Genomic DNA, 62,487 nt, shown 5'->3' with positions numbered 1-62,487 from the left:
GTGTCTCTGTCTGTCTCTGTCTGTGTCTCTGTCTGTGTCTGTCTTTGTCTGTGTCTCTGTCTGTGTCTCTGTGTCTCTGTCTGTGTCTGTCTGTCTCTGTGTCTCTGTCTGTGCCTGTCTGTGCCTGTCTGTGTCTGTCTCTGTCTGTGTCTCTGTCTGTGTCTGTCTCTGTCTGTGTCTGTCTGTCTCTGTGTCTCTGTCTGTGCCTGTCTGTGCCTGTCTGTCTCTGTCTCTGTCTGTGTCTCTGTCTGTGTCTGTCTCTGTCTGTGTCTGTCTTTGTCTGTGTCTCTGTCTGTGTCTCTGTGTCTCTGTCTGTGTCTGTCTGTCTCTGTGTCTCTGTCTGTGTCTCTGTCTGTGTCTGTCTCTGTCTGTGTCTCTGTCTGTGTCTCTGTCTGTGTCTCTGTCTGTGTCTCTGTCTGTCTCTGTCTGTGTCTCTGTGTCTGTCTTTGTCTGTGTCTCTGTCTGTGTCTCTGTGTCTCTGTCTGTGTCTGTCTGTCTCTGTGTCTCTGTCTGTGCCTGTCTGTGCCTGTCTGTGTCTGTCTCTGTCTGTGTCTCTGTCTGTGTCTGTCTCTGTCTGTGTCTGTCTGTCTCTGTGTCTCTGTCTGTGTCTGTCTGTCTCTGTGTCTCTGTCTGTGCCTGTCTGTGCCTGTCTGTGTCTGTCTCTGTCTGTGTCTCTGTCTGTGTCTGTCTCTGTCTGTGTCTGTCTGTCTCTGTGTCTCTGTCTGTGCCTGTCTGTGCCTGTCTGTCTCTGTCTCTGTCTGTGTCTCTGTCTGTGTCTGTCTTTGTCTGTGTCTCTGTCTGTGTCTCTGTGTCTCTGTCTGTGTCTGTCTCTGTCTGTGTCTCTGTCTGTGTCTCTGTCTGTGTCTCTGTCTGTGTCTCTGTCTGTGTCTCTGTCTGTGTCTGTCTGTCTCTGTGTCTCTGTCTGTGCCTGTCTGTGCCTGTCTGTGTCTGTCTCTGTCTGTGTCTCTGTCTGTGTCTGTCTCTGTCTGTGTCTCTGTCTGTGTCTCTGTCTGTGTCTCTGTCTGTGTCTGTCTCTGTGTCTTTGTCTGTGTCTCTGTCTGTGTCTCTGTGTCTTTGTCTCTGTGTCTCTGTCTCTGTCTCCTCTGTCTCTTCTGTCTGTGTCTCTGTCTGTCTCTGTGTCTCTGTCTGTGTCTCTGTGTCTGTCTGTGTGTGTCTATCTCTGTCTGTGTCTCTGTCTGTCTGTGTCTGTCTGTCTCTGTCTCTGTCTATGTGTCTGTGTCTGTCTGTGTCTGTCTCTGTCTGTCTCTGTCTGTGTCTGTCTTTGTCTGTGTCTCTGTGTCTGTGTCTCTGTGTCTGTCTGTGTGTGTCTATCTCTGTCTGTGTCTCTGTCTGTCTGTGTCTGTCTGTCTCTGTCTCTGTCTATGTGTCTGTGTCTGTCTGTCTCTGTCTCTGTCTATGTGTCTGTGTCTGTCTTTGTCTGTGTCTCTGTGTCTGTGTCTCTGTCTGTGTCTCTGTCTGTGTCTCTGTCTGTGTCTCTGTGTCTGTCTGTGTCTGTCTGTCTCTGTCTCTGTCTATGTGTCTGTGTCTGTCTGTGTCTGTCTGTCTCTGTCTCTGTCTGTCTCTGTCTGTGTCTGTCTCTGTCTGTGTCTGTCTTTGTCTGTGTCTCTGTGTCTGTGTCTCTGTCTGTGTCTCTGTCTGTGTCTGTCTGTCTCTGTGTCTCTGTCTGTGTCTGTCTCTCTGTCTCTGTCTGTGTCTCTGTCTCTGTCTCTCTGTCTCTGTCTCTTAGATGCAGCTGGAAAAGTCAGCCTGGCGCAGTGAAGTCCCAAGTGAAAAGAAAGGATAGACTTATTCACTAATCGGAGAGAGAGAGAAAGTGGGAGAGTCTCCTGCAGAACCATCCTGCTGTCTCCCCAGCTGCTATTATTGCTGTTGTTATTATTATTAGTTTTATTATTTTTATATGTATTTACTTATTTCCTTTTGTTGCCCTTGTTATTATTGTTACTGATGTCGTCATTGTTGGCTAGGACACAGAGAAATGGAGGGAGGAGGGGAAGACAGAGAGGGGGAGAGAAAGACAGACACCTGCAGACCTGCTTCACCGCCTCCTCCTCTTGCTCTTCTCTCTGGGGTGGAGGGAAGGGAACCCTTTTAGTCCCAAGGGTGCCAGCCCACAGCCCAGAATGAACTGACCCATGAGGGTCACTGCCTGGCCTGGATCCTGGAGGGGGATATACGATGAAAGGGCAGGAAAACAGCAGCCCCGCCCAAGGCCTGTGACCCTGCAGCTCAGAGAGAGAAGGAAGAGGGGGTAGAGGCTGGGGAGGGAAGTGCTCCCTCCAGGAAACGCTGAGTCCTCAGGGCGGGCAGGAAAGGGGATCTGGGTGCAGCTGTCCCCCCACCCCACCCCGTCCCACCCTGTCCCACCCAGACCCTGGGGGAAGCGTCCACAGTGATTCACAGTGACAGCTGTTTTATTTTTCTCAGCGCTCAAGAGGCTGAGCCTCCAGGAGGCCTGGTGACCCGGGTTCGAGAATTTTCCCCTCACCCCCTAGCCACCACCATGCTATAACTGGATCCCTCACTTGGGAGTGTGGGGATTCCTTCTGTTCAGACTTGAAGTCAGAAGCCAGATTGTGTTAGCTTTGGATGGGGGTGACAGCCAGGGAGGGTAGGAAGCCAAGAGATGGACTTGGAGGTGGGGACATCGAGGAGAAATCAAAGACCCATCTCCCCCCACCCATCCGCTAAAATGCCTGTCTCTAGAACCACCAGAAAAGAATCCCTTTGATTGTGCGGTGGCAGAGACTGCTTCAGGCACAGTAGGATCCAGGCGCAAAGCTCTCAAGGGGAAATGTCAAAGGGGCCAGGCGGTGGTCGCCAAGCGCAAGGACCCGGGTTCAAACCCCTGGTCCCCAGCTGCAGGGGGGAAGCTTCGCAGGGCTGCCAGTGTCTTTTCTTTGTCTCTCTCTTCTCTCTCTCTCTCTCTCTCTTCTGCCTACTCTCTCTCTTTAGAACAAAGCTGGTGGTGAGTTCTAGTGGGTCTTTGTGGCCTCAGGAAAGACAAGACCAGCGGGGATGGGATGGGGTGCTCCGGGGCTGACCTTTAAGGGGTGCGGTCATCACTAATTCCACTGCCCCTCCCCTCCCAGGACCACACCACGCAGTCCGAGCCTGGTCCTTTGGGATTCACTTCCCATAAGACCTGTTGTTGAGTCAGTCGGTCCTGTTCAGATTTTTAAAAATTTATTATTGGATAGAGACAGAGAGAAATTGAGTGGGGATGGGGTAGACAGAGAGGAGAGACACAGAGAGACACCTGCATTCCTGCTTCACCTCTCATGAAGCTTTCTCCACCCCCCCCCTTCCTCCGCAGGTCAGGGCCAGGGGCTTGAACCCGGGTCCTTGTGCACTTAACCAGATGTGCCACCGCCTGGCCCCTGGGGAGTTTATTTTTCTCACCTGAAATCCAGTTCCTTTGGGGTTTAGTTTCCAATCCCAGTGCACTTGGGGGGTTCACTTTTTTTTTTGATTTCGCCTTTTTGTTGTCCTTGCTGGTTTTTATTGTTGTTGTAGTTACTATTGTTGTTATTACAGATGTCGTTGTTGGCTAGGACAGAGAGAAATGGAGAGAGGAGGGGAAGACAGAGGGGGAGAGAAAGACAGACACCTGCAGACCTGCTTCACCGCCTGGGAAGCGACTCCCCTGCGGGTGGGGAGCCGGGGGCTCGAACTGGGATCCTTACGCCGGTCCTTGCGCTTTGTGCCACGTGGGGGATTCACTTTTTAAATCTGAGCCGAGCTCTTCTGGGAGGTCAGGTTCCAAATCCAGGGTCCCTTCTGTCTGGGGGTTCAACTTTCCAAACTCAAGCCCAGCCCTTCTGAGGTCCAGTTTCCACATCGAAGCCCAGTCATTCTAGGGGTTCAATTTCCAAACCCAAACTGAGACCTTTGTGGTTTTTTATTTTTTATTTGGAAGGTTTTTTTTTTTTCCTTCTGACATTAGCTGCGTCTTACAGCCCACCCCTCAGCAGTTGAAGGGTACCTCTTGCCACCACCACCTCCCGTTGTCAGGGGAAACTGAGGCTCAACCATGAGCGGTGGCCAAGCCAAGGGTAGGGGCAGAGGCAGGGGCAGGCGGGGAGGGTGACCCCAATGTGTGGCTCCAGGCTGCACGCGCCAGTCCTGTCCCAGCCAGGGCCACACACACAGCAGCTTCAGTCTGGCTTGTCACCCCCCAACCCTAAGCCCCCCCATTCCCTTGCGGCGTCTCTGCGCTGGTTCTGACCCAGAACCTTCTAGACCCCCGGGGAGGGTGTGGGGGGAAGAGGGGGGGATGCGACCCCCCAGACCCCTCCCCTAGAATCCACTAAGATCCTGAGCCATGGAGTGCAGGCCTGGCCCGTCTGAGGCCCCGGCACCCACCGTCATGGACCAGAGCTGAGCGATGTGCTCTGTCTCTGTCTCTCTCTGACTCGTAAAAATAAATAATGAGGGGCCAGGCACCAGGTTGAGCGCACACACTACAGTGCGCAAGGACCTGGGTTCAAGCCCCCGGTCCCCACCCGCAGGGGGAAAGATTCAGGAGTGGTGAAGCAGGGCTGCAGCTGTCTCCTTCCCCTCTCTCTCTCTTCCTCTCCCCTCTCAAGTTCTCTGTCTCTATCAAATAAATAAAAATAATATAAAAAATAAATAAATAAAATAATTTAAAAAATTAAATAGGGGGTCGGGCGGTAGCGCAGCAGGTTAAGCGCACGTGACACCAAGCGCAAGGACCGGCATAAGGATCCCAGTCCGAGCCCCCGGCTCCCCACCTGCAGGGGAGTCGCTTCCCAGGCGGTGTAGCAGGTCTGCAGGTGTCTGTCTTTCTCTCCCCCTCTCTGTCTTCCCCCCCTCTCCATTTCTCTCTAGCTTATCCAACAACAATGACAGCAATAACAATAATAACTACAACAGTAAAACAATAAGGGCAACAAAAGGCAATAAATAAATCTTTAAAAATAAATAAATAGAGAAGCAGTGCCTCCCTCTGGCACCTGCCTTGCCGGGGATGGAACTCAGAACCTCAGGCCTGAGAGTCCAGCCCTCTAACCATTGCTCCACCCTTCCCAAGCCTTTGCTGAATATTTGGACAGAAATATTTTATGCTCCAGAAAGCGTGTGCATGGAGCTGGTCGGGCTTCGTGGAGTTTGCCGTTTGGTTCTCTGTTTTTTTTTTTTTTTTTTTATCACCCCTTCTGCAATTTGCTGGAGCTAGGTGACGTCTGGGAGTTCGGGTGTGAAAATTCCCCCAACAACGACCACGAACTCCAGGCCCTGTCCTCCCAGGCCCCCCTCCACCCTCATTCCTGACGAGCCACCTTCCAGAAGCTTCTCTTGAAGCTGTTGGGCTTGTCCTTGAAGGCTTGGGTGTGTTTGCCTAAAATGGTATTGTGCCTAGACAAACAAGAAACAAACGTCCCCTTCTCCCCACCCCAACCCCCCTTTAAGGCTGGTGTTTATACATCAGGCCTGGCGGTTTTGAAGAAGAGCCAGCCGGCCACCATGCTGAGCTGACACCCCTCGCACACCCCTTCCAGGGAGGACACCTGGATTACTTCCAGCTCCTGACTGGTCTCAGACCATCACTCCCGGGAAGGGACGGTTTATTGTTATTATATTTTAATATTGTATTTATCAGATAGAGACAAAGAGAAATTGACAGGGTTGGGGGGAGGCTCGGCTGGTGGTGCGCCTGGTTGAGCGCACACATTACTGTACGCAAGGACCCGGGTTCGAGAACCCCCGTTCCCCACCTGCGGGGAGGAAGCTTCAGGGACAGTGAAGCAGGGCTGTAGGTGTCTTTCTGTCTCTCTACCTCCTCCATGTCTCTATTTTTAAATATTTTTATTTATTTAATTATTGGATAGAGACAGAGACATCCAGAGGGAAGGGAGAGGTAGAGAGGGAGAGAGACACCACCACTCGGGAAGCTTTCTCCCTGCAGGTGGGGGCCGGGGGCTCGAACCCGGGTCCTTGTGTATTGTAATCTGTGTGCTCAACCAGGTGCGCCACCACCTGGCCCCCAACCCAGCTATTTTAAATGTCTCCTTTTTTGTTTATTTATTGACACAGAGAGAATGAGCAGAGCTCCATTCAACTCTGGCAAAAGGCAGGGCTGGGGTTTGAACCCATGATTTTGGGGGGCCCGGACCTGCAAGGCCGATGCTCTCACAGGCTGAGCCAGCTCCCTGGTCCCATTTTCTCTGCTGTGTCTCAGTGGCTAATGATGTCCCAGGGCGTGGAGAAGGCGTTGGCCGTGTCCTTGAGCTCAGGACCTCAGGCCTGAGAGCCCAACGCCCTCCCGGGCTGCCGGCCAGTCTCTTTCTTTCTTTTTTAAAATATTTTTTAAATATTTATTTATTTATTTTCCCTTTTGTTGCCCTTGTTGTTTTTCGTTGTTGTAGTTATGATTGTTGTTGTTATTGACGTCGTTAAATATTTTAAATGTTTATTTATTCCCTTTTGTTGTTCTTGTTTTACTGTTGTAGTTATTATTGATGTCGTCGTTGTTGGATAGGACAGAGAGAAATGGAGAGAGGAGGGGAAGACAGAGAGGGGGAGAGAAAGACAGACACCTGCAGACCTGCTTCACCGCCTGGGAAGCGACTCCCCTGCAGGTGGGGAGCCGGGGGCTCCAACCGGGATCCTCTGCCCGTCCTTGCGCTTAACCCGCTGCACTACTGCCCGACTCCCCAGTCCATTTCTTTTATCCTTAGACAAGTGGGAGCGTAGAAGGTTCTGGGCAGGGAGTCGGGTGGTAGCGCAGCGGGTTAAGCGCACATGGCACAATGCGCAAGGACCAGAGTAAGGATCCTGGTTCGAGCCCCCGGCTCCCCACCTGCAGGGGAGTCGCTTCACAGGCGGTGAAGCAGGTCTGCAGGTGTCTGTCTCTCTCTCCCCCTCTCTGTCTTCCCCTCCTCTCTCCATTTCTCTCTGTCCTATCAATGCCAACAACAATGGCATTAATAACAACAATAACAATAATAATAACAAGGGCAACAAAAATGGGGGAAAATAATCTCCAGCAGCAGCGGATTTGCAGTGCCGGCCCTGAGTCCTAGCAATAACCCTGGAGGAAAATTTAAAAAATTAAAAAATCCCCACCTGCAGGGGAGTCGCTTCCCAGGCGGTGAAGCAGGTCTGCAGGTGTCTGTCTTTCTCTCCCCCTCTCTGTCTTCCCCTCCTCTCTCCATTTCTCTCTGTCCTATCAATGCCAACAACAATGGCATTAATAACAACAATAACAATAATAATAACAAGGGCAACAAAAATGGGGGAAAATAATCTCCAGCAGCAGCGGATTTGCAGTGCCGGCCCTGAGTCCTAGCAATAACCCTGGAGGAAAATTTAAAAAATTAAAAAATCCCCACCTGCAGGGGAGTCGCTTCCCAGGCGGTGAAGCAGGTCTGCAGGTGTCTGTCTTTCTCTCCCCCTCTCTGTCTTCCCCTCCTCTCTCCAGTTCTCTCTGTCCTATCCAACAACGACGACATCAATAACAACAACAGTAATAACTACAACAATAAAACAAGGGCAACAAAATGTAATAAATAAATATTTTTTTAAAAATTAAAAAGTAAAAAGAGGGTTCTGGGCAAAGGGGGAGAGAGAGAGATCGTTGAGAGAGAAAGAGAGGAGAGACACCACAGCATGGCTCCGGCACTCCACGGAGCTCTCCCAGTGCCATTACGGTCTTCCCTGGTGGTGCTGGGGTTGGAACCCAGGGCCTCGCTCGGACACAGCCGGATGAGTGCTCGACCCAATGAGCTGTTTCCCAGCCTCAGAGTAACACTGAGGGGCCATGGGCCAAGTGACACGGCGTTCCAGTGTCTCAGTACCCAGGCACACCCGGTCCCTTGCGGCTGATTGCCAACTAGACCTCCAGGGTGGAAGATATTTCTCAACTGACTTATAAAAGAAAAAAAATAGACTTATTGGGGGGCTGGGCATTGGCATAGCCGCTTAAGTAAGTGTGTATAATAAGAAGCACAAGGATCCAAGTTCGAGCCCCCGGCAAGTGATGAAGCAGGTCTGTAGGTGTCTCTCTGTCTCTTTCTCTCTCTCCCTCTCCTCTCTCGATTTCTCTCTGTCCTGTCCAATAACATGGAAAAAAGGTAGCCGCCAGGAGCAGTGGATCCTTAGTGCTAGCAGTGAGCCCCAGAGATAACCCTGGAGGCAAAAATAGATTCATTTACGAGAAAGAGAGAGAGAGGGAGAGACCAGAGCACTGCTCAACTTGCAAGTCCTGTGCTCTAACCCTCTGAGCTGTCTCCCTAGCCCTGATGTGAGCTTTCTCTTTTTTTTTAATATTTATTTTATTTATTTATTCCCTTTTGTTGCCCTTGTTGTTTTATTGTTGTAGTTATTATTGTTGTTGTCATTGTTGGATAGGACAGAGAGAAATGGAGAGAGGAGGGGAAGACAGAGAGAGGGGGAGAGAAAGACAGACACCTGCAGACCTGCTTCACCGCCTGGGAAGCGACTCCCCTGCAGGTGGGGAGCCGGGGTTCGAACCGTCTTTCTTTTTTTTTTTTTGGGAGGGGGAGCAATGGAAAAAACACTGTAGTCTCAAGCTTGAGGTCCTGGGTTCGATTCCCGGCATCACAGTTGCCAGAGAGAGGCCCGTCTCTCTCTCTCTCTCAAATAAATACGTAAGTGGAAAAATAAGGGGAAAAAATATCTGTAGGGAGAAAAGCGAACATTGGGATCTTCTGGAAGGAAGACGGCCAAGGGTTCCCAGGGGAGTCCGGATGGCTTCACCCTGGGTAGGGCTGTGGTGGGCAGGCTGCCCGGAGGTGGTGTCTGGTTTCTGACTGTGCTGAGTGTCTCCCCCCAACCCCCCCACCCCTGTTTTTAAGTCTCTGCAGGAAGCCTGGAAACTTCTAGAAAGTTTAACCCTTTTGGGTTAAACTTTTTTTTTTTTTTCCCCAGAGCCCTGTTCAGTTCTGGCTGATGGTGGTGCTGGGGCTTGAACCTCAGACCTCAGGCAGGAGAGTCTCTTTGCAGAACCACTGTGTTGTCTCTTCAGCCCTCCAGATTTATTTATTTTATTTTTATTTTTCACTCATAACAGAGAGTTTCACAGTGAAAGAGAGATAGAGAGCTGGGAGGAGACAGCAGGATGGTTCTGCAAAAGATTCTTGCAGGGAGTCGGGCGGTGGCGCAGCGGATTAAGCGCACGTGGCACAAAGCGCAAGGACCGGCATAAGGATCCCAGTTCGAGCCCCCGGCTCCCCACCTGCAGGGGAGTCGCTTCCCAGGCGGTGAAGCAGGTCTGCAGGTGTCTGTCTTTCTCTCCTACTCTCTGTCTTCCCCTCCTCTCTCCATTTCTCTCTGTCCTATCCAAAAAAGACGACATCAATAACACCAACAACAACCACAACAACAATAAAAAAAAAACACAAGGGCAACAAAAGGGAAAAAATAACAACAATAATAATAACAACAACAACAAGGGCAGTAAAAGGGAAAAAATAGCCTCCAGGAGCAGTGAATTTGTATTGTAGCCACTGAGCTCCAGAAATAACCCCGCAGGCAAAAAAGAAGAGAGAGAGAGAGATCCAGGGCGTGGTACCCTGGACAAAGCATGCACATGGACCAAAGTGATGTCTGGTTCTTTCTCTCTCCTGCTATCTTTCTCATCAATCAATCAATAAAATCTTTTTTAAAAAATGGAGCGCCCCACTCTGGCATATGTGGTGCTGGGAATCGAGCCAGGAGCCTCAGACGTGCAAGTCTGCTGCTCTGCCCGCATCGCCGCCCTGCCTTGAGCACATTCAAGGCCCTGCCACCCTCTCCCCACTCCTGACTCTGAACCTACCCCTCCCCGCCCCCGCCCTTCCGGCCTGGAATGCCCCCTTTTCCTCCCTCTGACTCTTAACGGGCTTCCTGTTGCAGCCCACACAGAATCATCTGCTTCACAGAGACAAAAGGGGGCCGGGTGATGGTGCACCCTGGCCAGGCCCAAATTATCACCATACACAGGGACCTGGGTTCGAGCCCCCGGTCCCCCACCTGCAGGGGGAAAGCTTTTCGAGTGGTGAAGCAGGGCTGCAGGTGTCTCTCTGTCTCTCAGTTTCTCTCTGTGTCTGTCACACCCCACACCCCCCGCTCAGCTCAAGCCTTCCCTCAGGACTTGTATGTTTGAGGCTCTGGGTTCGAGGCCCCGGTACCAACAGAAGCCAGAGCTGAGTGAAGCCTTGCAGAGACAGAGACAGAGAGACAGAGAGAGACAGAGAGACACAACCCTGTTTCACCCCTCAGGAAGATTCCCCCTGCTGGTGGGGACCAGGGGCTTGAACTCGGGTCCTTGTGTCTGGGGACATGAGCCCAGTCAGGCGTGCCACCGCCTGAATCAATAGATCTTTTCATTCTATTATTATTATTTTAATTTGTGTTTATTTGTTAATAGGGAGAGAGAGAGAGAATCAGACCCTCCCTCTGGCATCTGCAGTGGCAAGGCTCAAACCTGGGACCTCAAGCATGAGTCTCCAATGCTTTATCCACTGCGCCCCACACAGGCAGCTCTAAGATTAATATTGTTGGGGGATTGTCTTTTTTTTTTTTTAACCACTTACAGTCAGTGTCTCTCTCCCTGCCCTCCCAGGTCTCCCCCAGACCCCCCCAGTCTCATCTCCATCACCTCCAGGGCCCCCAGTGGCCTCCCCCGCTCCCTCACAGCCCGAAGAGAACAGCACAGACCAGGTGCCTGCCCCGGACACCGCCCCCAGGAAGTCCACCAAGCTTACCACCTCCTGTAGTAAGGACATCTCAGAGGAGACCGGGGGTGCAGGTATGTGGTGGGGACCCCACGCCAACGTAACGGGGGACCCTGAGGCAGGGAGACACAGGGTCGAGACTTGGGGAGCCCTCAGCATTCTTCCTCTCCCAGGAGCAGGGCCCCCCACGGCCATAAGATCCATCATGAAACACAAAGAGGAACCCACGGACCCCCCAGCCCAGAGGAGGAGCCTCCAGTTTGTGGGGGTCAACGGCGGTGGGTAAGCGAGGGAGGGACCCCCCCACAGCCCCACGCTCTCAGCCCTGGGTGCCCCCCCCCCCCGCGCCAGCCACCTAGAACAGATCCATTTATTTATTCACTCACTCACCAGTGACCAGAGAGCAAGAGGAGGAGGAAACTGAGTCAGGAGTTGTCAGCCTCTCAAGCATGAGGTCCCGGGTTCGAGCCCCCGATATTATGTGTCCCTTGCATCTCTCTCTCTCAACTCCAGGGTCATTTTTTTCTCATTTTGTTGCCCTTGTTGTTATTGTTGTCATAGATGTTGTTGTTGGATAGGACAGAGAGAAATGGAGAGAGGAGGGGAAGACAGAGAGGGGGAGAGAAAGACAGATACCTACAGACCTGCTTCACCGCCTGGGAAGCAACTCCCCTGCAGGTGGGGAGCCGGGTGCTCGAACCGGGATCCTTATGCCGGTCCTTGTGCTTTGTGTCACAGAGGAAAACAGAGAGAGAGAGAAAAAATAGCCTCCCTCTGACACACGCGATGCCAGAGTTCGAACCCGGGACCTCGTGTTCGAGAGTCCTGCCCTCTACCAACTGAGCTATCTCTCGGGCCCCTGCTCAATGAGCTCTTACTAAGTGCCCCAAGCTCTGTCCGTGCCATCCTGGGAGGTCAATAGCGGCCCCTGTCCCCAGCGTCACAGATGGGGAAACTGAGTCCCAGGGGAGACGGCGAGCTTCACCTCCTCATCTCCCACCCCGTCCGACACCCTCCCCAGGTACGAGTCCTCCTCCGAGGACTCCACCACAGCAGAGAACTTCTCTGACAACGAGAGCACCGAGAACGAGGCGCCGGAGCCACCGGAAGAGAAGGTCCGGGGAGTGCCAGAGACCTCCCAGCTCAGGCCCTTGGAGACGGCGGGGCCCAAGGCCAGCCAGGAGCCCCCACATGTGGCCCCGGCTGAGGGGGCGTCAGGCTCCGGCAAGAAGAAGGCAAAGGAAGTGGAGGAGGAGGAAGAGGAGGAGGAAATCCGGTGAGTCTTCTGCGATCTTGTGGGAGGCTAAGACCCTGCAGGCTATATCAGTCACTCACACTTTAGTCTGAATTAGCAGTTGTGGCTTTTCAGCTTTCAGCCACTCCAGTGAACCTTAGTGGGATGGGAGAGCCATGAGGCCTTCCCTGGAATCCCCCCAGCTAAAGGGAGAGAGTGGGGGAGGGATTCCCAGCTGAAGGGATAGAGTTGGGGGGTGCTCCCACATTAAGCTCCCCCCTCCCAACGCTGCAGAATGGATCTCAGCCCTGACCTCATCTCAGCCTGCATCGCCTTGGAAAAGTACCTGGAGAATAATGACGCCCTCACAGAGCGGGAGCTGGTAAGGGGGGGTACCCTGGCCTTGGAAGCGGGAATCCCCTCTTATCCCTAGAACCCCTGCCTGGTGTCTCCCCTCTTGAATATGTGGCAATCAGCCCTGGGGAGGGGGTTCACAGGACATAACCTGGGACCATGAGGACGCTGGGAATTCTATACTTTCTTTCTTTCTTCTTCAACTTTTTTTTTTTACTATGTGCTCTTAACCCAGTCCACTACTACCTGGCCCAATTCTTCTATTTTTTAAAAAAATATTTATTTATTTCCTTTTGTTGCCCTTGTTGCTTTATTGTTGTAGTTATTATTGTTGTGGTTATTGATGTCGTTGTTGTTGGATAGGACAGAGAGAAATGGAGGGAGGAGGGGAAGACAGAGAGGGGGAGAGAAAGACAGACACCTGCAGACCTGCTTCACCGCCTGTGAAGCGACTTCCCTACAGGTGGGGAGCCGGGGGCTCGAACCAGGATCCTTATGCCGGTCCTTGTGCTTTGTGCCACGTGCACTTAACCCACTGCACTACCGCCCAACTCCCAATTCTTCTATTTTTTAAACTATCTTTATTTATTTATCTGATAGAGACAGCCAGAAATTGAGAGGGAAAGGGGAGATAGAGAGGGAGAGAGACAGAGAGACACTTGCAGCCCTGCTTCACCACTCACAAAGCTTCCCCTCTGCAGATGAGGACCAAGGGGCTTGGACCCAGGTCCTTTTGCATTTGCAACATTACACTCAACCAGGCGGGCCACCAGCTGGCCCCATTTATTATTATTCTTACCCATCTAGCTTTTTTCTGATTGTTCTCCACAGACCCCTTCTCTCAGCTCTGGCAGATGGTAGTGCTAGGGATTGAACTCGAGACCTTAGGGCGTAAGACAGGAGAGTCTCTTAGCAGAACCATCATGCTGTCTCTCCAGTCCATTGTTTTTTGGATTTCCAGTCATGAGAATGAGAGACTGTAGGATCTCTTAGCTTCACCAAAAGCTGGAGATAAGAATTGAACCTGGGGCTTCAAGCCTGGAGGAGAGACCCCACAGCCCTGCCCACCCTCCATGGGCTCCCTGGGTGCTGTGCAGGGTGCTGAGAGAGGAGAGACCCCACAGCCCTGCCCACCCTCCATGGGGCTCCCTGGGTGGTGTGCATGGTGCTGAGAGAGAAGAGACCCCACAGCCCTGCCCACCCTCCATGGGCTCCCTGGGTGCTGTGCCTGGTGCTGAGAGAGGAGAGACCCACAGCCCTGCCCACCCTCCATGGGCTCCCTGGGTGCTGTGCAGGGTGCTGAGAGAGGAGAGACCCCACAGCCCTGCCCACTTTCCACGGGGCCACCTGGGTGCTGAGAGAGGCCCCCGTCCCCTGTGTCCCCCTAGAAGGTGGCCTACACCACGGTGCTCCAGGAGTGGCTGCGTTTGGCCTGCCGCCGGGACGCCCACCCTGAGCTGGTGCGCCGCCACCTCATAACCTTCCGGGCCGTGTCCGCCCGGGTGCTCAACTACGTGGTCAACATCGCTGACGGCAACGGCAACACGGCGCTACACTACTCAGTGTCCCACGCCAACTTCCCCGTGGTGCGTCAGCTCCTGGATAGTGGTGAGCTGAGTGGCCCTGGGGCCGGGGGGGTCCAGCCACCCACCTCCCCAACCTTTCCAGAGGGGCCACTCCCAAGAAGGAAAGAACTCGGGCCTGAGGCTCACAGAGTCCCATGTGGGGACACACACACACACACACACACACACACACACGTGTGTGTGTTTTTAATTCTTTTTCATTTATTTATTGGCTAGAGACAGGCAGAAATTGAGAGGGAAGGGGGTGATAGAGAAGGAGAGAGACAGAGAGACACCTGCAGCTCTGCTTCACCACTGGTGAAACTTTCCTCCTGCAGGTGGGGACCAAGGGCTTGAACCTGGGTCCTTGTGCACTGTAAAGTGTGCGCTTAGCCAGATGCGCCACTACCTGGCTCCCCCATCCTTTACTTTTTAGAAAGAGAAGGAAAGAGGTGAGAAAGTGACAGGGGGGAAACAAAGATGACAGCATCCTCTATGACACTCACCCTCCATGGGCTCCCTGGGTGCTGTGCAGGGTGCTGAGAGAGGAGAGACCCCACAGCCCTGCCCTCCCTCCATGGGCTCCCTGGGTGCTGTGCCTGGTGCTGAGAGAGGAGAGACCCCACAGCCCTGCCCTCCCTCCATGGGCTCCCTGGGTGCTGTCCATGGTGCTGAGAGAGGAGAGACCCCACAGCCCTGCCCACCCTCCATGGGCTCCCTGGGTGCTGTGCATGGTGCTGAGAGAGGAGAGACCCCACAGCCCTGCCCACCCTCCATGGGCTCCCTGGGTGCTGTGCAGGGTGCTGAGAGAGGAGAGACCCCACAGCCCTGCCCACCCTCCATGGGCTCCCTGGGTGCTGTCCATGGTGCTGAGAGAGGAGACACCCCACAGCCCTGCCCACCCTCCATGGGCTCCCTGGGTGCTGTGCAGGGTGCTGAGAGAGGAGAGACCCCACAGCCCTGCCCACCCTCCATGGGCTCCCTGGGTGCTGTCCATGGTGCTGAGAGAGGAGACACCCCACAGCCCTGCCCACCCTCCATGGGCTCCCTGGGTGCTGTGCAGGGTGATGAGAGAGGAGAGACCCCACAGCCCTGCCCTCCCTTCATGGGCTCCCTGGGTGCTGTCCATGGTGCTGAGAGAGGAGAGACCCCACAGCCCTGCCCACCCTCCATGGGGCTCCCTGGGTGCTGTCCATGGTGCTGAGAGAGGAGAGACCCCACAGCTCTGCCCACCCTCCATGGGGCTCCCTGGGTGCTGTGCAGGGTGCTGAGAGAGGAGAGACCCCACAGCCCTGCCCTCCCTCCATGGGCTCCCTGGGTGCTGTCCATGGTGCTGAGAGAGGAGAGACCCCACAGCCCTGCCCACCCTCCATGGGCTCCCTGGGTGCTGTGCATGGTGCTGAGAGAGGAGAGACCCCACAGCCCTGCCCACCCTCCATGGGCTCCCTGGGTGCTGTGCAGGGTGCTGAGAGAGGAGAGACCCACAGCCCTGCCCATCCTCCACGGGGCTGCCTGTGGTCTCCCGCTCTCCCAGACCCTTCTTGTGCCTAGCTGTCCCCATCCAGCCTCTGTGACTCCTTTTGCCCCTCACTCAAGGTGTCTGCTGCGTGGACAAGCAGAACCGTGCAGGCTACAGCCCCATCATGCTTATAGCACTGGCCACACTGAGGTCACAAGAGGACAATGACACGGTCCTGCAGCTTCTTCGACTGGGAGACCTCAATGCTAAGGCCAGCCAGGTACCCCCCAGCCCAACAGGGCCCCTGCGGACTGCTGAGCCCACCCTGGCCACACACCAAGCCTTAAGGGACCTGTGTTCCTGGCTCCTCTTGGTGCCCTGGGGTGGGACCCTGAACCTCAGAGAGGCAGGGTTGTGTCCTCCAGGTCTGACTGGAAGGTTCTGGAACCCGGGCAACTAGCCAAAGTTGGTTCTGAAAGGTTCTAGAAATGGGTATCTCCGCAGAGAAGTAATTCCAGAAGCTAGACCTTCCACCTTCTACACCCCATGATGACCCTGGGTCCATGCTCCCAGAGGGATAAAGAATAGGGACCGCTATCGGGGAGGGGATGGGATACGGAGATCTGATGGTGGGAATTGTGTAGAGTTGTACCCCTCTTGTCCTGGTGTCCTGTTGATCATTACTAAATGAATTTTTAAAATCCCCTAGCAGAAGATAAAATAGTAAGAAAGAAAGAAAAGAAATGGGTGTCATGTGGAATGACTGGGACATGGGCGCCACACTGTACAAAAGGTTTTTGGAGGGGAGTCGGGCGGTAGCTTAGCGGGTTAAGCGCAGGTGGCGCAAAGCACAAGGACTGATGTAAGGATCCCGGTTCGAGCCCCCGGCTCCCCACCTGCAGGGGAGTCGCTTCCCAGGCGGTGAAGCAGGTCTGCAGGTGTCTGTCTTTCTCTCCCCCTCTCTGTCTTCCCCTCCTCTCTCCATTTCTCTCTGTCCTATTCAACAATGATGACAACAATAACTACAACTATAAAACAACAAGGGCAACAAAAGGGAATAAATAAAATTTTTAAAAAAAAGGTTTTTGTAGATTATAGAACAAGAGTTGGAGGTATAAGGTCCTGGAACAGGGGGCTTTGTGCGGCAGTTTCTTCCAAAGTTCTAAAACATGGTGCCAGAGGCTTTAAAACGGGAAGTGTCATGAGCGGTGAAGCAGTATGCACGTGTCTCTCTGTCTCTCTCCCTCTTTATTCCCTTCCCACTCTCTCAATTTTTCTCTGTCCGATCAAAGAAAATAAATTTTAAAAAATCTTTTTTAATATATACTTTATGACACCCGGGAGGTGGCACAGTGGATAAAGCGTTGGACTCTCAAGCCTGAGGTCCCGAGTTCAATCCCCGGTAGCACATGGACCAGTGTGATATCTGGTTCTTTCTCTCTTGTCCTATCTTTCTCATGAATAGATACATAAAATCTTGGGGTTGGGCGATAGCACACTGGGTTAAATGCGCATAGTATGAAACACAAGGACCCACGCAAGGATCTGGGTTCGAGCCCTCATCTCCCCACCTGCAAGAAGATCTCGCTTGACAAGTGGTGAAGCAGGTCTGCAAGTGTCTTCTTCTCTATCCTCTTTTTTTTTTTGTAAATATTTATTTATTTATTCCTTTGTTGCCCCTGTTGTTTTTTATTGTTGTAGTTATTGCGGTCGTCGTTGTTGGATAGGACAGAGAGAAATGAAGGAAGGGGAAGACAGAGAGGGGGAGAGAAAGACAGACACCTGCAGACCTGCTTCACTGCCTGTGAAGCTTCCCCCCTGTAGGAGGGGGCTGGAGGCTCGAGCCCAGATCCTTGCACTTTGTACTATGTCCACTTAACCGGGTGCACCACCGCCTGGCTGCCTTTCTCTCCCCCTCTCTACCTCCCCTTCCCTCTCCATTTCTCTCTGTCCTATCCAACAACAACAACAACAACAACATGGGGAAAATGGCCTCCAGAAGCAGTGGGTTCACAATGCAGGCACCGAGCCCCAGCCATAACCCTGGAGACAAAAACAAACAAACAGAAACAGGGAATGTGTGGAGGGTTATGGAATAGGGGCAGCGTGTGGGAAGTGCTCGGAAGCTCTACAGCATGGGTGTTGTGCGGGAGATTCTGGAACAGGGGCCATGTGGGTGATTCTAGAACCGTGGTGACGATCGCAAGGCTCTGGAAGGTTCCAGAGCTGGACTCATGGAAGGGTCTGGAGCTGGGATGACAGGCTGGAGTTAAGGATCCTGGAAGGTTTGGTCCTCAAGAGGTGCTAGAATTGTGGCAAGTTCTGGGCCAAACGGTAGTGAGCAGGTGGTTCTGGAGAATGCCTAGATCGGGCATCATGGAAGGAGCTGGGGGTGGGGTCGGGTGCAGAAGGTTCTGGTGCCGGGTCTGGACCAGAGAGACAGCACGGAGAAGGTTCTAGAGCAGAGATCCTCAAAGGTTCCGGAACAGGGGTAACAAGCCGATGGTTCTAGAAAGTTCAAGAACAGGCATCGCGTGGTATGGTTGTGGCCAGGGGTTGTGTTCAGAAGGTTCTGGAACAGGAACAGTGGGTCTGGACCGGATTGGATCTGGGAGGTTCTAGAATGGGCACTTGTGGAAGGGTCAGGAATGGGACGAGGTGAAGAAGGCTCTGGAGCAGGAATAAAAGAGGGTCTGGAACCGGACAGGAGGAAGAAGGTTCTGGAGCAGGCAGGGAAGGGCGTCTGGCGCTGGACCAGCACCCAGAAGGTTCTGGAAGGTTCTAGATCAGCAAGGTGGAAGGTCTGCAGCCGGAACGCATTGCAGGCAGCTGTGGGAAGTCCTGGAGCTGGGAGGGTGGAGGGTCTGGATCAGGGGCAGCAGGTAGAAGCTTCTGGAAGGTCCTGGGGTCCGGTGGGGGCAGGTGCTGGGACCCTGAGCCGCCCCCCTTCCCTCCCTGCAGGCGGGGCAGACGGCGCTGATGCTGGCGGTCAGCCACGGGCGGCTGGACGTGGTGCGGGCACTGCTGGCCTGCGGGGCGGACGTGAACGTGCAAGACGCCGATGGCTCCACCGCGCTCATGTGCGCCTGCGAGCACGGCCATAAGGACATAGCCGGGCTGCTGCTGGCCCAGCCCGCCTGCGATGCCACGCTGGCAGACCACGTGAGTGGGGGCGGGGCCTGCGAGTCCGCGCTGGCCAATCGCGAGTGGGGGCGTGTCTGAAGAGGCGGGGCCTATGACCGCTGGCCAACCACGTTGGTGTGGGGCGGGGCCAATCGTGGGTGAGGGGCGTGTCCATGGTGGGGCGGGGCGTGGAGCTCGGACTGGGCGGGGCCTCCGTGGTGGGCGGGGCGGAGCTGCCCAGGAGAATGTGGGGTGGGGCGGGGCTTGCGGGGGTAACATGGGGTCGGGCAGAGCCTGGGAAGACCTGGCCTGGGGGGACCTGGAGCCTGGTGCCTTGCAGGATGGCAGCACCGCGCTGACAGTGGCCCTGGACGCCGGCCAGAACGAGATCGCCTCCATGCTGTACTCACGCATGAACAGCCAGTGCTCGGTGAGCCGCCCGGGCGGACACGCTTACCCGTGTGTGCGTGTATCAGTGTGCAGATAGTCACATACGTGTGCACATGTCGGTGTGCACATGGGAGGCGTGTGTGAGTGTGGCGGGAGACAGTGTGTGGGTGGCGCCCCCCCCCCATGACCCAGGCCGCCCCCTGCGGGTACCCCTGCCCCCCCGACCCTCCGGAGCAGCCTCTCCCAGGGAGTGGACACAGTGCTCAGAGCAATGGGGAGCGGGGGCTCGAACCCGGATCCTTTTGCGGGTCCTTGCACTTCTTACTATGTGCGCTTAACCGGGTGCATCGCCGCTTGGCCCTCTTACAATTTTTTATTTATTTTATTTTAATGAGAGAAAGACCAGAGCTATGTTCAGCTCTGGCTTATGGTGGTTCTGTGGACCGGGGACATTAGGACCTTGGAACCTCCCAGTAAAAGTCCGTTTGCCGAAGCATGATGCTCTCTCCTCAGCCCTCTGTCTCTTTGTGTCGGTGCTGGGAATCGAACCCAGGGATCTCAGGACCTGGGCTTCACTACTGAGCCACTTGCCTTACTTCTCAGGAAACTTTAAAAAAATTTTATCTTTATTAACTTATTACTGGATGGAGGCAGAGAGAAATTAAGAAGGGAAAGGGAGATAGAGAAGGAACGAGACACCTGCAGCCCTGTTTTGCCACTCCTGAAGCTGCCCCCCTGCAGGTGGGGACCAGGGGCTTGAACCTGGGACCTTGTGCACCGTAATGTGTGAGCTTAACCAGGTGCGCCGCCGCCTGGCCGCCTGGCGCTTCAGGAAACTTTTTTTTTTCATTTTGGGTACCCCGGGCCTCACACAAACACCTCCTCTCGCTCAGCTATTTGCTTTTTGTCCACCAGTGCTCAGAAATAAAATAAATACAATATTAAAAAGAGAGAGAGAGAGAAACAGAGCACCAATCCACCAGTCATGAAATTTCAGGCATGAGAGCCTCTTTCCATAACCATGATGCTATCTACCCCCACCCCCAAATGATTACTTTTTCAAATGCCTTTTGACCTAGGAATGAAAAAGCAAGAGACAGACCTGAGCATCTCTCGCTCAAAAATGACTAAAATATAAAACCCAAGATCCAACCCCAAATCCACCAGACCACGCCCCCCTCATGCCCAGGCCTTTGCACCCTGGTCTGTTATGCCCCGCCCCCTGGACTGACACGGGAATCCCATTGGGCTTTACCTGGCAGTGGCCCCGCCCTTTATCAAGCCCCGCCCCCGGACTGGCACCAGAATCCCATTGGGCCTTACCTGGCATTGGCCCCGCCCCTTGTCAAACTGGCTAGACCCCAGCCCTCCCCCCCCCAAAAAATGAAAACTTCTGTTTCTCTTCGCAGTTTGCCCCCATGTCCGAAGACCGGAACCCCTCTTCGTCCTCTGCTGAAGAGTAACCTTTGGAGGGGTCCAGGGGACCCAACTGGCCCCAGGACACGCCTTGGGGTGCAGGGGAGACCCCACCCCATCTCTGGCCTCCTCCTGGGCCATCACCCCCTTCGGCAGGCTTCTCCGCGGAGATCCCAGCCCCCCCCAGCAGCCGACTCAGAGCCACAGCCCAGCAGCTTCAAAAAGGGGGGGCCCTCCCCCAGAAGGGGGGCCCTCTCCCCTTTCCCCCTCACCCCAGACTGGTGCCAGTGGCTACAGCGGCTGGGACTTGCGGTTTGCCCCCAAAGGACACCCAGACACAAAAGTGGCAATTACTTGGGGTGGGAGCAGGAGGGTAGCCAGTTGGGGCCCCTCAAAACTTGGAAAAATTCTCTGAGCTTGCTATTTAATCCCTGGAGTTCCCCCCCTCCCCAGCCACCCCCCAGCCCCCCCAGCTCCTCTCCCTCTCCCCCCAGCAGACAGGAAATCCCCCAGCCCCTCCCCACTGCTCCATGGGGCACCCCCCCTTCCTCCTCCTGGTTCCAGCCCACATCTCTCTCCGCCCCGAGGAAGGAAAGTCAGAGACCCTGAGTCTTTGGCCAGGGCTCTGGGCACGTCCATCCCCCCCAACCCCAAACCCCCATATGTCTGTGATTAAAACTTGGCAGGGACCCCAAGATCCCCAATTCTTATGGTTAGAAGCCAGGCACAAAAAAGGAAAAAAGAGCTGCTTTTTCTTTTTTTTTTTTTATCCCCTCTTTTCTTTCTTTCTTTCTTTTTTTTTTTTTTTCAAAACAGCCTGGAAGGGAGTCTGCTGGAATCTTTATAGATTTTTTTTCTCTTTCCTTCCTTCCTTCTTTGTCCTCTCCCTCTATTCCCTCAGAGAGAAGAGAGAGAGAGAAAGAAAACAAAAAAAAGGGAAGAAAAAGACAAGATAACAGTAACAGCCACAGTTTCCAAGCTGTGGGAAATGTCTTGTGATTGGGGGTGAGACTGAGGATGGGAGTTCTGGCTGAAACGGGGTTTCGTGCCTCCCCCATCTGAGATGAGATAATATTTTCTAGAAAAATGTGGTGCTGGGTTGGCGGACCGGAGGGGAGGTTTGGCTGACTTTATTTTTGACGATAGAGAGGAGAAGACAACTCCAGCAACACCACCCTCCCCCCCAGATCCTGAGAATGGGGGTACACAGCCCCAGGAACAGGGGTACTGTGGATCAAGCCTCGGACTCTCAAGCATGAGGTCCTGAGTTCGGTATCTCATGTCCCCGAAGGAGACTCTGATTGACTCTCCACCTGATAGATAAATATAGACTTTTTTTTCCTTAAAAAAGAGAGAGGGAGTCGGGGAGAAGCGCAGTAGGTTAAACACACGTGGCGCAAAGACCAATGTAAGGATCTTGGTTCGAGCCCTTGGCGCCCCACCTGCAGGGGAGTCGCTTCCCAGGCGGTGAAGCAGGTCTGCAGGTGTCTGTCTTTCTCTCCCCCCCTCTCCATTTCTCTCTGTCCTATCCAACAACGACGACATCAGTAACTACAACAGTAAAAATAACAAGAGCAACAAAAGGGAATAAATAAGTATTTAAGAGAGAGAGAAAGAAAAGGGGGTTTAGAGTCTCAGAACTCCAGTTCCTGAGTGCCCTCCCACAGCACCCCACCTTCTGCTGGAATGAGATGGGTCTTATCCATCCAGACTGAGCCCGGAGCAGAAAGTTCATCACAGTGTCCCTCCCCCTTCCCCAGTGGGATCCCTGCCTCTGAACTCCCCTCCCCCAGCCTTCTCCTCACTATATACTCATAAATTTTCATTTTCACGGTACGTCCAGAAACACAGTATTACCCTAAAGATGAAGTGTTCCTGTTTGTAATCTTTGTTCAGGAAGAAAGAAAGAAAGAAAGAAAGAAAGAAAGAAAGAAAGAAAGAAAGAAAGAAATTGAATAAAGCTCTCTTATGACAAAGCCTGTGGGGTCTGATTTCTATCTCGCCAACCCTGCACCCCACCCCTGTCCCCGCACACCCCTACAACTTGTCTTATTTTGGGTGGAGAAAAGGAGATGAAAGGAAGAGAGACAGAGAGACAACTGCAACCCTGCTCCACGGCTTCTGAAGGTGGAAACGGGGGCTTGAACCTGCGTCGTTCCCCATGGAGACATGGGTGCCAGGAAGTCGGTAAACAGGATGGGAGCCTGAGGTCGTCGCCTCCTGACTCCTGAGGGAATTTCCATCAATTCCTTCCTGAAACAAAGCCTGGGTTGTTGTCATTGTCCTCAACGCCCAAGGCAAGCTGAATCGGGCTTTGACATTTTTTAAAAAGTGAGCTGGTGGAAAGTTTCCTTGGCTAGGTCACTACTTTCCCAGTGTACAACCTAGGATCAAGGCTGGCCCTTGCCGGACTGGAGCGAGCTTCAGTGCTGTGCTCAGCCTCTTTTTTTTTCTCTCTCTCTCTCCTCTCTTGCTTCTCTCTGTCTCTATATGAAAAAGGCAGGTTGCAGGAGTGAAGCCCTGGGGATGGCCAGAAAGAAAAATAATAACTTACTCAGGCTGAGAAATGGGATGTATTCACTAATGGATTACAACAGTGAGGTCTTGGGCTTTATGTCAGCACCCTGCACAGCACCCAGGGAGCCCATGGAGGGTGGGCAGGGCTGTGGGGTCCCTCTTTTTAAAATTTATTTGTTGGGGAGTCGGGCTGTAGCACAACGGGTTAAGCGCAGGTGGCGCTAAGCTCAAGGACCGGCGTCAGGATCCCAGTTCGAGCCCCCGGCTCCCCACCTGCAGGCAGGTCCCTTCACAAGCGGTGAAGCAGGTCTGCAGGTGTCTGTCTTTCTCTCCCCCTCTCTGTCTTCCCCTCCTCTCTCCATTTCTCTCTGTCCTATCCAACAACAACGACATCAATAATAACTACAACACTAAAACAACAAAGGCAACAAAAGGGAATAAATAAATAAAATAAAATATTAAAAAATTGCTAAAAAAAGAATTATTTGTTGGAGGCTGGGCAGTAGTACAGCGGGTTAAGCACACTTTGCAAGGACCAGCTTAAGTATCCTGGTTCCAGCCCCCGGCTCCCTACCTGCAGGGGAGTCGCTTCCCAGGTGGGGAAGCAGGTCTGCAGGTGTCTGTCTTTCTCTCCCCCTCTCTGTCTTCCCCTCCTCTCTCCATTTCTCTCTGCCCTATCCAACAACAACAGCAATGACAACAACAATAATAACGACAACAACAAGGGCAACAAAATGGAAAAAAAATGGCCTCCAGGAGCAGTGAATTCATGGTGCAGGCACTGAGCCTCAGTGATAACCCTGGAGACATATATATATATTAAAGACAGAGGGAGAAGCCTCAGAGCCTCAGTTAGAATAGGCTTCTGCAGAAGCATTATGCTGTCTGTTATATCCCCAGACTATAAAAAGATTAATTAATTGAAATTGCTAAGACGTATAATTGACACAGTGGGACAGTGAGTGGCTCACAGAACTTGTATCCATGATGTGCTAAGTCTGGGTAGGAAGACACGGTAATGGCTCTGTAAGACACTCTCCTGCCTGAGGTTCTAAGGTCTCAGGTTCAATCCCCCAGCTCCACCATCAGCCAGAACTGAACAGGGCAGTACTCTAGTTATTTTTTTTTTCTTTTTTTTTTTCCTCCTCCAGGGTTATTACTGGGCTCGGTGCCTGCACCATGAATCCACCGCTCCTGGAGGCCATTTTTTTTTCCCCCTTTTGTTGCCCTTGTTGTAGCTTCGTTGTGGTTATTATTATTGCCCTTGTTGACGCAATTCGTTGTTGGATAGGACAGAGAGAAATGGAGAGAGGAGGGGAAGACAGAGAAGGGATCCGGGTCCCTGTGCTTTGCGCCACCTGAGCTTAACCCGCTGCACCACCGCCCGACTCCCTTATTAATGTCATTGTTGGATAGGACAGAGAGAAATGGAGAGAGGAGGGGAAGACAGAGAGGAAGAGAGAAAGATAGACACCTGCAGACCTGCTTCACCGCCTATGAAGCGACTCCCCTGCAGGTGGGGAGCCGGGGGCTCGAACCGGGATCCTTACGCCCGTCCCTGCGCTTTGCGCCACATGCGCTTAACCCACTGCGCCACCGCCCGACCCCCAGTACTCTAGTTATTTTTCCTCTTTCTCTCTCTCTTATGTATTTATTTATAAATTGATTATCTTTATTTATTTATTGGCTAGAGATAGCCAGAAATTGAGAGGAAGGGGAAGATAGAGACGGGGAGACCCAGAGAGTCACCTGCAGCAGACACCTTGTCAAGGTTTCCTCCTGCAGGTGGGGACTGGGGTCTTGAACCAGGTCCTTGTTCACTGTAACATGTGTGCTTAACCAGGTGTGCCACCACCTGGCACCTCTCTCTCTCTCGCTATCTCTCCATCTCTCATTAAAAATACAATAAATTGGGGGCCGGGCAGTAGCGCAGCGGGTTAAGCGCACATGGCAGAAAGCACAAGGACAGGCATAAAGATCCCGGTTCGAGCCCCCGGCTCCCCACCTGCAGGGGAGTCGCTTCCCAGGCGGTGAAGCAGGTCTGCAGGTGTCTGTCTTTCTCTCCCCCTCTCTGTCTTCCCCTCCTCTCTCCATTTCTCTCTGTCCTATCCAACAACAATTACATCAGTAACAACAACAAGGGCAACAACAAAATGGGGGGGGAGAGAAATGGTCTCCAGGAGCAGTGGATTCATAGAGTAGACACCAAGCCCCAGCAATAACCCTGGAGGCAAAAAAAAAAAAGAGTGTGTGTGTGTGTGTGTGTGTGTGTGTGTGTGTGTGTGTGTGTGTGGTGTGGCATCAGTTGGCTAAGTGCTATCATACATTGAGCATGGCCCCAAGTTCATTCTCTGCACTGCCAAAAATAGATCTTCAAAGAGTCCACCTCAGTGGGGTTAAACACGTTCACTTAGTTGTGTAACTGCTCACCCTCAGACCTTTCCCCCTTTCATCTTCCCAAAGAGAAATTTTATCCCTGTTAAAAAATTAATCCTTCATCCCTTCCCTCTCCAGCTCCTGTCCCATACCATGCTCTGCCCCAAATGCTTTGGGGCTCTCCCATGTCACACCAGGGTTTGGAAGTCCGAAACCACAATGAGGTGTGAGCTCTTACGGCAGCCCAGGAATCAATTCTATTTTTATTTTTTGCCTCCAGATTTATCGCTGGGGTTTGGTGCCTGTGCTATGAATCCACTGCTCCTGGAGGCTGTTTTTTCCCATTTTGGTCGCCCTTGTTGTTGTTCTTATTATTACTGATGTTGTTGTTGGATAGGACAGAGAAATGGAGAGAAGGGACGACAGAGAGGGGGAGAGAAAGATGGACACGTGCAGACCTGCTTCCTCACTTGTGAAGCGACTCTCCTGCAAGTGGGGAGCCGGGGGCTCGAACCTGGATCCTTATGCCGGTCTTTGTGCTTTGTGCCATGTGCGCTTAACCCACTGTGCTACCGCACGATTCCCCTTATTTTATAATTATTAGATAGAACTAGAGAGAGAGGGAGTTGGGTGGTAGCACAGTGGGTTAAGCACACATGGCGTAGTGCAGGGACCGGTCTAAGGATCCCAGTTTGAGCCCCCGGCTCCCCACCTGCAGGGGAGTCGCTTCACAGGCGGTGAAGCAGGTCTGCAGGTGTCTATCTTTCTCTCCTCCTCTCTGTCTTCCCCTCCTCTCTCCTTTTCTCTCTGTCCTATCTAACAACAACAGCTATGACAACAATAATAATTACAACAAGCGGAACAACACGGACAACAAAATGGGAAAAAATGGCCTCTAGGTGCAGTGGATTCGTAGTGCAGGCACCAAGCCCCAGCAGTAACCCTGGAGGCAAAAAAAAAAAAAAGATTTTTAAAAGAAATATATATCAACAACATCTTGGCAGATTCAATCTCTGGCATTTGACACTCAGCTTCTCTTCTCTCTCTAAAAAGATTTATTTGTGTGGTTTATTTTTTTGGGAGGTGGCCCAGTGGATAAAACGTTGTTCTCTCAAGCATGAGGTCCTGAGTTCAATCCCCGGCAGCATATGTACCAGAGTGATGTCTGGTTCTTTCTCTGTCTCTTATCCCTCTCATTAATAAATTTATATATATATATATATATATATATATATATTTGTGGCCAGGAGGTTGTGCACCTGGCTGAGCGCACATGGTACAGTGAGCAAGGACCCAGGTTTGAGCCCCCGATCCCCACCTGCAGGAGGAAAGCTTTGCGAGTGGTGAAACAGGGCTGCAGATGTCTCTCTCTCTCTCTCTCTCTCTCTGTCAATCTCCTACTTCCTCTCAATGTTTAGCTGTCTCTATCCAATAAATAAAGATATTGAAAAGTAATAAGTAATAATAATTTTAAAAGATCTGTTCATTTATTGACACATTTTACTGACTGTGGTCTGGGAGGTGGCACAGGATCAAACATTGGATTTTCAAGCATGAGGTCCTGAGTTCAATCCCCGGCAGCACATGAGTGGCTTCTGTTTCTTTCTTTGCCTCCTCCTGTCTTTCTCATTAATAAATAAATACAATCTTTAGAAATAAAGAAGATAAGCATTCTATTTATTATTGACTGGAAACAGGGAAAAAGGGCAGGGGAGACACACAGAGAGAGATACCTGCAGCCATGCTCCACTGTGGGACGCTCCCCCCCTACAGGTGGGGGATCGGGGGGCTCGAACCCAGGTCCTTGCACACAGCAAGTGTGAGATCAACCGAGTGTACCACTGCCTGACTCCATTATTGTTTTGTTTTTCGCCAGAGTCCCGCTGAGCTCTGGCTGATGGTGGTGCTGGGGATTGAACCTGGGACCACAGAGCCTCAGGCAGGAGAGGCTGTTTGCAGAACCCCTAGGCTGTTTCCCTAGTCTTCTTTCTCTTCTTTTCTTGTCTATCTCTCTTTCATAGAGACAGAGGCAGAGAAAGAGAGACACTACAAAACTAAAGCTTCCTCCAGGGCAGTGGCAAAGCAGTGCACAGTCCACGGATCTATTCTGTCAGCCTGTGTGTGTATATATATATATATATATATATATAATTTTTTTAATGCAGTTGTTGGCTCTGCCTCCCTCTGCGACCTTGGCTCGCTCTTGGCCTTTTGAAGCCCAGCTAGTGAGAGCTCTCTTATCAGCTGGGGGTGGTGGTTCTAGCGATTAGCGATTAGCCGCATGGAGTTGAGTAAGCAGAACCTGGCAGCTGTCAATGCAGCTGGTCTCTGTGGTCACTCACCTCCCCTGGAGAGGGGGACCGAAAAAGCACCACCGCCCCCCCCCCCCCCCCCGGGAATGAGCAAGGCTAGTGACAGAAAGAAGGAAAGGAAAGAGAGAAAGGAGAGAGAAGAAATGAGAGAGGAGAGAGAAAGAAAGGAGAGAGAGGGAGAGAAGGTTAAGCACACATGGCACAAAGCACAAGGACCGGCGTAAGGATCCCGGTTCTCTCCCCCAGCTCCCCACCTGCAGGGGAGTCGCTTCCCAGGCGGTGAAGCAGGTCTGCAGGTGTCTGTCTTTCTCTCCCCCTCTCTGTCTTCCCCTCCTCTCTCCATGTCTCTCTGTCCTGTCCAACAACAATGATATCAATAATAACAACAACAATAAACAAAAAGGAAAAAAAATAGCCTCCAGGAGCAGTAGATTTGTATTGCAGGCACCGAGTCTCAGCAGTAACCCTGGAGGCAAAGAAAGAAAGAAAGAAAAGAAAGTAGTGAGAGAAAGAGAAAGGAGAGATAGCAAAAAAAAAAGAGAGAGAGAGAAACAGGTTACCGTGCACAAGGACCCAGGTTCAAGCCCCATGTCCTTAGGGGGAAAGCTTCACAGTGGTGGAGCCAGGCTGCAGGTGTCTCTCTGTCTCTCACCCTCTTTGCTTCTCTTTCTTCATATAAAAAAACAAACAAACTAACTGAGTGGCCTGGGAGGTGGCGCAGTGGATAAAGCGCTTGACTCTCAAGCGTGAGGTCCTGAGTTCAAGCCCCAGCAGCACATGTACCAGAGTGATGTCTGGTTCTTTCTCTCTCCCCTCCTATCTTTCTTTCTCATCAATCAATAAAATCTAAAAAAAAAAAAAAAATTGAGCAGGGCAGACAGTATAGCAATTCTGGGGACCGGGTGGTGGTGCACTGGGTAAAGAAGTCGCACAGCAAAGTGCAGGGACCAGCGCAAGGATCCCGGTTCGAGTCCCCGGCTCCCCACCTACAGGGGAGTCGCTTCGTCTGCAGGTGTCTGTCTTTCTCTCCCCCTCTCTGTCTTCCCCTCCTCTCTCCCTTTCTCTCTGTCCTATCCAACAACAACGACGTCAATAACAACAACAATGATGACGACAATAAAGAAAAGGGCAACAAAAGGGAATAAATAAATAAAATATAATAACAAACCAACCAACAGACACATGTGTGAGTGTGTGTGTGCACAGAGACAGGGAGCAGGAGAGAGAGAGAGAGAGAGAAGCAGAGCCTCCCTCTGCCACATGTGATCTTGGGGATCAAACCCAGGACCTCATGCTTGAGAGTCCAATGTTTTCTGTCATTTATTTATTTACTTATTTATTTATTCATTCCCTTTGTTGTCCTTGTTGTTTTATTGTTGTTGGCTAGGACAGAGAGAAATGGAGAGAGGAGGGGAAGACAGAGAGGGGGAGAGAAAGACAGACACCTGCAGTCCTGCTTCACCGCCTGGGAAGCGACTCCCCTGCAGGTGGGGAGCCGGGGGCTCGAACTGGGATCCTTTCTCTGGTCCTTGCGCTTTGCACCACCTGCGCTTAACCTGCCGAGCTACCTCCAGACTCCCCCAACTGCTTTCATTTTAAGTTTATGACCTCAGAGCCCAACCGGGATCCTTATGCTGGTCCTTGTGCTTTGCGCCACCTGCGCTTAACCCGCTGCGCTACCGCAGGTTGAATTCATGTGTTGCAGACACTACAGCTATGAAAAGAAATGTGCGGTGATATTTTTATGTATGCATTGATTTATTTTGCCAGAGCCCTGCTCAGCTCTGGCTGATGGAGGTGCTGGGGATGGAACCTGGGGCCTCAGAGGCGGAGGCTGGAGAGTCTGTCTGCAGAACCCCTGGGCTGGCTCTCTCCAGCCCTCCCTTCCGTTTTCTAATATTTACCCAAGAGCAAAGTGAGTTACAAAGACAGCAAGTCATTTGCCCAAGGAAAACCAGCAGATGGCACAGCTCGCCCTGGCTGCCGGGAAGCCTGTCTGCAGACCCGACGGTGCCCCGCAGCCCGCAGCAGAACGCACCCACCCTGACCCGTGCCCACCCGGCGGTGCCAGGGACGCCCAGCCGCCACGAGCTCCTAGCAGGGACCCCGGGCTGCAGGCTCCCGCCCTGCGGCGATGAACCAGTTCCAGGCTTCAGCGCCAGGCCACGCCCCCTAAGAAGCCCATTGGCCCTCTGCGATGACTGATGACGGCGGGCTCATCCAATCGTTCATCGTCCCGCCCCCTGCTCGCGGCTGATTGGCGGAGGGCTAGACCAATGGGAAGGCGGCTTCCGGGACCGGGGCGTGGCCCCCGCGGACGGTTGAACTCGCGCGGGAACAGTCCCGGCGGCGGCATCATGGCGGCCTTCAGGGACATGGAGGAGGTGAGCCAGGGGCTGCTCAGCCTGCTGGGCGCCAACCGCGCCGAGGCGCAACTGAGGCAGCTGCTGGGGCGCCACGAACGGATGGTGGGGCGCCTGCTGGAGACGCAGGACGAGGCGGAGCAGCGGCTGCGAGGTGAGGAGCCCCCCAAGCCCCGGCCCCGGGAGCCCTCTGATCCTGGCCCCGCCCCCGGAGTCTCCTGCCCTTGGCCACGCCCCCTGGGGACTCTGGCCCCGCCCCTGGAATCCCCTGGCCCCTCCCCCTAAGGCCTCTACTTACCCCCACCTGGACACCTCCATAGTTTGACCACGCCCCCTAGATGCCCATATTTTGGCCACGCCCCCTAGGTGCCCATATTTTGGTCACGCCCCCTAGATACCCCATCATTTGACCACGCCCCTAGATACCCATCCTTTGACCACGCCCCCTAGATGCCCATATTTTGGTCACGCCCCCTAGATACCCCATCATTTGACCACGCCCCTAGATACCCCATACTTTGACCATGCCCCCTAGATAACCATATTTTGACCACGCCCCCTAGATACCCCATCCTTTGGCCACCCACGCCCCTAGATACCCATCCTTTGACCACGCCCCTAAATACCCCATCCTTTGACCACGCCCCCTAGATACCCCATCCTTTGACCACGCCCCTGGGCATCCCGCCGATCCGGCACCCTAGGGCCCCCCCACTTCCACCCCCAGCATCCCCATCCGCTAGCCGCCCCCCACCAGACCTGATGTAAAGGGGCTGCCCAGAGCCCCCCACCCCATTACATACAGGGACCCGCTGGGCCATCTCAACGCAGATTTCATCCTTATTAAAACAAACAACAACAACATCAACAAACAAGATTGTATGGGGGCCGGGCGGTGGCGCCCCTGGCTGAGCGCACAGGTCACAGCGCACAAGGACTCGGGGTTCGAGCCCCGAGCCCCACCTGCCGGGTGTGGGGAGGAATAAGCAGGCTGCGGGGGTCTCTCTGTCTCACTCCCTCTCTCTCTCTCTCTCTCTCTCTTATTAAATCTTTTTACCCTGCTGAGCTCTGGCTGCTGGTGGTGCTGGCGATTGAACCCGGGGCCTCAGAGCCTCAGGCAGGAGAGTCTGTGTGCAGAACCCCTGTGTGTCTCCCCGGCCTCCCATTCTGACTTTCTCGTCCCTTAGCAATATGGGGGACCCCTGCCCCGCCGCAGTCCCGGAGGCCAGGGTGGTGGAGGCCTCAGGCAGCCTCTGGGGCCTGGGGTGTCTGTCTCCTGGGGGTAGGGGAGCAGGTCAGGTCAGATCCACCCCGCGCCGCCCCCTCCTCCTGGCAGACCTCCGGGCTTTGGAAATGGAAGCAGCGCAGAACCTTCTGGCAGCCAAGGAGCGGGCCCGCCTGGCAGACTCGGAGCTGCAGGAGCTGGAGGCGGAGCTGCGGGGCGCGAGCCAAGAGGACGAGGGGCTGCGGGCAAGCCTGGGGTATCCTTCCTGGGCGGGGGCTGCGGGGTCTGGGGTCCTTCCTGGGCTTGGGCTGCGGGGTCTGGGGTCCTTCCTGGGCGGGGGCTGTGGGGTCTGGGGTCCTTAGGGTCCTTCCTGGGCGGGGGCTGCGGGGGTCTGGGGTCCTTCCTGGGCGGGGGCTGTGGGGTCTGGGGTCCTTAGGGTCCTTCCTGGGCGGGGGCTGCGGGGTCTGGGGTCCTTCCTGGGCGGGGGCTGTGGGGTCTGGGGTCCTTCCTGGGCGGGGGCTGCGGGGTCTGGGGTCCTTCCTGGGCGGGGGCTGTGGGGTCTGGGGTCCTTCCTGGGCGGGGGCTGTGGGGTCTGGGGTCCTTCCTGGGCGGGGGCTGCGGGGTCTGGGGTCCTTCCTGGGCTTGGGCTACGGGGTCTGGGGTCCTTCCTGGGCGGGGGCTGCGGGGTCTGGGGTCCTTCCTGGGCTTGGGCTGCGGGGTCTGGGGTCCTTCCTGGGCTTGGGCTGCGGGGTCTGGGGTCCTTCCTGGGCGGGGGCTGCGGGGTCTGGGGTCCTTCCTGGGCTTGGGCTGCGGGGTCTGGGGTCCTTCCTGGGCGGGGGCTGTGGGGTCTGGGGTCCTTCCTGGGCGGGGGCTGTGGGGTCTGGGGTCCTTCCTGGGCGGGGCTGCGGGGCCGGGTCGCCCCCTCCTCAGGCTCCTTGACCCGCGCAGCCAGCTGGGCCTCCAGCTGCAGGAGCTCCGGGCCGCGCAGGCCGAGCTGGAGCACGACGAGCAGGAGGTGGACCGGACCACCACCATCAGCATCCCCGCCGCCGTGTAGGTGCCTCGGACCCGGGCCGGGCCCTGAGCCCCGCCCTGAGGAAACCTCCCCCTTCCTCATGGGCCAGAGACGCAGAGACAGAGACCCCCGCCGCTTCCCGCTGCTCCACCGCTCGTGAAGCTTCCCCCCCGGGGGTGGGGCGGGGGCTCGAACCCCAGGCCTTGGGCTCTGGCCCGGAGGGATAGCCATTTTCACACCTTGGTTGGCTTCTTTATTCCCTTTTGTTGTCCTTGTTTTATTATAGTTATTATTGATGTCGTTGTTGTTGGACAGGACAGAGAGAAATGGAGAGAGGAGGGGAAGACAGAGAGGGGGAGAGAAAGACAGACACCTGCAGACCTGCTTCACCGCCTGGGAAGCGACTCCCCTGCAGGTGGGGAGCCGAGGGCTCGAACCGGGATCCTAATGCCGGTCCTTGCGCTTTGCACCATTTGCTTAACCCACTGTGCAACCACCCAACTCGCGGTTGATATTTTTATTTTGGCCACCAGGGCTCAGCAAGCCTGCCTGACTCCACAACTGGTAGGGAAGTGTTTATTTATTTATTTATTTATTTTTATCTCTTCACCTCGATTCCTTTTTTTCTTTCTTTTAAAATAACCAATTTATTATTATTATTTTTATTTTCCCCAAAGCCCTGCTGAGCTCTGGTGGCTGGTGGCGCTGGGATGGTTCCGGGACCTCGGAGCCCCAGGCGGGAGAGTCTCTGTGCAGAACCCCTGTGCCGCCTCCTAGATTCTGTCTTGTTGTTGATTTCTAAAGACTCTTTACATCTGTGAGGTTTTTTGGTTTTGCTTTTTTTTTTTTTTCTTTTTTTCCCCCTCCTGATCCCGGCTCAGCTCCGGCTGCTGGTGTTGCTGAGGATGGAACCCGGGACCTCGGAGCCTCAGGCGGGATAGTCTCCGTGCAGAACCCCCATGCTGCCTCCCGGCTCTGGTTTATTTTTTCTTTTAACACACTTTTTAATTCGAGAAAGAAAGAGAGAGAGGAGGAAGCACAGTCTCCCTCTGGCCCCTGCAATGCCTGGGGTGGAACTAAGGACCTACATGGAGAACTGGGGCACCAGCATCCAGGCCCCCTGCCCCGTGGGCTGATGGGTAATTCAATCCCCCACCCCACAACCAGGGGCCTTAGTAGACAGCCCATGATTTGGGGAACCTCATTTCGCGTATGTGTGTTCACCACCAGCTGTCTCTGTCTCTCCTCCCGCAGGTATGTGGCTCAGCTTTACCGTCGAATCAGCAAGATCGAGTGGGACTATGAGAATGATCCTGGAACCATCCGGGGCAGTATCCTTGCTCGGAAAATTGGGGACCCTGGGGATCACGAGGATGGGGCCGTCAGATGGTGTTGGGGGCCCCCTGAAGTGAGCTGTGGGCACCCCTCCCCCCAGGAGAACAGAAAGCTAACACCAGTCCTTAGAATTGGGGTGGAATATTATACAGCCCCGTAAAAGGAAAGGCAGGCACAGGGCTGGCACATCTGAGGCTCTGAGGTCCCGGGTTCCATGCTCGACTCCACCAGAAGCTAGAGCTGATCGGGCGGGGGGTGGGGGGGGTGGAGATGACGACAATTTTTGTTTTTATCCCCTTTTGTTGCCATTGTTTTGTTGTAGTTATTATTGTTATTGATGTTGTCATTGTTGGATAGGACAGAAATGGAGAGAGATGGGAAGACAGGGAGAGAAAGACACCTGCAGACCTTCACCGCCTGGGAAGCGACTCCCCTGCAGGTGGGGAGCCAGGGGCTTGAACCAGGATCCTCATGCCGGTCCTCGTGCTTTGCGCCACATGTGTTTAACCCGCCGGACTAGCGCCCGGCTCCCAAAATTGTTTAAATGAAGGGTCCTTGCCTCTCACCCCAGTCCATCACGGCCCCAGCGTGGCCCAGCCCATCTCTCTGGACGCCTCCCAGCTCTCCAAGAAGTTCATCAGCGACTACCTATGGGCCTTGGTGGACACGGAGTGGTAGCTGGGCCGGGGGCTGGGGAGGTGACTCAGTAGGTGAACCACTGCCCACTGCCCCGGGTTCAAATCCCAGCACCGAATCTGGTAGCTCCCAGCCCACTCTGAAAATAAAAATGCAAATCAAGGACTGTACAAATGAGCCCACGTGGATTTGAACCTCGTCTGCTGAAAGGTCCAGAGATTGACCAGGGGAACCTGCCACGCTGGGCATGTGGCCTGAGACTTCCAGCAAGTCCCTTCCGAGCCAAGGGTGGCGGGTGTGATGGCCGGAATCCTGGCAGCCGTTTTGTGACTCACCACCAGAAACCTTGCAGTGCTTCTCTGGGTGTTGGAAGCTGTTCCCCCCCCTCCATGGTGGAGCTGGGGAGCTGGAGTGGAGTGGACTGAGTTCCCTTTGACCCAAGCACCCTGGGTGCAGCCTGCCCAGGAACTTAAGGGGATGGGTGTCTGGGAACCTCACTTCCTGACTTCTTGGGCTCTGGGATCTCTCCTAAGAAAGGACTACAGTGTTGAGGGCGGGGCTTCAGCACCACAGAGGGAGACCCCTGGCACCAGGGGAAGGTCTCTGGAGGCCCCAGAGACATTTGCTCTGGCTGGGCCACCAACCCCAGCTCAGAGTTGGGGGGGGTGTCCTCCCGCCCCGCCCCGCCCCCCATGTTCTGGCCCAGCAACCCCTGGGGCTGCCCTCCGGGACAGAGCCAGAGGGTGAGGAAGGAATGTGGGCTGGCAGGCGGCACCCTCCACATGCCTGGGCCCTGACTCAGCCCAGTGGGTGCTGGCCCCAGGCCTGGGACAGTCTGGTGGGGGATCCCTGTGGGCCCCCCTGGTGAGCTGGGGTGTCCCCTGAGCCCCAGGCAGTAGAAGCGGCCCCGAGGTGGGTGAGCAAAGGCGCACCATGATCAAGCCGGACCTGCAGCGCCTGCCACACACGCGGCTTCTCAGCTGCTCCCAGGACCTTCTGGGGAGCCGGCCTGGCTCTGAACCCCCCATTCCTGGGCCCCGTGGGAGCCCCAACAAGCTAAAAGGGGGGTAGGAAGTGGGGGCTGGGATCCCTACAGCCCAGCCCTCATCTCCCAACCAGGGGACCCCCAGCCTGCGTACAGGGGTGCAGGTGGGGTGTCCATGTCCCCAGGGGGGCCCACAAGCCCCCCAAACAGCCAGGGGGACCCGGGACTGCAGGGTTCACCTGCCCTCACAGACGGGCACTTCTGCCCTTCAAAATTAAAATCTGCCCAAGGACCTGGGTTCAAGGCCTCGATCCTCCACCAAGTGGTGGAGCAGGGCTGCAGGGGTCTCACTGCTTTCAATTGCTCTGTCTAGCCAGTAAAGAGAATTTTAAAATGATAAAAAAACATATATATATATATATATATATATATATATATATATATATATATATACCACCCCGGAGGGGTCACAGTGGTCACCTCTGACCTCTACCCCCGTGTTTCCAGCTGGTCTGAGGCCCATGGGTGGGGGCTTCTGGATGCTGGGGGGGGCACCTAGTGGCCGCGGCAGCACTGCAGGCTGCAACTACAGAGCAGGGCCTCGAACCCAGGACCTCACGCCAGAGAACCCAATGCTTGGTCCACAGCGCCTCATCTGGGTCTGATTGCTTGATGGGTGGATGGATGAGTGAATGAATGCATAAGTGTTTGGATGGATGGATGGATAAGTGGTTGGATTGGTAGATGCGTGAATGGATGGTGGATGGATGGATGAGTGGGTGGATAGATGGTTGGGTGGGTAGATGGATGAGTGGATGGATAGATGGTTGGGTGGGTAGATGGATGAGTGGATGGATAGATGGTTGGGTGGGTAGATGGATGGATGAGTGGGTGGATGGTGGGGGTGGATAGATGGATAGTGGATGGGCAAACAGCTTTAGCAAAACTTCACCTTGGAGACCCCCCCCCGTGGAAGGTGATGGGAAGAAAGGTGTCCGTGTGACCCCCCCCAGGTTTGTGGGGGCCTCACACACACCCCCGGCCAGTCCCCAGCCCCAGAGGACCCCAGAGAGACACCCAGGCAACATCATGGGGGCAGCTGTTTATTTCAGGGGACAAAGCCGCCAAGTCCGTTCTGTCAGGTGATCCCCACTCTCCCCAACCCCCAAAACGTGTGTGTGCTGCACATACACAGCAGAGACCCATGTCCTGAGAGACGACGGGGCAGAGCTCACAGAGACCCCCCAGCTTCCTGCCCCAGGGGCAGGGGATCCCCCTCAAATGCAGCCCGAGGACCCCACCCTGGGGTTGACAAAAATAAATAGGTCTCCCACCGGAAGGGATACACAGACAGCCATGTGGATACGTGTTTCTTTGAATTTCTACAAGGTGCAAATGTAGCCCCCCCCCAAAAAAAAAAAAAACCTGGATTCTGCAAGGGGAGCTCCAGGTAGAGAGGTCTCGGCCTTTCTGGGGTCCCCCAAGAAGTGGGGTGCTCCCCCTTCCCCATAGGGGATGGCAAACCCGGTAGCTTCATCTCTGAAGGGGAGGGCCCAGTGGGGCACCCCCCCTTCCTGTGAAACACAGCTCTCCATGTCCCAGGAAATGGATCATCTGGTCTGGTCGGTGAAGAGAGACAGAGAGAAGGAGCTTCCCCGGGTACTTTGGGGTCTATGCAGGTGGTACCAGGGGATGGACTCTCAGCCAGGCGCAGAGGAAGAAGGCAGATGTCCTGCACAGTGAGCAAATTCGCCTGGCCCCCCCATCCCCAAAGAAAGAATTTTGAGAGAGAGGGGAGAGCCTCCCTCTGGCACACGTGGTGTCGGGGAATCGAACCCGGGACCGTACGCCTGAAAGTCCAAGGCCTAGTTGAGTCCTCCCAACTTCTGAGTGCAAATAATAACAATAACAGTCATGACGCCCCGAGAGGCCCCTTCACCCAACGTGCAACCCTGAGCCAAGTAGTTGGGGGGAGGGGTGTCAGGCACTTGAGGGTCATTGAGACTCCCTGGGGGGATGTACCGGGGCCCCCTCCCGCATTAGGGGGGTCGGGCAGCACCCCGGCCCGGAGACCCCCAGGTTAGACGGTCTCCTTTTGGGTGCCAGCAAGAAGCTCCTGAGTGTGTGTGGGGAGGTGATCGGCCAGACTCGGGGACCCCCGCCAGTTCCTGGACTCCTGTCCGTCCATCCACCCGCAGAGGGTGGACCCCCAACTTCCATCCCTTCTTTCACCCGCCACTCCAGCTCGGTGGCCGCCCCCAGGCCTGGCAGACAAATAAATATATGAACATGCAGCCCTGGCCAGGCTCGGAGGACTCCCTGGAGGAGGCGGCAGGGGCATCCCTTAGGACGCAGAGGATGGCGGAAGGTTCCAGGAGGAAGAAGAGGACCCCCCAGGGGGGGGCCCTCAGGCCACGTCGTCCTCCAGGCTGACCATTTGTCTCTGCCAGGAGAGAGAGGACCCCACACGTCACCCAGCGCTGGGATCCGGGTTCGAGCCCCCCCCCATCCCCACCTGTGGCTGGGGGAAAGTAGGGCTGCAGGTGTCTCTCTGACTCTCTTCAATAATAAATAACGAATCCCTTCTCCCCACCCACCCACCCACCCAGAGCTTCCTCGCGGGATGCCTGGTCCACGGCTGTGGGATTGTGGGTCTTCGTCTGCCCTCCGGGGTCACCCCCACCCTGGGGCATCCCCCCCATCCCACCCCAAACTCCCCTCCCTCTCCGGGCACTCACTGAGGGGTAGGCATAGCCGTCCTGGCTGGAACAAATGCAGACCTCGTCCTCCGTGGTTTTCTGATACACGGGATTGTCAAAGTTGATGGTGTTGATGTTTTTAAGCCGCCAGTTCCGCCAAAGCAGGAAGATCACAAACACCAGCAGGATCAGCAGGGCTGCGGGCAGAGGCCTCATCACACCACCACCCCCCACTAAAAATAATAATAATCATATGCAGCACCCCCCTCCCCAGAAAGAAAAAAAAAAAAAAACACCCTGGCGCCACATGGGAAGAATCATGGAACCGGAGGAAGCTCCTTTCTCAGGAGAGGGAAGAGGCAGGTGGAGTCGAGGGGGAAAGGGTGTGTCAGCAAGAGGGGGTACCCAGGAGGGGTTCCCCCGGGACGTGGGGTGTGTGTGTGTATGTGGGGGGTACACTTACCCAGGGGAAGGACAACGGACAGTGACCCCGTGTTCCCCGACCTCAGGACCACCTCCGAGTGACTGCCGTTGCCCAGGACTGGGGGGGAGGGAGGGGAGAGTTAGGTTTCCAGAGTGAGGCCCATAGACACCCACGAAATTCAGGGTCCAGGGAAGGTGCCCCCTCACCCCCACGATTCCTCCAGGGCAGATCTGGGGACTCCCCCAGCTCCGCGTCCTCAGGAAGTGGGGCCTTGGGGTGGGGGCCCCGGGAGGGATGCAGGGCCCCCCAAGAAGCTCAGCCGGTGGGACTGTGTATGTTTGTGTGTTAAGGACTTAATATGCCTCACGGGCCGGGCGAGGTGCACCGGGTGAAGCACACAGTACTAAGCTCAAGGTTCCCGGGTCGAGCCCCCGGCTCCCCACCTGCAGGGGAGTCGCTTCCCAGGCGGTGAAGCAGGTCTGCAGGTGTCTGTCTTTCTCTCCCCCTCTCTGTCTTCCCCTCCTCTCTCCATGTCTCTCTGTCCTAGCCAACAACGACGACATCAATAACAACAACAATAATAACCACAACAATAAAACAAGGGCAACAAAAAGGAATAAATAAATTTTTAAAAAAGGAAAGTGGAGAAAGTAAGAAAAAAAAAAAAAAAGGAAGGAATAGCAAGTGCCTTTTGACAAACTGGAAAAAGTTTTTGAAACTCTCAAAGTGCCGGGGGGGTGAGGTCCCCCAACTTCCTCCAGCCACAACAGTTCCTAAGCCTCTTCCTGTGAGGTCTGGACAAAGCCTCCAGCTGCTGTGAAGGGGAAGAAGGAAAAAAGAAAAAGACAGAAACTTGCTGATTTTATTTTTTTTTCTGAGTTCCATTTCCGGCGGCTCAAACCAACAAAGCAAGCTGCTGGCCGCCCTCTGGTGGACCAAGGCGCACACAGCAGGCTGGCCTGTTGCTTCTCCTGGACTTTGTGGCAACCCCAGGAACCACCTGGGGAGATCCCCAAGCATCTGGAAGCTCTCTCTCTCTCTCTCTCTCTGTCTCTCTGTCTCTCTGTCTCTCTCCCTCTCTGACGTTTTGCCAAGAAGCTCTTGAGATCTGAAGGGAAAGACCCAGAGCGTGGGCAGAGGGGATACCTACCCCCCACCACCACCACCACGCACCTTGGTAGGACATGGTCAGACTCTCTGCCGTGGTGAGCTCAGCGGAGCTGGTCCCTGGGGGCATCTTACTGCCGGTGGAGGGTCCCCGGGTGGTCACGACAGGTGATGTGTCTGAAAGAAGAAACATCTGTCTCCTGGGTGCCCTGAGCCACTGCCCACCCACCATGGTGTCAAAGGCCAAAACACGCCCGCAGGTGATGGACTGGGACCCTGGGTCCTTGTGGGTGTCTCCTGGAAGGTCGTCACAGGCCACGGGCCCTCACCTGGCAGGCAGGGGCAGGCAGGTCCTCCCATCCTGGGCCAGCCGCATGGCGTCCGGGCAGGTGCAGGTGAACTTGGGAGACTGGGGGTTGATCTGCGGGGCTGGCAGACACAGGAACTGGCAGCCGCCGTTGGGGAGGGGACTTTGCTCACACCAGTTCACGCCTGAGGGAGAAAAAACCAGGAGGGTGTTTGGGGGTGAAAACGAGCTCAGAAGATAATAGAAAAAAAAAAAAGCAAACAAAACAGAACAATGTGGAACTTGCTAAAAAATAAATAAGTTCCCGGGGAAATTCTATAACTTTCTGGAAGCTTTCTAGAATAAAATAATAATAAAGGGAGCCGGGCGGTGGCGCTGTGGGTTAAGCCCAGGTGGCGCAATGCGCAGGGACCAGTGTAAGAATCCCGGTTCGAGCCCCCGGCTCCCCACCTGCAGGGGAGTCGCTTCACGGGCGGTGAAGCAGGTCTGCAGGTGTCTGTCTTTCTCTCCCCCTTTCTCTCTGTCTTCCCCTCCTCTCTCCACTTCTCTCTGTCCTATCCAACAACAAAGCAACGTCAACAATGGCAATAATAACCACAACGAGGCTGCAACAACTAGGGCAACAAAAAGGGGGAAAAATGGCCTCCAGGAGCGGTGGATTCATGGTGCAGGCACCGAGCCCAGCAATAACCCTGGAGGAAATAATAATAATAAGTCTAAGAAATGGGTCTAGAAAAGGTTCGAGGGGAGTCTGGCGGTAGTGCAGTGGGTTAAGCACATGCGGTGCAAAGCGCAAGGACTGGCATAAGGATCCCGGTTCGAGCCCCCGGCTCCCCACCTGCAGGGGAGTCGCTTCCCAGGCGGTGAAGCAGGTCTGCAGGTGTCTGTCTTTCTCTCCCTCTCTCTGTCTTCCCCTCCTCTCTCCATTTCTCTCTGTCCTATCCAACAACGACGACATCAACAACTACAAAAACAATAAAACAAGGGCAACAAAAGGGAAAAGAAATAAATATTAAGAAATGAAAGTAAAAAAAATAGACATTTAAAACATTAAAAATAAAAAAAAATGAAGGCATTATCAGAGTGGCCCAGCAGGTGGCGCAGTGGTCTCTCAATCAAGGCCTGAGTTCCATCACATGGCATGTGACTGAGAAACTATGTATCTTTAAGATCTCTCTCTCAAGGAAACCAACACATCCATCCAGAAAGATCTGTGTACACGTATGTTCTTGGCAGCACAATTTGTCATAGCCAAAACCTGGAAGCAACCACAGATGAGTGGCTGAGCAAGTTGTGGTCTATAAAAAATGGGGACTTCACCGTTTCCAGCCGATCTTGGATGGACCTTGAAAAAAATCATGTTGGGGAGTCGGGCTGTAGCACAGTGGGTTAAGCGCAGGTGGCACAAAGCACAAGGACCGGCATAAGGATCCCGGTTCGAACCCCGGCTCCCCACCTGCAGGGGAGTCGCTTCCCAGGCAGTGAAGCAGGTCTGCAGGTGTCTGTCTTTCTCTCCCCCTCTCTGTCTTCCCCTCCTCTCTCCATTTCTCTCTGCCCTACCCAACAACGATGATGACATCAATCAGGCTCAAATCAGGATCCTTCCACCAGTCCTTGTGCCTTGTGTGCTTAACCCACCACCTAAGGCACCAGAAAGTTTCAGCAGGGTCGTTGGGGAAAACACAGAAAGGGCTCAGCAGCTCCATCCTTACCTCTGGGCTGTGTGAGGTTGTGGAAGAGAACTATGTCTTCCGGAGACAAGAGATTCTCGGCCACCAAGTGAATGTCGGAGCCCGTGAGGCGGTTGGCACTGAAAATAGCCTCGTTGATGACGTCCGTCCAGAAGACCTTGTCCTACACGGGCAGCATAGGACAGAGGCTGTGAACTTCTGGGACAGAGGGGCTCAGACCCAGATCCAAGGGTGACCCCCACAACCCGCCCGCCGTGTTCTCTGGGCTTCTCAGGGGAGAAGCCATGGCAGGAAGGAATATCACTTCTTTGTTCTGGGTTTGTTTTTTATTTTATTTTATTTTTTTAAAGGTAAGTCGTTATTTCTGGGGCTGGGGAGACAGCCTGATGGTTCTGCAAAGAGACTCTCCAGCCTGAAGCTTTGAGGCCCCAGGTTCAAGGCCCCTCACCACCATCAGCCAGAGCTCAGCAGGGCTCTGGTCTCTATTTCAGAAAAGTTGATTAATGAGCGAATCAATTCATTAATTCTGGGTAGTTGCCCAAGGAAGCCTCAGCTTAAGGGGTGTCCGAGGGGAGATCGCAAAGAGAGGGACGGGGTCCCCACCTCAAAGATGGCCAGGGAGAAGGGGTGAGCGAGCTGGGCCTTGTCCTCCAAGACCGTCCTCCGGTTCCCGCCGTCCACGTCCACGCTGGAGATGGAATGAAGCTTGGAGTCCACCCAGTACAGGCGACCGCCGGAAAGGTCTAGAAGGGGCCACAGAAGAGGTGAAGCCCAACTGGTCCCGGCCACCCTGCCCTCACCTCCTCTTCCAGGAAGACCTCCCACAGGTCCCCGGAACATACCCAAGGTGATGCCATTGGGCCACTGGATGTCCTCGGTCACCAGAGAGTAAGAGTCCACCCCGTTCATGCCAGCCTTCTGGATCTGGGCGGGGATTCCCCAATCAGTCCAGTACATGAAGCTAGGGGGACAAAGACGGGGGTCAGAGGCTGTGGGGAGGGGGGCAGGCTCAGCTGCATGACCCCAGGGAACAAAGGGAAGAGACCCCACAGCCCTGCCCACCTGGGTGCTGTCCATGGGGCTCCCTGGGTGCTGTGCCTGGTGCTGAGAGAGGAGAGACCCACAGCCCTGCCCACCCTCCATGGGCTCCCTGGGTGCTGTGCATGGTGCTGAGAGAGGAGAGACCCCACAGCCCTGCCCACCCTCCATGGGCTCCCTGGGTGCTGTGCAGGGTGCTGGGGCTTGAACCCAGGGCCTCACACAGCAGAGCAAGTGAGCTATCTCTCAGCTCCAGACATTTCCTTCCTGAACCAAACTGAATTCTGGGGATTCCCCCAGAAGTTTCGTTTCGATCTCTCCGTGTCACCTTCAGGACAGACAGCAGGTCTTTGAGTCCATAGCCCCCCCCCCCAATCCTGAGATTGAGAAACCCCAGAGGCTGTGTGCTGGGGGCAGCGCTGGGGTCAGAGGTCGGGGACCAGCTCCCCCCCCAGTCATGGCGGGGGGGGGGGGGTGCAGAGGAGACAGTCTCCTGCCCGGGGCTTCTAGAGGTGGGGAGGGATGGGCACGTAGTGACTTTCCCTCTTGTTACGCCCTTAAAAATAGATGCAGGGGTCGGGCGGTAGTGCAGCGGGTTAAGCACAGGTGGCACAAAGCGCAGGGACCGGCGTAAGGATCCCGGTTTGAGCCCCCGGCTCCCCACCTGCAGGGGAGTCGCTTCCCAGGCGGTGAAGCAGGTCTGCAGGTGTCTATCTTTCTCTCCCTCTCTCTGTCTTCCCCTCCTCTCTCCATTTCTCTCTGTTCTATCCAACAACGATGACATCAACAATGGCAATAATAATAACCACAACGAGGCAACAACAACAAGGGAAACAAAAGGGGGAAAAATGGCCTCCAGGGGCGGTGGATTCATGGTGCAGGCACCGAGCCCAGCAATAACCCTGGAGGGAAATAAAAAATAGATGTACCTATTTGAGCGCACGTTACAGTGCACAAGGACCCAGGTTCAAGCCCTGACCCCAGCTGCAGGGGGAATGCTTTGTAGGCAGCAAAGCAGGGCTGCAGGTGTCTGCCTGTCTCTCCCTCTCTGTCTCCCCCTCTCCTCTCAATTTCTGGCTGTCTCTATCCACTAAGTTAATAAAGTTATTTTCCCCCTTCAGCATTATTGCTGGGGCTCAGTGCCTGCACTATGAATCCACTGTTCCTGGAGGCCATTTTTTCCCTTTGGTTGCCCTTGTTGTTTATTGTTATTATTGTTATTGCTGTCATTGTTGTTGCATAGCTATTGATGTCATCATTATTAGGACAGAGAGAAATGGAGAGAGGAAAGGAAGACAGAGAGGGGGAGAGAAAGACAGACACCTGCAGACCTGCTTCACTGCCTGGGAAGCGACCCCCCTGCAGGTGGGGGCCGGGAGGCTCGAACCCAGTTCCTTGCGTACTGTAATGTGAGCATTCAACCAGGCGTGCCACCACCTGGCCCCTCACACACGTATCTTAATCAGTCATTGAACTAATGGCTTATCCATCACTAGGTCTCCTCCAGCAAGACATCAGATCCGAGCCTGTGACACCCCAGAAACTGGGTGGGGACCCCCAGACCCCTCACCCGCTCTACCTCAGGGGTCTCTCTCCTCCCGCCTGCAGTTCCTTCAAGAACTCCTCACCCCCACCCCAGGGCCGCCTGCAGGACTCTCACCCGTGTGTGGGATCCACCACGATAGCCCGGGGCTTGGCACTGGCCTCTCGGAAGAGGGTCTTGCGCCGGGCACCCTTGGTGTCTGCCACGGACACGCTGCCCAGCACCGAGTCTGTCCAGTAGATGTGCCCGTGGACCCAGTCAACCGCCAGCCCGTCGGGGGCCTGCAGGTCCTCCCCGATCACCGTGTCATATGTGGAGAAGCTGGATGCCTGGTCAATCTGGGTGCTGTGGATGAGGAAGGTATATAGGGAGGGGGTGGCAGGGGAAGGAGGAGATTCAGAATCTGGGGCCCTGATCTTCCTCCGGAGTCCTCCCCCAGGGCACCAGGCAGGTTCCAACCTGTAGATCTTCCGCTGGGACAGGTCAGACCAGTAGATGCGGTTGGCGGCCACCTCGGTGTCCAGGGCCACCACGTTCTTGAGGTTGGCGAGGAGGCTGGTGTACTCGCGGCTGTCCACCGTCATCCGACGCACCTCATGCCGGTTAGTGAAAAGGAGGTAGGCAGTGGGCCCTGGGAGGGGAACGGGGCGTTCAGGGGAGAGGAGGGGACCCTCCATTGCCCCTTCAGCCACCCACCTCCTCAACCAGACAGGACCCCCCCAAGGGGCTGAGGAAGGTGGGGGGTATCCCAGATGAGAGCTGGGAACACAGCAAAGGGGTTCTGCAAACAGATTCTCCTGTCTGAGCCTCGGGGGCTCCAGATTCAAGCGCCCAATAAGCCCCCCAGAATCAAGCCTAGCAACACCATCAGGCAGAGCTCAGCAGGGCTCTGAATTAAAAAAAATTTTTTTTAATAATTTTTTTAAAAAATCTCACATATGCAAAGTTTTTAGATATCCACAAGAAAAAAAAGGGGGCCAGGCGGGGGGCGCAGCTGATTAAGCACACACATCATAGTGCACAAGGACCCGGGTTCAAGCCCCCCGGAAGCTTCACAAGCGGTGAGGCATGGATGCAGGTGTCTTTCTGTCTCTGTCCCCCTCTATCTCCCTCTCCCTCCTCAGTTTGTCCCTGTCTCTGTCCAATAATAAATAAATAAAATGATTAAAAAAAAGCAACAAAATAAAGGATGTAGGAGCTAGCAGGAATGGTTCTCTAAACAGACTCTCCTGGCCTGAGTTTCAGAGGCTCTGAGGACCCAGACTCCATCCCCAACACTACCAACAGCCAGAGCAGAGCAGGGCTCTGGGGGCGGGAAATGAGGAGTCGGGCGGTAGCGCAGCGGGTTAAGCGCACGTGGCACAAAGCACAAGGATCCCTGTTCGAGCCCCCGGCTCCCCACCTGCAGGGGAGTCGCTTCCCAGGCGGGGAAGCAGGTCTGCAGGTGTCTGTCTTTCTCTCCCCCTCTCCGTCTTCCCCTCCTCTCTCCGTGTCTCTCTGTCCTATCCAACAATGACAACCGCAATGTCAATAACAATAATAATGTTCTTGGGCAACAAAATGGGAAAAATGGCCTCCAGGAGCAGTGGATTCAGAATGCAAATGCTCAGCCCCAGTGATAACCCTGGAGGCAAAAATAAATAAACAAAAAAAGAAATCACAGGTTCGAGGCCCCGGAGCCAAAGACAGTCAAGATAAGATAAAACAAAATGGGAGTCTGACAGTGGCTCAGTGGGTTAAGTGCGTGGCACAAAGCGCAAGGACTGGCCTAAGGATCCCGGTTCGAGCCCCTGGCTCCCCACCTGCAGGGGAGTCGCTTCCCAGGCAGTGAAGCAGGTCTGCAGGTGTCTGTCTTTCTCTCCCCCTCTCTGTCTTCCCCTCCTCTCTCCATTTCTCTCTGTCCTATCCAACAATGATGTCAATAACAACAACAACAAAAACAACAATGTTAAACAAGGGCAACAAAAGGGAAAATAAACATCTAAAAAAAAAAAAAAGATGAAACAAAATAAAATATAATTTTTTTTCTTTTGTAGGCTCTAGTTCCCTTCAGTGAGTGAGAGTGAGGTGGGTGCAGGAGGAGTCGGGGCTGTCACCCTGTAACTTTGGGGGACCCTCCCCACCATACCAGCCCCCAACCTCAATAAGTCCCCCAGCCCCAATACGTCCCCCAGCCTCAATAAGTCAACCAGCCCCAATAAGTCCCCCAGCCCCAATAAGTCCCCCATCCCAATAAGACCCACAGCCTCAATAAATCCCCCAGCCTCAATAAATCCCCCAGCCTCAATAAGTCCCCTAGCCCCAATAAGTCCACAGCCCCAATAAGTCTCCCAGCCTCAATAAGCCCCACAGCATCAATAAGTCCCCCAGCCACAATAAGCCCCCAGCCTCAATAAGTCCCCCAGCCCCAATAAGTCCACAGCCCCAATAAGTCCCCCAGCCCCAATAAGCCCCCCAGCCCCAAAAAGCCCCCCAGCCCCAATAAGTCCCCCATCCCAATAAGACCCACAGCCTCAATAAATCCCCCAGCCTCAATAAATCCCCCAGCCTCAATAAGTCCCCTAGCCCCAATAAGTCCACAGCCCCAATAAGTCTCCCAGCCTCAATAAGCCCCCCAGCCCCAATAAGTCCCCAGCCCCAATAAGCCCCCCAGCCCCAATTAGCCCCCAGCCTCAATAAGGTCCCCAGCCTGGGCACAAGAAGCTGCGCCGCGCCGCCACCTAGCGGCCGGCCCGGGTACTGCGGCCTCCGCGCGGCCCGCTCACCTGTGGCCTTGCAGGCCTGGCTCTGGGGGTCCAGCTGGAAGCCCGCGGCGCACTCGCACTTGTAGCTGCCCACCAGGTTCACGCAGAGCTGGCTGCAGATGTCTGCGTCCGCGCACTCATCTGTGTCTGTAAAGGGGGTGCAGAAAGGTATGTTTTTAGGGGTCCGGATAGCTCTGGGGGCTGCCCTGAGGATGCACCCTGGACAATCAAGCCTGAGTCCCGAGCTCCTCCCGGAATCGCATGTCCCAGAGGAAGGCTCTGCTGTGCTCCCTCCATCAGTCAATCTTTTTCAAATAAGTTTATTTATTTTATTTATTTTTGAGAGAAATACAAAGAAAGATAATCAGAGAGGAGGAGAAGGAGAAGAAGGAGGAAGAGGAGGAGGAGGAGAAGGAGGAGGAGAAGGAGGAGGAGAAGAAGGAGGAGAAGGAGGAGGAGGAGGAGGAGGAGGAGGAGAAGAAGGAGGAGAAGGAGGAGGAGGAGGAGGAGAAGGAGGAGGAGAAGGAGGAGGAGGAGAAGGAGGAGAAGGAGGAGGAGGAGGAGAAGGAGAAGGAGAAGGAGAGGAAGAGGAAGAGGAAGAGGAAGAGACACCAGAGTCCTGCTCAGCTCCGGCTGCTGGTGGTGCTGGGGATGGAACCTGGGACCTCAGAGCCTCAGGCACCAGAGTCTCTTTGCAGAATCATGATGCTGTCTCTCTCAGTTTTCTTTTTTTAATTTTTTTGTTTTTGCCTCCAGGGTTATTGCTGGGGCTCGGTGCCTGCACCACAAATCCACTGCTCCTGGAGGCTATTTTTGTCCTTTTGTTGCCCTTGTTGTTTTATTGTTATTATTATTGTTGTTGTTATTGATGTCATTGTTGGCTAGGACAGAGAGGAATGGAGAGAGGAGGGGAAGACAGAGAGGGAGAGAAAGACAGACACCTGCAGACCTGCTTCACCGCCTGGGAAGCGACTCCCCTGCAGGTGGGGAGCCAGGGGCTCGAACCGGGATCCTTACACCGGTCCTTGTGCTTTGCACCACGTGCTCTTAGCCCGCTGCGCTACAGCCTGGCCCCTCTTTAAATTTTTTAATTTTTTAAAATTTATTGGATAGAGACAGCCAGAAATCAAGAGGGAAGGGGGAGACAGAAAGGGAGAGAGACCCCTGCAGCCCTGCTCCGCCACTCCTGAAGCTTCCCCCCTGCGCAATTCCACGGCTCCTGGCAGACTCTCCGTGTTCTTTTCCACACAGAGGGACAGAGAGAGGAGAGAAGCCGAGGGGCTCGAACCCAGGTCCTCCTGCATGGTCACGTGTGTGCTCTCCTGAGTGAGCTGTCTCCAGGCCTCCAGTCTATCTTATTATTTAAATCCTAGGATAGGACTGGGGAAGACAGCATCATGGATCTGACAAAGACTCTCATGCCTGAGGCTCTGAGGTCCCAGGTTCCATCCCCAACACCACCATCTGCCAGAGTTGACCAGGGCTCTGGAGTCAAAAGAAACGCCACATATGTAAAGAGTTTTTAGAAATCAACAAGAAAAAGACAGGACCAAGGAGAGAACAGGATGGTTCTGCAAAAGCTTCTCCTGCCTGAGATTCTGACGTCCCTGTTTCAATCCCCAGCACCACTTAGCAGAGCTCTGGAATAATAATAAAATAATAATAATAATAACAATGATCTCTGTGGTTCCCAGAATAGTTTGAGAAAGAGAGGTAAAGACAGAGAAGAGTCTGAAAGAGAATGAGAGGAAGTTAGAGAGAGAGAGAGAAAGCCCAGCCAGAGGCCTCCTCAGCCTCCAAGACCAGAAACCTCAGATGTGCAACTCCTGCACTCTTAACAGATGAACTGTCTCCCCAGACACCCCCCCAAAAAAACCTGGCTGAACTGATGGGGAAACCGAGGCACGGAGGGTTCAGCCACTCAGACTCGGGCCCGCCTGCCCGGGACTCACCTTGGCACATCTTCTGGTCTGCCAGGTGAAAGCCCGGGGGACACTGACACTCAAAGCCGATCTTGAGGTCCTTACAGATGTGGGAACAGCCACCGTTGTCCTGCAGACATTCGTTGGTCGCTGAAAAGACAGAGGCCGATACACCCAAGTGTCATCCTCAGGGCTCGACGCCCCCCGAGGTGCTCCCCCAAGGATTATTCTTCCATCAGCCTCAGAGAGAAACAGAGCGACAATATCTCACAGGAGCTGCTCCTGGTGCCACAGCACCTCCCATGTGGTGCTGGGGTTCAAACTTGGCAGCCGTGTGTGCCGTGAGGTGAGTCACATCCCAGCACTGCTTATTAGGAAAAATAATCACAGGGACACCGAGGGGGGATACACTTGGTTGAACGCACACACGTTATCATGCACAAGGACCCAGGTTCAAGCCCCCGGGACCCCACCTGCAGGGGGAAAGCTTCATGAGTGGTGAAGCAGGACTGCAGGGGGGGGTCTCTCTCCCTCTCTATTACACCCCCTTTCTCTCTTAATTTCTGCTGTATCTATCCAATACATACATGAAGATAATTTTAAAAATATTTTTTCATATTTATTGATTTTTCCCTTTTTGTTGTCCTTGTTGTTTTTTTTATTTTTTTATTATTGTTGTCGTTCTTATTGTTGTTGTTATTGCTGTTGTCGTTGTTGGATAGGAAATAGGACAGAGAGAAATGGAGAGAGGAGGGGAAGACAGAGAGGGGGAGAGAAAGACAGACACCTGCAGACTTGTTTCACTCCCTAAAAAAATTTTTTATGAAAAGAAATCGGGTGGGGGAGAGGGGGAGATAGCACAGTGGTTTTGCCCACCAACTCTCATGCCTGAGGTTCCCAGGTCCCAGGTTCAATCCCTTGCACCACCATAAGCCAGAGTTGAGCAGTGCTCTGGGGAAAAAAAAAATATATATATATATATATATATACACATTTATTTATATTATAATAATAATAAAGACGAAGTAAACAAATAAACCTTGCATAACCCAAAGCAGGTCTGCAGGTGTCTGTCTTTCTCTCCTTCTCTCTGTCTTCCCCTCCTCTCTCCATTTCTCTCTGTCCTCTCCAACAACGACGATGACATCATCACCAACAATAATAACTACAACAATAAAAACAACCAGGACAACAAAAGTCAAAATAAATAAATAAATATTTAAAAGAAAGAGAAAAAGGAAAGGGAAGTTAGCCCTTCCCACTTGTCTGACAGAATGGCCTCTGTCCCACCCCCGAGACCCCGCAGCCCGGCCTGCTCACCACACTCCTTGAGCGGCTCGTCCGACCAGTCCTGGCAGTTCCTGGCGGTGTCACACACCTTGTCCATGGAGATGCACTCGCCGCTCTGACATCTGAATTTCTCGGGGCCTTCGCATGGGGTGACTGGGGTGGGGTGGGGGGCACAGAGCAAGGAAGGAGTCAGGGTGCCAGATCCCCCTCCCCAACCCCAATATCTGTGAGTCCATGTGCTCAGAGCATCATTGCTGAACCGCAGGGTCGTCATCTGGTACCTTCTGGCACTGAGCCACCTTCCCGGGCCCCCAATGGGTGATTTTTTTTTTTAATATTTATTTTATTTATTTATTCCCTTTTGTTGCCCTTGTTGTTTTATTGTTGTAGTTATTATTGTTGTTGTCGTTGTTGGATAGGACAGAGAGACATGGAGAGAAGAGGGGAAGACAGAGGGGGTGAGAAAGACAGACACCTGCAGACCTGCTTCACCGCCTGGGAAGCGACTCCCCTGCAGGTGGGGAGCCGGGGGCTCGAACCGGGATCCTTATGCCGGTCCTTGTGCTTTGCGCCACCTGCGCTACAGCCCGACTCCCTGGGTGATTTTCAATAAAGTTTTATTGCTACTCGGAAGACGCAAGGCCTGGGCTTGTCTCCAAGTTACAAACTCAGAAGACAGAGGTGGCAGAATCAAGATGACTTTTATTTATGTATTTCTTTCTTTCTCTCTCTCTTTTTTAATTATCTTTATTTACTTATTGAATACAGGCAGTCAGAAATCTAGAGGGAAGGGGGTGATAGGGAGGGAGAGAGAAAGACCTGCAGCGCTGCTTCACCACTCGTGAAGCTTTTCCCCTGCAGGTGGGGGTCGGGGGCTGGAACCCGGGTCCTTGTGTGCTGTATAACATGTGCGCTCAACCAGGTGCGCCATCACCCGGCCCTATTTATGCATTTCTTTTATTTATTTATTTAGTTATTTATTTATTTTTAACCAGAGCAGTGTTCAGCTCTGGCTTATGGTGGTGCGGGGGATTGAACCTGGGATTGTGGTGCCTCAGGCATGAGAGTCTGTTATTTATGTATTTCTTAATGCACTTATCGATTTATGTATTTCTTTATTTTTCTGGGTATATCCAACCCAGATCGCTTTTATTTGGACGTTGGAGGGGTTTGAAGCAGGGTTGGGAGAGAGAGGGGAACAGAGGCCACAGAACTGACTGTGTCTCCAAGGCCGTGAAGGCCAGGATTCGAACCTGTGTCCCGCCTTAGGCTCCCAACTTCAAAACCCCGCCCCTCATGGTTAAACACGCCCCTTGGTTGGCTCAGACCTCTTCGGATTGGGCCCCGCCCCTTCACTCTCTTGAGTGGGCCCCGCCCACTAGCTGGACCCCGCCTCCCTCCAGCTGACCTTGCCCCTTGGGGGGGATCACGCTCTTGACGCCCCGCCTTCATCTACATGACCGCACCCTATTGGATGGATCCACCCAGATCTGGCCCCGCCCCATCTAACTAACCACGCCCTCTAGTTGGATCCCAGACACTGATTGGACCCTGACGCCATTCGGCTGACCCTCCCCTCCCCCCACCCCGACTTGGCCCCGCCTCCATCCACTTGACCACGCCCCTTGACTGGATCACAGCGCCCTGATGATTGGACCCTCATACATCTGGCTGACCACGCCCTTTGGTGTGTGTGTGTGGGGGGTCCTGCCTCTTGATTGACAGCCCGGGCTGGCCCCGCCCCACAGTCTGCCCCGTGCCCGCTCACCTGCCCCGCAGCTCACCTGGCCCGCAGCCCTGCTCATCGCTGTGGTCCCTGCAGTCATACTGGTGGTCACACTGGCGGCTGCCGTGAATACAGGTGCCATCCGAGCACTGGAATTCGTCCGGCCGGCAGGTGGCAGCGGCTGCGGGGGGTGGGGGGGGGCAGGCATGGATTGATTATCTGTCTCTCCCCCTCTCTGTCTCCCCCTCCTCTCTCCATTTCTCTCTGTCCTATCCAACAATGAGGACATCAATAACAACAACAACAATAATAACTACAGCAAGAAAACAACAAGGGCAACAAAAAGGGATTAAATAAATAAATTTTTTTTAATTTTAAATAAATAAAAATAGAGAGAGAGGAGAGACGGAGAGAAAGAGCCCAGAGCCCTGCTCAGCTCTGGCTGATGGTGGTGCTGGGGATTGAACCTGGGACCTCGGAGCCTCAGGCTGGAACGTCTCTTGCAGAGCAGAACCCCTGTGCTGTTCCCACAAGGGAGGGCGTGGGGGCTGGGACATCCTCTATCTTGAACCCTGGAATATAACTGCCCCTTCTGCAACTCCACCCTCGCCCGTCCCCAGCAAACTACCCACACCGGGTATCTCTATTTGCTTTCTAGAGCAAAGCAAACATGCAAACATGGCCTTAAAATCGAGCAGGGTTAGTGGGTAAAAGGAGACGGTGAGGTTCCATGAGCCTGCTTTAGAGACTTGATCTCCAGACCCTGGCACCGCATGGAGGAGCCACCATAGCACCAGAAGAAGCTCCAAAAAGGTAGAACAGGGCTATTAAATCTTCCTCTCTATTAAATGTGAATGACAAAGACAAATAAATAAATAAATAGTTGGGTGGGGGAGGGACCACAGTGGATCCAGATTTAGACTCTCAAGCATGAGGTCCCGGGTTCAATCCACAGTAAGGCAGGTAGCCAAGGGATGCTCTGTGTCTCTCTCTCTCTCTCCCCACCCCCTCACACACAAAGAAATAACTCAGCAATCAAAGCTGTCACTTGGGAATCAGGCAGTAGTGCAGGGGGTTAACCCAGGTTGCAGGAAGCGCAAGTCCAGTGGAAAGATCCCGGTTCGAGCCCCCGGCTCCCCACCTGCAGGGGGGTCGCTTCCCAGGCGGTGAAGCAGGTCTGCAGGTGTCTGTCTTTCTCTCCTTCTCTCTGTCTTTCCCTCCTCTCTCCATTTCTCTCTGTCCTATCCAACAACAACGACATCAATAACAACAACAACAATCACTACAACAATGAAATAACAAGGGCAACAAAAGGAAATAAATATTTTTTTAAAAATCTTTAAATAAAAAAAAACAAGTAAAGAAGAAAAAAAAGGAGGAGGAGGAGGAAGAGAAAGAAAGAGGGAAGAATAAAGGAAGCCCTGGTCGGGACCCAGGTGCCACGTGGCAGGCCCGCAGCACCGGGGGAAGCTCCTGGATCAGCACCTACCGCAGCCCTCCTCGTCCGACTTGTCCTTGCAGTCGACCCCGCCGTCGCAGCGCCAGCTGCCGTGCACACACTCGCCGCTGCCGCAGTGGAACTCCAGGGCCCCGCAGGGGTGGGCTTCCCGGTGCGGGGCCAGGGGGTCTCGGCCGCCGCAGCGCGCGGGCCACTCGTCCGAGCCGTCCTGGCAGTCGGGGTCGCCGTCGCAGACCCAGAGCTCGGGGACACAGCCGGTGGCGTTGCAGGGCAGGTGGCCCGGCTCGCAGGTGGCCGAGGGGCACAGGTCGGGCAGCTCGTCCGCGCCGTCCAGACAGTCCTTGTCCCCGTCACACACGAAGCCCCGCGCCACGCACCTGCCGTCCCCGCAGCGGAACTCGGCCTCCGCGCAGGTGTGGGGGGCTGCGGGGCAGGGGGAGACGCGGTGAGCCGGGGTCCGCTCTGCACACCCCCGGCTGGGACGGGGACGGGGACGGGGGAATGACACAGGGTCTCCTGAAGGGGACCCCAAGGGTCCTGGCTGCAGGCTGGTGGGCAGGGAGTGGATCCTGGGAACCTCTTTGCCTCAGTTTCCCCAGCTGGCCACCAGGCGTCTGCCCCACTGTGTGTGTGTGTCTGTGTTGCTATTGGAGGCTTGACACTAAAAAGGCCACAGGAAATTCTGGGGCTGTGTTTCCCACCACTACACCCAGCCCCTTTGACTTTTTGTTTTTATTCTTTCTTTTATTTATTTATCCCCCCCCCCCCTTTATGGCCCTTGTTGTTGTAGCCTCGTTGTGGTTATTATTATTGCCATCGTTGATGTTGTTCGTTGTGGGATAGGACAGAGAGAAATGGAGAGAGGAGGGGAAGATAGAGAGGGGGAGAGAAAGACAGACACCTGCAGACCTGCTTCACTGCCTGGGAAGCGACTCCCCTGCAGGTGGGGAGCCAGTGGGCTCGAACCGGGATCCTTGCGCTAGTCTGTGTGTTTTCTGCCATGTGCGCTTAACCCGCTGCGTGACCGCCCAGCCCCCAGACTTGTTTTGTTTTTTAGTGATCTTGTTTATTGAATTTTATTTATATATTATTGGACAGAGACAGAGAGAGATTGAGAGGGGAGGGGGAGATAGAGGGAGAGAGGGTCGTGTTTCAGCACTCAGGAAGCTTTGACCCTGGAGGTGGGGAGCCGGGGGCTCGAACCCGGGGTCCTAGTGCCCTGTGTTGTGTGCGCTTAACCAGGTGCCACCACCCGGTCTCTGTAATTTATTTATTGTAATAGGAGAGATGGGAGTGGGGGGGAGAAAGACATGAGCAAGATAGCATCATGGTTCTGCAAAAAAGACTCTCCTGTCTGAGACTCCAAAGTCCCAGGTTCAATCCCCAGCACCACCATCAGCCAGAGCTGACAGGACTCTGGGAAGAGAGAGAGAGAGAGAGAGAGAGTGGAAGATAGAGAAAGAGAGAGAGAGAAAAAAGGAGAGAGGAAGAGAAAGAGAGAGGAGAGAGAGAGAGGGGCTGGGCTGTGGAACCCTGGGTTAACCACACAGTATACAAAGCACAAGACCCAGGTTCAAGCCCTCTCAATTTCTTTCTGTCCTATTCAACAAAGTGGAATAAATGGCCACCAGGAGCAGTGGCTTGGTAATGCCGGCAGTGAGCCCCAGAGATAACCCTAAAGGCAAAAAAACAAACAAAAAAAGTGGGGAAGAGAGAGAGAGAGAGAGAGACTGCCACGGTGCCGAGCAGCCCCACTTACCACAGCCCTGCTCGTCTGAGCCATTCAGACAGTCGACCTGCCCGTCACACCTCCAGGAAGATGGGATACAGCGGGAGACCTTGCCCCCGCAGCTGAAGTCCTGGGCCCTGCAGGTGACGGACACTGTGGGACAGACCACACGGAGCCTGAGATTGTAGGAAGAACACAGGGCCCTGTCCACCCTCCATTCTATTCCTCCTGCATGACAGACGGTCTGTAGAGACTGATAAACATGGGTGTTGGCACCAAGGAGATATTCAGCCAGCAGAGCCCCTGGAGGGTGGGCAGGGCTGTGGGGGTCTCTCCTCTCTCAGCACCATGGACAGCACCCAGGGAGCCCATGGAGGGTGGGCAGGACTGTGGGGTGTCTCCTCTCTCAGCACCAGGCACAGCACCCAGGGAGCCCATGGAGGGTGGGCAGGGCTGTGGGGTGTCTCCTCTCTCAGCACCAGGCACAGCACCCAGGGAGCCCATGGAGGGTGGGCAGGGCTGTGGGGTCTCTCCTCTCTCAGCACCATGCACAGCACCCAGGGAGCCCATGGAGGGTGGGCAGGGCTGTGGGGTCTCTCCTCTCTCAGCACCATGCACAGCACCCAGGGAGCCCATGGAGGGTGGGCAGGGCTGTGGGGTCTCTCCTCGCCCAGCACGTCACCCACTCTCTCTGCTCCCTGTGGGGACTCACTGCAGGACTCCTGGGTCTCATCAGAGCCATCATCACACTCCGCTCGCCCATCACAGACCCAGTTGTAGGAGATGCACTTCCCATTGGCACACTGGAATTCCATCCTCTCACACTGGCCTTCCGCTGAGAAAGAAGGGGAGAGAGAGAGAGAAAGAGGAGGGGACAGAGAATCAGTAAGTGACCAGCTCTGTGTCAGTTACCTGTCCATTTCCTGCTGTGGAGAAAAGGATCAGAAGGGGCCTGGTGGTGGCGCACCTGGTTGAGCGCACACATTACAACGCACAAGGACCTGGGTTCAAGCCCCCAGTCCCCACCTGCAGGGGGGAAGCAGGGCTGCAGGTGTCTCTCTTTCTCTCTCTATCCAATAATAAAGAAATAAAATGTTAAAGAGAGAGAGAGAGAAGTGATCAGAAAATAGACCCCATTTCTAACAGTTTGGTTCCCTGGAGATAAACACCATTTCTGAGAACCCTGGGAGAGCTAGCGTCTCCAGCGTGAGGTCCCGTGTTCAATTCTCGGCATTGCAAGTGCTAGAGGGAGGCTGCCTCTGTCTCATTAAAATAAATGGGAGTCAGGCGGTAGCGCAGCGGGTTAAGCGTAGGCAGTGCAACGCACAAAGACCGGCATAAGGATCCCGGTTTGAGCCCCCGGCTCCCCACCTGCAGGGGAGTCTTTTCACAGGCGGTGAAGCAGGTCTGCAGGTGTCTGTCTTTCTCTCTCCCTCTCTGTCTTCCCCTCCTCTCTCCATTTCTCTCTGTCCTATCCAACAACAACGACATCAATAACAACAATAATAACTGCAACAACAATAAAAAATAAAAAACAACAAGGGCAACAAAAGGGAAACTAAATAAAAAAAATTTTAAGGGGCTGGGGAGATAGCATAATGGTTATGCAAATGCATTAAAAGCCTGAGGCTCTGAGGTCTCAGGTTCAATCCCCAGCACCACCATAAGCCAGAAGTGAGCAGGGTTCTGGTCTCTTTCTCTCAGTAGCTTTCCCTCTGTATCTACTCTCTCTCATTAAAATAAATAGTTCGAGCCCCCGGCTCCCCACCTGCAGGGGAGTCCCTTCACAAGTGGTGAAGCAGGTCTGCAGGTGTCTTTCTCTCCCCCTAGAGAAAAAGTATTTTTATTTACTTTATTTTTTAAAAAATATTTATTTATTTATTTATTCCCTTTTTTGTTGCCCTTGTTGTTTTATTGTTGTTATTGATGTCGTTGTTGTTGGATAGGACAGAGAGAGATGGAGAGAGGAGGGGAAGACAGAGAGGGGGAGAGAAAGACAGACACCTGCAGACCTGCTTCACCGCCTGGGAAGCGACTCCCCTGCAGGTGGGGAGCCGGGGGCTCGAACCGGGATCCTTCCGCCGGTCCTTGTGCTTTGCGCCACCGCCAGACCCCTGTTTTCTTTTTTCATCTACCACCGTGGTGATACTGGGGCTCGCTGCTGCACCCCAACTCAGCCATTCCTGGGGACTTTTTTTTTTCTGCTTTGCTGCCTTTCCTTCTTTTCTGGCACAGAAGAGAGAGGGAAAGATAAGAGGGACAAGGAGAGAGAGAGAGAGACCTGCAGCCCTGCTTCACCGCTCATGAAGCTTCCCTCCTGCAGGTGGGGGCTGGGGGCTCGAACCCTGGACCCTGCATGAGGACCTGTGCACTCAGCCAGGTGCATCACCACCATCAGACCTTTGTCTCTCTTTTTTTTTTTAGTACACTGATCATAGGTGTATTTTAAAATGAAGCAAACTGTCCAAAGTCCAAGTGCAGACCTGCTCGGTATTAGGAAACAGATGAGCAGGTTGAGGACAGTCCAGAGGGGGAGGGGGGGATGTTGCTGTAGTGGCTGTCATGGGCTCAAAGGATCCTGGAGGAGGCCCTGGGTTCAAGTAGCATAGATATAACCAAAGGGAATTATACCCTAGACTTGGATTGAGGCTGTGGTCTCCCCCCTCCCCTCTCTCCCTCTCTTTCTCTCTCTCAGAAATAAAAAGCAATTAGGGGCTGGGTACACATCCGGTAACGTGCCTGTCACCACACACAGGGACCCGGGTCCAAGCCCTCGCTGTCCACCACTAGAGGTGAAGCTTCGTGAACGGAAAAAGAGGGCAGCTGGGGTCTCTCTTTCTCCTCCCTCCTTCTCTCTCCATTTGTCTCTGTTTTATCAAATCAAATAGAAGGGGAAAATGGTCACCGGGAAGAGTACATTGATAGTCCAGGCACTGAGCCCCTGTGATAACCCTGGTGGCTATTTTTAAAAGATTAAAAGGGGGAGGGAGTCGGCTGGTAGTGCAGCAGGTTAAGCGCACATGGTGCGAAACTCGAAGATCCCAGTTCGAGCCCCCGGCTCCCCACCTGCAGGGGAGTCGCTTCGCAGGCGGTGAAGCAGGTCTGCAGGTGTCTGTCTTTCTCCCCCCCTCTCTGACTTCCCCTCCTCTCTCCATTTCTCTCTGACCTATCCAGCAATAACATCAGTAACTACAATAATAATAACCACAGCCATGATAAAACCAACAAGGGCAACAAAAAAGGAAAAGAAAGAAAATATTTTTTAAAAAAGTATGACTCTCAAGTATGGATTCTCAAGTATGAGGTCGCCGGCATCACGAGTGCCTCTCCTCTCTTTCCTCCTGTGACTTTTGCTAATAAATAAAATTTTATAAAAAGAGAGAGAGAGAAGGACAGAGATGACTGGGGTTAGACAACAGGATGGTTCTGCAAAGAGACTCTCCTGCCTGAGGCTCTCAGGCTCCAGGTTCAATCCCCAGCATCAACATCAGCCAGAGCTGAGCAGAAAATAATAATAAAAATAGTGGTCCGGGTGCGATGCAGTGGATAAAGCATTGGACTCTCAATCATGAGGTCCTGAGTTCAATCCCTGGCAGCACATGTCTCGGAGTGATATCTGGTTCTTTCTCTCTCCTATCTTTCTCATGAATAAATAAATAAAATATTAAAATAATAATAATAATAATAATAAAATGTCAGCCTGAGGAGATAGCACAGTGGTTCTGTAAAAGCCTCTCCTGTCTGAGGATCTAAGTCCCAGGTTCAATCCCTAGCACCACCATCAGCCAGAGCTGAACAGAAAATAATAATAATAGTAATAATAACAATAAAATGTCAGACTGAGGAGACAGCACAGTGGTTTTGCAAAAAAAGCCTCTCCTGCCTGAGACTCTGAGGCCCCAGGTTCAACCCCCAGCACCACCATCAGCCAGAGCCCAGCAGGGCTCCGGTAAAAAGGGAGTGTGTGTGTGTGGGGGGAGAACAAAGAACAAAGGAAAGAAAAAGACAGACAGACAGACAGACAGAGAGACAGTTGTGGCCAACAGAACCAAGCCTTGGGAAGTGAATGTGGGGATAGTGAGCCTTGGGGCCAGGGATCAGGGGCAGAGAGACAGCCAGGAGATGGGGTGTCGTCCCGTCCCGTCCCGTCCTGGGGGACCCCCCCACGGCTGGCCGAGCTCCGTTCCAAACCCCGCGGCCCCTGGCAGGGTCCCATCTTCCTGCCTCTCCCACGAGCTGGCAGGGGTGTGTGGGTGTCAGGTGGGATGGATTTAACTTCAGCAAAGCCGAGTGTCTTCACCCGCAGGGGCTGGGTCACGACAAGGAAAATGATCTTGGGGGAGGTCAGGCGGTAGCACAGCAGGTTAAGCGCACATGGTGCAAAGCACAAGGACCGGCATAAGGATCTGGGTTCGAGCCCCCGGCTCCCCACCTGCAGGGGGGTCACTTCACAGGCGGTGAAGCAGGTCTGCAGGTGTCTGTCTTTCTGAAAGCTCAAGACTCTTCCAGGGAGATATCCCGACACAGAAGGCGGGAAGCCCATGTTCAAGTTCTGCTTTTTCTTTCTTTTTTTTTTTTTTTTTGCCTCCAGGGTTGTTGCTGGGGCTCGGTGCCTGCACCATGAATCCACCGCTCCTGGAGGCCATTTTTCCCCCTTTTGTTGCCCTTGTTGTTTTAAGTTCTTTTTCTGAGCTGCAGGAACAAATGCTTAGGGCTTCCGGTGGTTTCCTGGGTTTTCCTCATGCCTTAGTGACCTCACCACCCCTGGGGCCACATCTTCATTCAGAGAGAGAGAGAGAAAGAGAGATGTGAGAGAGAGGGAGGGAGAAGGGGGAGACAGAGAGGAGAGACAGGGAAGGAGAGAGTGAGAAAGATAGGAAAGAGAGGGAGAGAATAAGCGAGAGAAATGGAAGGAGAGATAGGAGAGAGGCAGAGAGAGAGAGAGAATGGAGAGGATATCCGGAGGGAGAGAGAGGGACAAAGAGGAGAGGGGGAGATAGAGAATGAGAAAGGATGGAGGGAAGAATAGGAGAGAGAGGGACAGAGAGAGGGGGAGGGAGAGAGGAGAAAGGGAGAGAGATAGAAGAGAAATAGGAGAGGGAGGGTCAGAGAAGGAGAGATAGGAGGGGGAGGGAGAGAGAGATAGAGGAGAGAGATAGGAGAGAGAAGGAGAGATGGGAGAGAAAGGGAGGGAGAGAGAAAAAGCCCAGGAGCTGTGGCCATATCCTTCCATGGGGTGCCAGGGCTGGAACCCGGACCAAGCATGTGAGCAGGCTGGGAGCGGGCTGGGAGCGGCATGTGAGCAGGCTGGGAGCGGGCTGGGAGCGGCATGTGAGCAGGCTGGGAGCCCCATCCATCAAAGTTTCTTTCCCCGCAGCTACTGAAGCAGGTTGTCACCTGGGGAAACTCAGATGATGTGGTCAGGGGGGGTGGCGCAGTGGTTAAAGCATTGGACACTCAAGCACGAGATCCGAGTTCAATCCTCTGCAGGTGGGGACCAGGGGGCTCGAACCCAGGTCCTTGTATACTGTACCATATGCGCTCAACCAGGTGTGCCACCACCTAGACATTTTATTTTACTTTATTTTAGTGGGAAAGAGATACCAAGAGCAAAAGGAGGAGGAGGAGAGAGAAAGAGATAGAGTGAGACCAGAGCCCTGCTCAGCTCTGGCTGACGATGGTGCTGGAACTTGAACTTGAGACCCCAGAGCCTCAAGTAGGAGAATTTTGTGCAATCTTGATACTATCTGTCTTCCTGGCCTAAATAGGATTTCTTTTTATTTTTTATATTTATTTATTTTCCCTTTTGTTGCCCTTGTTATTTTTTATTGTTGATGTCGTTGTTGTTGGATAGGACAGAGAGAAATGGAGAGAGGAGGGAAAGACAGAGAGGGGGAGAGAAAGACAGACACCTGCAGACTTGCTTCCCTGCCAGTATTAAGCGCACGTGGAGCAAGGCGCAAGGACCAGCGTAAGGATCCCGGTTCGAGCCCCCGGCTCCCCGCCTGCAGGGGAGTCGCTTCACAGGCGGTGAAGCAGGTCTGCAGGTGTCTGTCTTTCTCTCCCCCTCTCTGTCTTCCCCTCCCCTCTCCATTTCTCTCTGTCCTATCCAACAACGACAACAACAATAATAACTACAACAACAGAACAACAAGGGCAACAAAAGGGAATAAATAAAATAAATATTAAAAATAAATAAATAAATAAATAAAATCTTTTAATAAAAACAAAAAAAGTTAAATAAAATGAAATAAAGCCACGTGCACTTCGGGGCTCTGCAGCCACATGTCCTAAGAGCCGGGGTGTGGAGTGGGGGCTTCTGGAAGTTTCTCCAGGCAGGGAAGGCAGCGACTTCTGGATTCTGGGGGTGCCTCCAGGCTCTGTCCTCTTGTCCCCAGGACGAAGGGACACAGGTCGCCCTGCAGTGGGGTTTGGGGGGTGGCCTTGGCCTGGGGGAAAACAGCCACCCGGTGTCCCCGCCTTTGTCCAGCGCCCAAGGGCGGGAGGACATGGGCAGCCCGCCCCGCCCCGCCCCGACCACGCCCTCCTCGCCTCCCATTGGCTAAGAGGAGTGACTCCGGCTCGCCTGTTGTTGCCCCGCCCAATAAGAATCCAGAGAGGCGGGGCTGGGAGGTTGGGGCGGGGCCGCGGGGCGGAGCTTCCAACAGAGACGCGAGGGGCGCCACCCCCGGGCGGACCTGTGTCTCTCGTTGGTTCCCACGTTTGGGGACTGCACCGCGGGTCCCAGAACCCGGCGCTCGGGGCCGGGGGTGGGGGGGAGGCTCCCCCGAGCCCGCGATCGGGGATCCCCCTGGCCCCTTCAGGCTGTGCAGCTCACCCCTTCCCCCTGGAAACACTCTGAAATTGGGGAATCGCCCCCTTTGGGGACCGGGGTCGGGAGGGGGGGGTCCCTTGCACCCCGGTGCGCTCTGCTGAACCCCATTTCAAAGCGGCTCTGACTCCCCCCAGTCCATCCCCCCCCCCAGACTTGGGGGGGTGAGTGGCAGGCGGGGCGAGGACTTTTAGGCACCGTGAGCTCAAGTCTCCCCAAAATGCAGGAACCCCCTGTTCCCCGGGGGTCGCGGGCCCCGCAGCGCCTTGAGCCAGCCTAACCTGCAGTCCCTGCGGCGGCGAGCAGCAGCGCGGCGGCCCAGCCCAGGCTCCAGCAGGCGGCTGTCATGCTCCCAGCTCTTCCCGGCCCGGGTCTCTGTCCTGTGGGTGCCTCGGGTGCCGGAGGCCCTGGGTCCTCAGCAGAAGTGCGCCTGGGGCCCCCGCTCCGGACAGCATTTCTATGGGAGGGCCGGGCTCGGGGAGGAGCTTGCAGTGGGGTGATTTTCAAATATCTCCCGGGAGGAGGAGTCTGCAGGCCTTTAACCCTTGAGGGCCAGTCCAGGACTCCTCGGCTCTTCCTTCCACACCTGGGAACAGCCAGGCTGGGGAGCTGGGCGGTTAGAGCCACCCAACTTGGAAAAAAACCCTTTCCTGGGGTCTCTCCACTTGGCAGGACGGCTAAGCGCCCCCGCAGACTTTGCAATACTCCCCATTGTCCTAACGTCCTTGGGGGCTTGCGAAACAATTGCAAATTCTCTTTGTTTCTACTTGCCCTTTTATTATTATTATTATTTTGAGAAAGATTGTAGGTGGCAGCCAGAGTGTGGGCGCATGAAGTTTTCACACTGTTTTCCTTTCTATTCTTTCCAGATGGCGGGCATATCTGTTTATTTTAACGAGAGAGAGACAGACAGACAGACAGACAGACAGAGAGACTCAGAGAGAGAAACCAGA

At 54.1% G+C, this 62,487-nt stretch overlaps 3 protein-coding genes across 3 annotated transcripts; 2 read left to right on the top strand and 1 right to left on the bottom strand.

The window, feature by feature from the left end:
• Positions 1-10,586: 10,586 nt before the first annotated feature.
• On the top strand, positions 10,587-22,236 carry KANK2 (KN motif and ankyrin repeat domains 2). Its single transcript, XM_060181767.1, has 9 exons — positions 10,587-10,792; positions 10,892-11,000; positions 11,740-11,994; positions 12,247-12,334; positions 13,695-13,914; positions 15,468-15,610; positions 18,292-18,492; positions 18,794-18,883; positions 20,253-22,236. Exons 2-9 carry the CDS (start codon positions 10,924-10,926, stop codon positions 20,304-20,306), a joined length of 1,128 nt encoding a protein of 375 aa, XP_060037750.1. The 5' UTR covers positions 10,587-10,792; positions 10,892-10,923; the 3' UTR covers positions 20,307-22,236.
• Positions 22,237-29,780: 7,544 nt separating this feature from the next.
• On the top strand, positions 29,781-34,212 carry SPC24 (SPC24 component of NDC80 kinetochore complex). Its single transcript, XM_007525965.3, has 5 exons — positions 29,781-29,981; positions 31,164-31,308; positions 32,001-32,105; positions 33,322-33,398; positions 33,974-34,212. The coding sequence occupies exons 1-5, from the start codon at positions 29,822-29,824 to the stop codon at positions 34,078-34,080; spliced, it is 594 nt and encodes a 197-aa protein (XP_007526027.1). The 5' UTR covers positions 29,781-29,821; the 3' UTR covers positions 34,081-34,212.
• A 1,898-nt stretch (positions 34,213-36,110) lies between these two features.
• On the bottom strand, positions 36,111-61,989 carry LDLR (low density lipoprotein receptor). Its single transcript, XM_060181784.1, has 18 exons — positions 61,816-61,989; positions 55,415-55,537; positions 54,733-54,855; positions 53,004-53,396; positions 51,573-51,695; positions 49,819-49,941; positions 48,529-48,648; positions 46,598-46,723; positions 44,292-44,463; positions 43,950-44,177; positions 42,094-42,212; positions 41,855-41,994; positions 41,273-41,414; positions 39,601-39,745; positions 39,320-39,438; positions 38,186-38,263; positions 37,762-37,919; positions 36,111-37,466 (listed from the first exon to the last, which is right to left on the bottom strand). Exons 1-18 carry the CDS (start codon positions 61,880-61,882, stop codon positions 37,431-37,433), a joined length of 2,535 nt encoding a protein of 844 aa, XP_060037767.1. The 5' UTR covers positions 61,883-61,989; the 3' UTR covers positions 36,111-37,430.
• Positions 61,990-62,487: the final 498 nt, after the last annotated feature.

The sequence above is a fragment of the Erinaceus europaeus genome, chromosome 23 (assembly GCF_950295315.1).
Source record: "Erinaceus europaeus chromosome 23, mEriEur2.1, whole genome shotgun sequence".
NCBI lineage: Eukaryota > Metazoa > Chordata > Mammalia > Eulipotyphla > Erinaceidae > Erinaceus > Erinaceus europaeus.
This window is presented reverse-complemented; position numbering and strand designations above follow the sequence as displayed.

What these genes read in the sequence shown, in the direction of transcription:
- KANK2 (XM_060181767.1), top strand. Translation starts at nt 10,924, where the DNA reads ATGAAACACAAAGAGGAACCCACGGACCCCCCAGCCCAGAGGAGGAGC. An exon ending in GTGGGGGTCAACGGCGGTGG is followed by an intron (nt 11,001 to 11,739) that starts GTAAGCGAGGGA and finishes CACCCTCCCCAG; the next exon opens with GTACGAGTCCTCCTCCGAGG. An exon ending in GAAGAGGAGGAGGAAATCCG is followed by an intron (nt 11,995 to 12,246) that starts GTGAGTCTTCTG and finishes CCAACGCTGCAG; the next exon opens with AATGGATCTCAGCCCTGACC.
- SPC24 (XM_007525965.3), top strand. Translation starts at nt 29,822, where the DNA reads ATGGCGGCCTTCAGGGACATGGAGGAGGTGAGCCAGGGGCTGCTCAGC. An exon ending in GGCGGAGCAGCGGCTGCGAG is followed by an intron (nt 29,982 to 31,163) that starts GTGAGGAGCCCC and finishes TCCTCCTGGCAG; the next exon opens with ACCTCCGGGCTTTGGAAATG. An exon ending in GGGCTGCGGGCAAGCCTGGG is followed by an intron (nt 31,309 to 32,000) that starts GTATCCTTCCTG and finishes TGACCCGCGCAG; the next exon opens with CCAGCTGGGCCTCCAGCTGC.
- LDLR (XM_060181784.1), bottom strand. Translation starts at nt 61,882, where the DNA reads ATGACAGCCGCCTGCTGGAGCCTGGGCTGGGCCGCCGCGCTGCTGCTC. An exon ending in CTCAGACGAGCAGGGCTGTG is followed by an intron (nt 53,397 to 54,732) that starts GTAAGTGGGGCT and finishes CCTGCCCCGCAG; the next exon opens with CCCCCCACACCTGCGCGGAG. An exon ending in TCTGACCATGTCCTACCAAG is followed by an intron (nt 38,264 to 39,319) that starts GTGCGTGGTGGT and finishes CCTCCCCCCCAG; the next exon opens with TCCTGGGCAACGGCAGTCAC.